The following is a 72,089-nucleotide window of genomic DNA, read 5'->3' as shown; positions in this document are numbered from 1 at the left end:
GAGTGAAATATCTGGCACCTCCTCCAAAAATGAGCCTGAAACTTTGTTTTGGGGCCAATAGGTTGTCTCCCAACTGGGAACAGGCCACATGTGGCCAGCCTAGAGCCTGGTGATTGAGTAGTTTACTTGCCTTGGCATAACCATTTGGGACACTTAGGTCGAACAATTATGCCATGACGTATCTCCTTACCCCAAGTAAGGATCATGTGCTTACAAACACACTTTGCCAAGCCCGCTTATTTGAGAAATTGATTTTCTAAATCATCCCTCATAAAGATATGAAATCATGTTTTTTTCATAGTGGATTCAAGGGAATATATTTGGACTAATCCAATCAAAATGTGGACCATATAAATACTTATGATTTTGGTTGATGAATCGACAAACTAGTCACATGTTTGTCCCTACACATTGCTACTAAACCTCCTGGCCGATTTTAAGGGTTCACCACCCTACTTATCCCATAAAGTCTGGAAGACTGGATAATGCCTAAGCGTTTATATCGACGATTTTCAATAAGTATTGCATGTCTTTTGGGTTTATAATTGAACATCGAATTCCCATATTCACTCCAAATAGCCTCGCAAAGTGATCATAAAGTGCAATTTCAATGATCACTCGGACCTTGGTTAATGTACCAAGCTTTCAATTTCTACCTAAGGCTATACAATCTTGTACGTAGTTATGTTGGTCTACCTTGAGGCCTATTGACACCCAACCTATTCGACATTACAGTTGGTTACTGGGTATGAACCTGACGTTTCATACTTACACATTTGGGTGTGCATTCCATATGCTAAGTTGCGTTGCCGCAACGTACCTATATGGGTCATCAAAAGAAGGATGTGAATCTTTGTCGAACATGATTCTCCTTCATACTAGCTCCCTTAGAACCCATTGCATGCGATCTCTTTACTGCTCATTTTGCGAATTGTCACTTCAATGAGACAGTTTTCCTGCTGTTGAGGGGAGATAAGAATGCCAACGTTCCTGTAGAACAGCGTGAATTTGCGTGGATGTTGCCCACTATGTCTCATCCCAATCCCCATATCGCACAAGTGTGATAAGCAAGTGCGATGAATTCTAGTTTTCAGAATGTTGCTCCAAGTGTATTCCTCTGATCTAACTAAAGTGACGAGATCATATACCAATTGGAAACATGCATGCAAGGATAGATGTACTTAAAGGATGTCAAGTCAACATCCCCGAAAGGTGTGCCGCCCCTGTTGGACATTTTGGCCACTCCTGTTGGACAGTCCGGTACACCGACGGATAGCTAATCAATCTGTCTCAGCCCGAAGCATGACAGATCACTCGATTCATGGGATTCACTTCCCTCGAAAAGGAAGGTCACGACACAAAATGAATCCATACTCGATCGTTGTCTTAAGTCATTTCCATCTCATAAGATTAATCTGGATTACTCCCAAAACTTGAAGTTCTTGGTCCAGTATACTAGCTTGGATGAGATAATGGAATTGGAATGAGATTATCATGATGATGTTTTCATTTATATGGTATATACTAACATAAATGAAAAGTGACAATATCGAACTGTGTTATGTTGATTAGTGACAATTTAGAACTGATTGGACAATCAAAATTACAATCCAAGTTAAATTCCTTACCAATGTGTGTTTAAACCCGTAGTTTCTACACTACCCAAGGTAACCCTGTTGTGTTACTAGTGGGAAAGAAAGTATAATGAGATGAATGAAATAGTGCGATATAATGGACGTTTTATGGTGCAAGGTTTCTCTCAAACGCCCTGTGATTGATTACAACATTATGAAATGTTGTCAATGTTTCTCCATGGGATATTGATACAAAGATTTACATGTAAGTTCCCGAAGAATTACATGGACTGATTCAACTAATTCCAAACCACGGAACACATTCTCAACTCGTTTGAGGCGTTCACTTGTGGATTAAAGCAATCTGGCGGATATGGTATACTCATCTAAGTGATTATTTGATCAGTCAGGGATATGAATGAATGCCCTTGCATGTTAAACTATGAAGTCTTATTCCAAATTACTAGAGTTACAGTTTATGTCGATGACATGAATCTCACTGAGACTTTAAAAGAGCTTGAGAAAACTGCCTCGCACCTAAAGACGAAATTTGAGATGATGGATCTTGGGAAAATTCATCTTGACTTGAAGTTTAAGCATTGTTTTAACAGTATTTTGGTCTACCAGTCAAACTATACCCTGAAAGTGTTACATTTTAAGTATACCTATGATTTTTCATACACTATATGCAAAGAAGACCCTTGAAGAGGTTATGGAATCCGAAATTCCATATCTAAGTTCAACTTTGCACTTTGTTGTACTTAGCTTATTGCATTAGATAGGACATCTCCTTCCCTGTTGATCTATTGGTAAAGATGCAGCACTGCGCCTACACGCAACCATTGAATTGGTATTAAAGACGTTTTTCCGCTACCCTGAAAGGTATTATGGATTTGGGCTAATCCCAACGCATCTCAAGTGGATCCGACCCCCCTGATTCTCAGAATGATGTTTTCCTTGTTGTTATGCTGACACTGGTTACTTATCAAACCCACACAAGGCAAATCCCCGAATGGTTATGTCTTTATTTGTTAGGGATATCGCAATATCTTGAAGGTCCATGATATGACCTTAGTTAAGAAATCTTCAAAACATTCCAAGACTCAACTCATTTAACTACGCTACACGTAAGACATGGTTGAGAGCTCTTGTTGAGCATATTCGAAGTACTTGTTGTTTTCATCCATCGTTGAGTCCCGATGATGATCCATGAAGACTATGTCACATGTATCAACCCAATTAAGACATGATACATTAGCGAAGTCAACGCCAAGACATATTATGTCTACATCACATCAACAAAACATCAGGAGATTGAAGTCATGGAAGCCGATCCTAAACAACCTTGCCAACCTTTACATGACGTCACTGCTGAAGTCAACCTTCCAGAAGCTTGTCCGAGGAATTGGTATGTCTAACTATTCATATGCAATGCTTGTAGTTCTCATTTGGAAGTTCTATCAAACTTAGGGGGAGTATCCAAAAGTATACTCACTTGATCTTAATGTACTTTTTTTCCTTACGATTAAGAGCATTTTTCCCACTGGGTTGGTCATCCTAACTAGGTTTTGCTACCTAACTAGGTTTTGACAAGGTACCCATCCTGGGCTGGTCATACCCTTGAGAGCTTCTACTTGAGTCCAGAAGACGTATAGTTTTGACTTTATGCGACTTCTCACTTTTTTCCTTACTCTATGGGTTTTTATCCCACCTTGGGTTTTACCATAGCAATGTTTTGTGAGTTTTACCTTTTATGCATCCTTCCGTTGTTTTGAGACTCGCATTCACTCATTATGCCGATGACTTCATCAATTTTACTTACTTCACAACTGAAGACCTGGTGCGCCATTTGTTTGAGTATTCACACACTCAATGGGGAGTGTTGCAATCCTATTAGATTGAAAATGTGATTGCGTAAATCCTAGTGTATCTAGGGATATCTTGGAATATTCTCTAGGGTTAGATATTATCCTATTAGAGTTGTAATCCTATTAGGGTAAGGAATTAACCTTCCCTACTACTATAAATAAAGGCATAATGGGATGGAATAGAACACACCTCATAATTACACATCTCTCTTTCTCTCTACTATTACCGTACCCTCTCTCTCTCTATCCTTTATATATCCAGTAAATTAGGCCTACAACACCATATATATTAATGGTCAATTTTTATTTTAGATCTGATCAATGAAATAGTTTTGTTAATTAGGCATAGGTCAATGAGGAATGTTACATGGGTTTCAAGCCCATATAAAAAGTTATAAAAAAAAAATTTCCCCAAATTAAATCATAAAAAGGTTCATGATTATTTCTCCCACAAATCCCTTCTCTTTTCTGCATGTGAAGATAACCAATTGCCTCTCTCTCTCTCTCCTTCTCTCTCATTGATTAATCAATACAAGCCATGAATCCATACTTTGAAAGCCCAGCAATAAAAATCTCTTGGGTTGTAGCAGTGGGCACAAAAATCTCATCACTGTTACATCTCAACAATCCACCACTAAATATCATTTATCCATGGCTAATCTCATCGATTCTTGGCTGGACAAGTAGTTGTTAATCAATTTCATAATAGCAATGAGAGATCAAGATGGGAAGGTGTTGTTTATTGAGTTCATACACATAGAAGTGATGGAGGAAGAAGAAAGAATGGAAAATTTGAAATCAGTTTATTTTCCATTTGGGTCTTCTTGTTGGAACGTGCAAGGTGATTTTTGGGTTTTTTTGTTGGGTTAGAGGTTTGGGATGGAGGAGGAAAGACAAATTGGATTTCGACATATTTTAAATCAAGCCCAAATCAGATACTGCAACAAAAAAAAAACAAAACCAGGGAACGGACACTGCATTCATTGTCTGAATAAAAAAAAAATTAAAAAAAGAAAAAAAAAGAAAAAAAAAACAAGGACATTGCATTGCAGTGTTTGAATACAAATGTAAAAATAATGTAAAAATAAAACCAGGAAACAACACTACATTCTAGTGCCTCGATTCAAATGTAAAAATCAAGAGTCGCATGATGAGTAATGGAAAAAACAGAACCAGGAAACGGACAGTGCAAGCAATATCTGAATCCAAATGTAAAAAACAGAATCTGAAAACAGACACTGCGTTGCAATGTTTGAATCCGTATTGACATATTCCAAAATATAAAAATATGAGAAAAGATGTGTTGATTAGGGTGGGTGACAGCTATAGTGGCAGATTTTGTAAATTTTGTTTATTTTAAATGCATTTACATATCATAATATATGATTGTCACATCCCCGCCCGGGTCCGGTCAATTTCACCGTAGCACGATATTGTCTTCTTTGGGCCCCTACCACACCCTCACGATTTTTTTTCTGGGAAATCACATGAGAGCTTCCCAGTGGGTCACCCATCATGGGATTGCTCTCGTGCACTACTTGCTTAACTTCAGAGTTCTGATGGAACCCGAAGCCAGTGAGCTCCTAAAATGCCTCATGCTAGGTAGAGATAGGAATATACATATAAGGCTTGCAGGATCCACTCCTCTGGGCAATGTCGGATATAACAATCCACCCCCCTCAGGAGCCCGACGCCCTTGTCGACACACATTCAGCCAGGGATTGACTCTGATACCAAATTGTCATATCTCGGCCCAGGCCCCCACCAGATTCCGAGCTCAACTCCATCGTAACACGATATTGTCCGCTTTGGGCCTCAGCCACGCCCTCATGGTTTTGTTTCTGGGAACTCACAAGAGAACTCCCCAGTGGGTCACCCATCATGGGATTGCTCTCGCGTGAACTCGCTTATCTTCGGAGTTCCAATGGAACCCGAAGCCAATAAGCTCCCAAAAGGCCTCGTACTAGGTAGAGATAGGAATATACATATAAGGCTTACAGGATCCACTCCCTGACTGTCACGCCTTGATTTTGGTAAAGGTGTGTCAATGATTGACCTATTTATAATTAAGATAAATATTATTTATATATTGTCAATATTATTTTTCATTGATTTTGTACAAAATCACCCTTTAATTAAGTAAGCAAATACAAGTATTTTTGGAATTCGTTTTTCGTGTTTGCGTCTATCTTTTCTTAATTGGATATTCATCAAATTTGTTATCTTAATTAGAATTTTTTTCCTCAAAAAATCTTCCTTCTTTTTATTTTATGTATTCCTCACATACACTTACTAGCAATTGTATACATATTATGCATGTGAAAAAGACAGAAATATTAAGGGTTTTAGTCAATAAAACTTTTTGGTGGCGACTTTCACACGGTTTTGATCACTAAAGAAGTTGTTCATATTAGTGACTGTTTCTGGGTAACTATTTCATTGAAAATTAATTTTATTTGGAAGAAAAAATAACGTGGATGAGGGAGGAAGGTGGAGAAAAAATAATGACAAATGATATGATTACGTGGCTATGAGGGAGAAATAAAAAATAGTAAAACTATTTTGTATGTAATTTAATATATTGCCCATAAGTTTTATTTTGGTTATTTTTGTTTAGTTTTGTTAATAGGGTTAGCATGGTACTTTAACCTTCTTTGGTCGACAAATATGGCCAAAAAGGGTTCTAGTAAATAGTAGAGACAATACATTTTTTTTTTTTTTATCTATCTCTACCAATATCATAGATTAAGGATTTAAATGAGCTAGGTCAGAAAAAGGTGTCTGGTCCAACACAATTCTAGATTTAAATATTTTATCTAAAAACAAAAAATTGGTATAAGAACGTGTACAAATATTTCATAATAAGTCAACTCAATTATTTCAAACTAATGTGGTTACCCATGCACAAATATTTCATAATAAGTCAACTCAATTATTTATCTTCAGACTATGCATTGCAATTTTTACTACAAATTATGTGAACTCAGACTATTGTAATTTTCATTTTATTAGTTACATATATTATTAGAATTTAGAATGATTATTAGCTTATGAGTCCACTTTATTTTACTTCTTTGTTTTCTCCTTATTTCCAACTCAATCATATAAGGTTAATTGTTTATCACCCTAAACCCAAACAACCGTGAACGCGTTGGTTGAATAGCCAAGTTCCAATTGAAATGGAATACCTAGGATAAAGCAATGCAATTCAGGAGGACTCACAAAAATTATTCTATTTTTTAAATGGGTAAATTACACAGAATTACTTTAACTATTGGTTATGAACAATTTCATACCTCGTCTTTAAAAAGTTTCAATGTCATACCTCATCTACGAATTTATTACAATTTCATACCTTCTGTCAGTTGTCTGTTAATTCCTCCGTTAAATGCTGACATGGCTTGTGATGTGGCACACTTTCTATTAAAAAACTAATAAAATATTATTAAAACTAAAAAAAAATTCATTTAATATTTTTTAAATATTAAAATAATAATAATAATAATAAATTAAAAATAAAAAAAAAACCCACCCATGTTCGTCTTCACCCCCCCCTTCCACCCCCTTCCCCCCCCCCCCACCCCCTACACCCATTCCCCCCATTTTCTCCGTGCCCAATTTCTCCACCCGCGGAATCGAAGGAAGATGGGATCTGGGTTGCAGGAAAAGGGGGATCGGGGAAGATGAAGATGGTTTTTTTTTTTTTTTTTTTTTGGGTTGCAGGTAGTGGGTGCAAGGGTGGGTGCAGAGGAGGAGGGAAGGGGAAGACGGGAGGAGGAAGAAATGGGTGGGTTGTAGGGAAAAGGGGTTCAGGGAAAATGAAGATGGGTTTTTTTTTGTTCTTCTTCTTCTTCTTCTTCTTCTTCTTCTTCTTTCTTTCTGGGTTGTAGGGAAAGGGGTCGGGGAAGATGAAGATGGATTTTTTTTTTTTTCCTCTTCTTCTTCTTCTTCTTCTTCTTCTTCTTCTTTCTTTCTGGGTTGCAGGGAAGAGGGGGTCGGGGAAAATGAAGATGGGTTTTTTTTTTTTTTTTTTTTTAATTCTTCTTTTTCTTCTTCTTTCTTTCTTTCTTTCTTTCTTTCTTTCTTTCTGGGTTGCAGGGGATAGGAGGGGGGAAAACAAACATGGGGTGGGTTTTTTTTTTCCTTCTTCTTCTTCTTCTTCTTCTTCTTTCTTTTTGGGTTGCAAGGGGTGGGGGTTGGGGGGGGTGCGGGGGAGGAATAAATATGACAAGACGAATTCAACGAACATGGGGTGGGTTTTTTTTTTTTTTTCCTTCTTCTTCTTCTTCTTCTTTCTTTCTTTCTTTCTTTCTGGGTTGCAAGGGGTGGGGGGAAAAGGGGATTGGGCCCGCGGGTAAGGCAAGGAAGATGAACATGGGGTGGGTTTTTTTTTTTTTTTTTCTTCTTCTTCTTCTTCTTTCTTTCTAGGTTGCAGGGGGTGAGGGGAGAAGGGGGTTGGGCGGGGGGCAGGGGCAGGGGGTAGGGGGAAGACGAACATGGGGTGGGTTTTTAACTTTTTAAAGACGAGGTATGAAACTGTTAATGACCCAATAGTTGAGATAGTTCTGTGTAATTTACCCTTTTTAAATTTGTGGACCAAATTCAAATTAGTGGGATTGTTTATTCACATTCTTTTCCCATGAAGAATGTTTTATAAACCTCTTGGACTCCCGAATTTGGAGTATCCTACATTCACACAATCTCATTTATAGAGTTTAGCTCATTCAAAATCCTCATTTCACATACTAACCTCACAACCTAAAACCATAAACAGTATTAAAATTCCAATCATCTTTCATGTTTAGTGCACCCAGTTTTGAAGTCAATTTATTCCTAAAACCAATATTCTACAACAATCATACATAGATCAAATATTAGATGCAACTGGTTTGACTCTACGGCCATCTCCAACCGAAGGGTCCAAAGGGCTAAAAATAGCCCGAAAATCGTCTCCAATCGAGGGCCTGCCATAGGGCTCGTGGGCCCCACGGGACAAAAACAGACCAAAAGGCCAAAGAGTCAACCGGCTAACCCAACCCAGCCATCCAACTAGCCAGCCTCGAGCCAAGCCACAATTTGAATGCAACAACTAGTTGCTGACGTCAGCTAGTCGTTATATTTGAATTTTTTCTTTTTCTTTTTTTACAATTTTTTTTTAAAATTTTAAAATTCTATTTTTTTTCCAATAACTTCCTAAGCCATTAAACAACATTAAATTAAATTAGGTAACATGAAACAACATTAAACATTATTAAACAACATTAAATAACATTAAACAACATAAAAATTATACAACATAAAAAAAACATTTAACAACATGAAACTTAAACAACATAAAACTTAAACGCCTACTCCATGCTTCTTTTGGGCAAAGATGTGCAACGAGATCCTATTGTAAGTACTTGCTTGTGGCATGGGAGCGTATCATCCTATAACGCATCATGTACTCATTTAAAGAGATATTACCAGTTCTTGGATTCAAAGGCAAATTAGGCCTATCATATATTTTTGCACAAGCCCTTTTTGACTTATTTGGATCCTTTTGGTCGTCATCAGACTCTTCATCAATATATCCATCTCGCTCATTCTCCACAATCATGTTGTGTAATATGATGCAAGACATCATGATGGAGTCCAAATTTTCTCGACTTCACCCTATTGTCGGTTCGTTGATGATATTTCACCATGCTTGCAGAATATCGAAAGCTCTCTCAACATCTTTCCGGTATGCCTCTTATTGTAAGGTAAACCACTTTTCGGCGTCATTCACAGGGTTTGGAATTGCTTGGACAAGTGTCATCGACTTTGGGTAGATTTCATCTGCCAAGTAATACCCCATATTGTACTAACACCCGTTGATGTAGTAGTCAAGTTGAGGTGATTTATCTTTCGTCAGGTTATTGAAGAGGGGTGAACACCCAAGAACTGTAATGTCATTTTGGGATCCAGGGACTCCAAAGAAAGCATGTCAGATCCATGTGTTATATGAGGCAACCGCCTCTAACATAACAATTGGCTTTCTCAACCTTCCGCTAAAGCCTCCTTGTTATCTGGTGGGACAGTTCTTCCAATTCCAATGCATGTAGTCTAATGACCCTATCATATTTGAAAACCCATGATCTTCAGCTTTGCAAATAAGCCGGTCTAGATCTTCTTGATTTGGCTTGTGGAGGTACTCCTTTTTGTAAAGCTGAACAAATGTGTTACAGAATTCAAAAAGAGAATCAAGGCATGTAGACTTAGACATACCATATGTTTCATCCATCGAATCAGCTGGGGAGCCATAAGCCATCATTCGTAGTGCAATAGTAACCTTCTGATAAGGTGAGAAACCAGGGCGACCTGCTCTGTCCAGCTTTTGTTGAAAGTATGGATTGACCTGCTAGACATCATAAAGTAAATGCTCGAATACATGACTCCTAATCCGGAAGTGATATCTGAAATCATCTTCTGTGTACACCGAGTTGGGGTTGAAGTAGTTGTTCATCAGATTGGCATGCGTCATCACTCTGTTTTGTGGTTTGTAAGAGTGACCAGCAACAGAGCCACCCTATTGAGGTTGTTCTTCAGTTGAACGACACACCATGGCTGTAGCCATGGTTGCCACATATTGTGTGTTGCGCCATGCTTCATCTTCTTCATCAGACTCCTCATCTTCTCATCTTATCTGCGCCCATTTTTCTTCCAATTTGGAATTGGATAAGATCCAAAGTTGGAATTCATTACAAACTTGAATTGAAAGATATTGAATTCAAAGGTGTGTGAATTATAGCCCATAATCCACCTTATTTATAGGCCAAAAAAATTAAAATCCAACAACTAGCTAACATCAGCGTGGCGCCAACTAGCAATGAATAGCTGATGTCAATTACTGTTGGATTTTTTTTTTTTTTCGGCCAAATTTTTTTAAAATTTTTTTTTTTAAAATTCTCATTTTTTCATATAAATTAAAGTTGTTGTAGTTTTTAAATTTAATTTGTAGTTTTTAAATATAAGTTGTAGTTTTTAAAATTTAAGTTGTGGTAGTTTTCAAATTTAAATTGTTGTAGTTTTTAATTTAAATAATAAATTATGTTTGGCTTTATGGCCCTTTGACCCTCAATTAGAGATGATTTTTTTTTCACAGGCCTATATTTGGCCCTATGGCCCTTTGGCTCTCAGTTGGAGATGATAAGAAATATGTTCATGCATTGTTCATTAAAATATTAATTTCCTGAATGACTAGAGAACTAAAACGAGTCATCTGACCTTCATTCGGTTGGAGATGGCCTAATAAAATAGAAACTGGAATACGAAGTCCCGCCACAAAACTTTAGAATAGAAACTACAATGCTTTTGATAAAAAGATTTAAAAAAATACACTAGGATGCAGAGTCTGAAACCAAATAAATGGGTTGATCTGTTCTGAAATATTCAAAACTTGAGAATGGGGATGGTTGTACATGTAATGGCACAAGTGTAATTTTGTCGCTCAATTAAAAGATTTGAAAACAATGGACTTGCCTCATTAACCTAAGCTAACAAATAAATAAACCTTATTGACGGGTCCATAATCAAAATTAACCATTAACTATATCCTAATTATTAAAGTTAAAATTGAGTTTAACCATATGGATAGTTTTGAAACCATATTACCATCAAATTCAATACTCTTGTTAGGCTTGTGTTTAAGGGGTTTTCTAAATCCATCAAGGTACAGTTTAGGATTGAATAATGCTAGGGAGACTAGAATTTTAAATCAAATGATGTGTCATCAATGCGAAATAAGTACGTTAATCGACACTTCATAATCATTCAATCATTAACAAACACATCATTTTGTTTACAAAATTTAGTTTAAAATTTTGGTCTCCCTATATTACTCTTTGGATAATGCTAGAGAGACAAAATTTGCAAACTAAATGATATAGAATTTTAAATCAAATGATGTGTCATCAATATGAAATAAGCACGTTAATCGACACTTAATAATTATTCAATCATAAACAAACACATCATTTGGTTTACAAAATTTAGTTTAAAATTTTGGTCTTCGTATATTACTCTTTGGATAATGCTATATTACTCGATAATGGTAGAGAGACCAAATTTGCAAACTAAATGATATGTTACCAATAAGAAATAAAGACGTTAATCAACACTTAAATAACAATTCAAAAAAAATAATTCAATTATCAATTATTAGATCATTTGACCAAACAGAAATCCAAATTGGGCTTTCCTTGGACTAACCCTATTTACCGAATGAGAAAAACCCAACCCAATTTTAATCATTACTCACTTGCCAAATGGCGCGCGGCACATTCTTCTAGTTGGGTGTTTCCCACCATTTGGCGCGAAAATCAGTTCAGTGCTGAAATAGATTCTAGGGTTTCAATCAGATTGAAAATTGAGAATCATTTCAAAGTGCTTTCCTTCGATTACGAATGGCTTCACCACCACCGTCAAAACGCAAGCGTAAGAACCAGAGCAAAGACGAAGCAGATGACCCGTCAGCGGCACCTTCATCCACACCAGAGAAATTATCCCCTGTGGTGGTCTTTGCTCATGGTGCTGGTGCTTCTTCTTCTTCCGACTGGATGATCAGGTCCCTTTTCAATTTCTTTGCTTCTTTTGGAAACATTAGAAAAATATTTCGTTGAGTAAAGCTTGAAGCTTTTAGCTTAGCTTTGTGGGTTTTTGTTTAGGTGGAAGGATATGTTGGGAAAAGCGCTAAACGCTGTAGAAGTTGTTACCTTCGATTACCCATGTAAGTATATGTGAATTTTGATAAATTTTCAGTTCTTTTGGGTATATAGTGATCTGGGTTATTCATGGAATTGGGTTATCTCTATTGTATTTGTATAATCTAGAAGTTGTGTTCTTGGCAGATATTTCTGGTGGGAAAAAGAGGGCTCCTCCAAAGGCTGAAAAGTTGGTCGGTTTTCATGCCGATGTTGTCAAAAAGGCAGTTGCTAAGTACCCGGGTCATCCGTTGATTTTAGCCGGGAAATCTATGGGTTCAAGGTTATAATTCTCTTCCTTTGTGGTGACGTTTATTTGCTCTAGCCTAAAATTTTACTACTAGAAGGTAGTGTCTGTTAAAGTCAAGTAATGCTGGAGAACCGCTTTGGAAGTTAAAATGTTGGATTAACGATATGAATTTTCAATGCATCTTCTACGGGCAGCAGTGCTCAACTCTAGAAAATTAGAAATGTAGACAATTTATGAAGCTCTGCTTTGTTTCTGTTGTATAAGTTTGAAGTTATATTAAGTCCTTTACCAAGGTAATGATATTAGGGGTGTATTGCTTACATATGAATTTTTTGGATTAGGACTTGTTTTCCTCTGTAGAGGAACTTGTGTACAAATAAACCCATAATTTTACATTCATATACTATAGTTGTTACATGCATTGGATCCCTTAAGTAATGAGCATGTCAATAAGATAGAGAAGCAATGATGCATGCCGTATTTGGTATTCCTTTTCTACAACATATTCTGCCTTGTTTTTTATGAATTTGGATTTCATTTGTATGTAGAGTCAGCTGCATGGTAGCTTGCAAGGAAGATATATATGCCTCAACAATAGTTTGCTTAGGATACCCACTAAAGGTTTGCTGTTCTGATGTTATCCCTGCATCTCATTTCTGCCAAGTGATTGTCTCTTTTTCTTATATGTTTTTCCTTCTTCCTTTCTGTTTATTGGCATAAAATCACTGGGCAGTAAATCTTCTATAACACATATGGATGTTGCAACTAACTGAGATTAGATCATATGATATTTTGAAGAAGAAAATCTGCATTCATTGGACCCTTCAAAGTTGATGTTTTAACCTAATGGACTTCTACCCAACTTTGTAAATATGCGAACTGTGTGCCTGCCATGGGTGCCTTAATTTCAGGGCATGAATGGAGCAGTGCGAGATGAAACGATATTGGAACTTTCTATTCCCATAATGTTTGTACAGGTATTTGAAAAGTTTACTTTTTTCTTTCATTTTCTGTGATCATACAAATTTCGAACTGCTGCACCGTATACGTTCAAAATTTCAAATTAGCATTATATATTTTTCACTTTATGGTATTCCTTTATAAAGTTGTTATACAATTAATCATTATGTTATCGCTTTATAAAGTTGTTATTAGGTCTTTTGTGTCACTTTATTCAGTTGTCTTTTGTCTCTTTTTATGACCAGATTGAGAACTTCCTTTTCTTTCTATATATTATCACTTTATAAATTTGTTATTACCATTATATATATGCTGCTTTCTTATGTTTTGTATCTCATACATTTTCGGGTTTGTATGTTACTATTATGCTTTATGAAGGGTAGTAAAGATGGGCTTTGTCCATTGGAAAAGCTAGAAACTACTCGCAAGAAGATGAAATGCCTTAATGATTTGCATGTCATTGATGGTGGCGACCACTCCTTCAAGATTGGAAAGAAGCATATGCAAAGCACTGGGTTATCCCAAGACAAAGCTGAAGATCTTGCTTTTCAGGCCATTGCAGCTTTTTGGTTGAGGTCTCTTGAAGGAAGGTGACACTTTATATTGCCTAGAAAAGTTTCCATGTAATATCAAGGGTTGTATCATGTTGTCCATACACTGTTATCATGCTATTTTTGTGCCATCAATTCCTTGCTTCCTCTTGTGATGTAAACTTCTCATGCTCTTTTTGTACTGTCAATCCGTAACTTTATTTAGAGGTGTGTTTTGATAGACGTTGACACTTAAAACATTACTATGGTATTGCTAGCATATGGTGGAGTACTTATTTTTATTGTATCGTACTATTGGTTTGCATGTCTATATTTTGCTGAAAACTTATTAATGCGCTGCTTCTGCACCATCTTTGATTTATGGTTCTCGATGTATACTGTGTATAAAGATTCTCTCTCACAGATGCATTGTTTACGTGAGGTTTTGACGGTTTACACTATAACTCATTTCATTTACCCCAATATCTATTGATTGAAGTAAATTATTGTGTATATAGATTAGTTGGTGAACAATTGCACCAATGTGTTGTGGAGGACTTATTCATTAAACACACTGTTACACGCAAACCATTTATTTCTTATATAGGATACAGTACCACACTTGTGAAGCATGTCATGCAGTCTTCATCTTATATATGTATTTAATACACTGCGAGGCAGTTTCTCTAGTTTCTTCTCCATAAATGTTATTGCCTCTGCAAAAGAATTGGCCAAGATAGTTAGAAACATAGATTAGAGCATATAACATTGAATTTTCTGGGCGTTATAACTTCTTTTTTCATCATGAAACGATATGAATTGTTTGCGTACAGAGTCGTTATAAATGGTGGCGTATATATAACATTTAACCTTATTTTGCATGCATCTTCAGTCACTGTCACAGTCGCTGCCGCTGTCACTACCACTTCGGTAGCCATTCTTGCATTTTGTCTTGCATACATTCGCCTTCTTCTTGTGCTTTTCAGCCCTTCCATGGCAAGCCATACCATGAGATGCTTGGTGGTGACTGCCACTGTGAGCGTGGCCACTGTGATTGCCATGGGTTTGAGCCACAGAGCAAGGACTCTGGCCGTTGGCTAGGCCGTGGTCAAATTGTTGGCCTTGGCCGTATGCTTGACCATACGATTGACCAGGTCTGGCCGGACTGGTATCAAGGTAGTATGACTGCTGCATTTGGCTATAGCACTGAGCCTGTGGCTTAGGCACGGTGTGGTTTGGATTGTATGCATGGGTTTGGGCATACTAATGAGTCTGGCCACCGCTCATTGCATGGCCACCGTATTGGTGACCATGGTGACTCTCTTTGTGCCCAAAACCACGAGTTTTCGGAGCACTTTTGCTGGCACAATTCATTAGCAGGTAGTAGCACTGCATTGAAGCCATGGCAAGTGAGATAAAAGGAGGTTTCTTACTTCTTGCTAGCTCTGTGGATTTGATGGTGCTGCAAACCATTGTGATCTTGCTCTTTATATAGCCAACAACCAGGGGGTTTTCGGCTTTGTCTATTGGTAGATAGGATTCCTTTACTTTTTCTCATATCCTTTATCACCCTTTGAATCTGCTGCTTTTTGAAATAAGGGCTGGAATTAGGTCAGGAATGCTTTTTTGCTCCCTTTCCCTTCGCAAGAATTTGTCCTCCACTTACTGAATACGATGTGGAGGGCATCAAACCCACTACAGACAATTTACTCCAGTTGTGAGTGTAAACACTGGCCATCTCGATGTCTTGTGAGTCTCACATCCGTCCATGATTAGAATTGCCGATGCGTCCGCTTGTAAGTCTTACATCCATTCATGATGAGAACTGTCGACGCATAACATACCATATCTCTAACTCATAATAAGGATGCTTAAATATGAAAATTTTAGGGAATTAAATTTACGTCATGACAAAATATGAAGAACTTGGATTTATAACTCTCCATTAATTTGCCCATATTACTGCCTCCTTTTTTTTCTTTTTTTCTTTTTTCTTTCTTTCTTGCTACTATGACAGATGTTATTGTTGATGCATGTCAATCTTTACTTCCCATCATTATTCTATCAACTTTTCTTTGGCTTTTAACTTATATTTTAAAAAATTTCTTGCTTACTCATTACCTCATATTGGGGTTCCTGGATTATGCAATGTTTTTAATTGTCTCTATTTCATTTAGGGTCATTCAATTTTTATGCAAATTACTTTAATCTCTCATGTTCTGAGTTCAAATTACCTATATATGTGAGAGGCTCTCCTACATATAAAATTCTGACTCCACCACTGAATTTGCTCTTGGCATATTGGAGAGAATTGATGCATGAACAAAAGAAGAAGAAAACGGAGTTTGGAATCAGATTGACTTCCAATCCTTTTGTTGATGGATCACAAAGGGAATGTAACGCGTAACTAGGGATGGGCAAAATACCCACGGTTATGGGTAACTGCGGTTACCCGCCTATTTAAACTTCACGGTTAAGGTTATGGGTAACCGTTTAGATAAATAAACGGTTATGGGTATAACCATTTACCCGTGAAATTTAAATGAATGGTTATGGGTATTAACCGTGATTATAAACGGGTAACCGTTTACCCATTTATTTTATATATGTAAAATTAACACAAACCATGTTCTCTATCGGACAGAACTTAGATCAATGCTACTGACTATAGTGCATGCCTTATATAACTAATTATAATATAATGTAGCTCATTATCTCTACTAATTAAAACACTCAATGTCCACCAAAATCCTATGAAATTACCAATTTAACCATCTAATTAAAACAGAACATGAATAAAAAATATGGGGCAGAAATGTAATTTCACACAACCAAATTATCCTAACATATCTCTAATTAAAAATAAATAAATAAAATAAAATAAAAAACTTCCCGCTCCCACATTCTCTATTACTCTCTTCCACTCTCCTTCTATTTCAAAAACAAAAATAAAAAAATTTAACACACACTTTGTGTGTGCCCATATGCTAGTATATATTATGTTAATACTTTACATTATGGGTTAAATAACCCAAGAATGTCTTCTAAACAGTTTTCATAACCTAAGAATACTTAGCAAATATTATATTACCTTCATTGGTAACAGTTAAAAATATCGTCCGTAAACTATTATTTCAATTATTGGAATGATATAAAGACTTAAAAAATTAAAATATGGAAATGTATGATGAATGTATTTATAACGGTGTTTAATTGTCAAAAAAAAAAAAAAATTATGACAATTGTTTTTTTTTTTTTTTTTATAAATTTTAAAATTGTTAAGAAAACATGTATACGGGTGAAAAAGAGGTAATGGTAAAAAAAATGATAAACGGGTTAAAAAGGGTAAATGAGTAAATGGGTATTAAACTGTTACGGTTAAATGAGTATGCGGTTATGGGTATGGTTAACCGTTTATAAACGATTATGAGTATGGGTATAACCGTTTAGACAATTACCAAACGGGTAAACGGTTATGCGAGTATAAGCATAAACGATTATGGGTAAATAACCGCGGTTATATACCCGCCATAACTGTTGTCCATCCCCATGCATACCAATGGTCCCGCACTCTCTTGTCAATCCAGACAGGCAGCAACCAGATGAAGATTGAAGTCCTTCAATAATTCAATATAATTAAAATGGTATATGACTAGTTGGTGTATAAAGGCATCTCATGTTCGACTTATTTGGATACGAGAATGATATATGATTATAATGAGTTTGATATTAATGTCTTGTTATGGGTGAGTTAAATGACTTTTTGTCAAAATAACTTTGTAAATATCATAAATAATTTAACAAAAAATGACACCACAACCTTCACTTGTATTGAACTTTTTTCTTGTTTTCCTTTTTCAACAAAGGAGATCTTTTATTTTTTATACTCATTTATTTTTTTTGTTAATGTTATTAGTACTCTAGAAAAAGGCATCTCACACTTGCAAACTCTCTCTTATAAGAGTATAAGAAGCGCGCAATGATTTTATGTGCGTACCAATAACAACTCCTTCATTCCTTTCTTTTTTTCTTTTTTTTTTGTCATTTTTTTTTAGATGATTGTATATGAAAGAGATTTGAGAGGCTTGGTTCAATTTTTTTTTGTTTAGAGATATTTTCACTTCTCGGTGATATATCTTAGGTTTGAATTTCAAAAATAACAAGTTCACAACCAATTTATTTCTCCACCGTCTTAATATAAATATATTGATGTATCAAAAAGAAAGGCCAAAGGAACACGTCTTGAATTCAACATCAGAAAAATTAAGGCCTAAATATATATTACCTCTATCAAATTTGAGGTGATCATCCCTTTTAAACATCAAAATTACAGCAGAAGCAAAACATGCCACACCGGTGAAGCAAATGTATACACTACATTGAGTATTTCACTTTTTTTTTTTTTTACATATTTTAACACTGAAAAACAGATATTACTAAATTAAGAGTTAGTTGATAATTCCCTTTCCTCCTAAGAGAATTTTAAGCACCTAATTTTTAATTAAGCATGTCTCATCATGGACATAATTCGTGGGGAAACATTTTGGTCGGATGAGTATTAATTAACTAGTTTTGACCCAACTCATTATCATTATGGATGGTCTAGTCTATGTTTAACCATCTAAATGCTTAGATCAACGAATAAATACTTACCTACAACTGAATTATAAAATAAATATATGTAACATTTTGAATAAATATTTCATCACTCCAGAGCATGTAAGTTTCTCTCATGAGATACATTGTTATTGTTTTTTTCTTCACTTGGCTTGACCCTGATTAGTGCGGAAAGGAATTAATATTAAGAGTTGTTATTGTCATAGTTCTCCATTTTTTAAGTCCAATCTCAAACTTGGTTATCAAGTTGAGATTATGTTGGGGGTATTAAGTGATGTGTCACTATCTAATGCGTTGGTTTTATATGGCAAAGATTAATAAATGGCATCATCTGGTGTAATAAGCTATTCTAGTTTCGTTAAGAGTTGTTAATAGTTTGTTACATGTTGTTAAGTGCGATATAACTAGCAGAAGGAACAACTGTTGTATAAATTAATCATCAATAATCATAATACAAAGATCTTTTATTTTCTTCTTAAATTTCTCTCTTATTTCTCTTTCTAGTTCTTCATCGTTCTTTAATTATTCTCAATGTAGTTAATATTAATACCAATCAACGGCCACCATGTACCCCTAACGGTAACTTTTAATTGGTGCAACCATGTCCATTTTACGTAATTAATGGCGAAAATTTACCACATGCCATGCATACATAGTTGTAAGGATATAAAAACACGTGGTGTATTACCTGTGTTCCGGTTACGATGAAATATTTCTCCTCATGTTACTTTTCATTGAGCAACGTCAAATTCAGTACTGTTTGCATTGTATAAAATATGGTCTTTTGATGGGTAGGGCTATTCACACATGCATTTCTTCTTCTCACACACCCTCTCAATTTTTGACCATCAAATCGAATAAATTGAAGAAGATTAATGACAAAAAATTAATATGAATGTGTAGAAGATAAAAATGGGTGTGTGGCTTTGTTAATTATAGAGTGAAGCAAATGCACCAAACTCACGATGTAACTTTATTTTGAAAGAGGGACATTTATTTCACACAGGACACAAGCCAAGATATCAAGAGGCCATTTATTTTACATTAACTTAGTACTTATTTATCATAACTTAAAGGCCTCTTTCATTCTGCTGATCATAGTGATCGATGGGAATCGATGATCACCCACAACTGCTCAATTTAGTTCTGCAAAATGGTCACACACAAATATTATAAGTAATATGCATCAAGAACATCAATTCTAATTAATTGACGAAAATTAACAGTATGACAAGAGAACTTTCCCTTAGTGTAAGGGTTAGTGTGATTCTAATCACTTGCCTTCTTTCTGCAGCTGCCTTCCTGGTCGCTCTCGCTGTCGCTGCTGCTGCTGCTATGGCCGGAAATACCATCCTTGATCTTCTGAAGAAGATTTCTGCCTCCTCCTGTCTTCTTGTTTCTGTGCTCACCCTTCTTCTTGGTTCTTCCATGGCACGCCGTGCTGTTAGTTGCATGGTGCCCCTGACCGTTAGTTGCGGTGGCTGAGCACTGAGTGTGGCTGCTGCTGTGAGAGCCATGGTGACCTTTCAGAAAGCCAGACACCTTTTGCCCTAATGAGCTCTCACTGGCAGGCTTGTTTTGGCAAGTTTTGGGGCATGCCTCATCAGTGGCAGGCTTGTGGCATTGCATTGAGGCCATGGTACGTAATTAGCGGGGAAAGAAAAAGGCTAGGGTTTCTTAATTTCTAGATAGTATTTTCGAGATCTGTTGGTTCTGGACAGCTCTAGGGTTAGGTCTCTTATATAGGCAATGGAGTGGTGAGTGGGATTCCTTCTTTCCTTTGAGTTACATATCACCTATGGAATCTGCTTTTGCATTATGGGCTGCACAATTCAAAATGCCCAGTCTTTATTCCTTGAGTTAGAAGAAACAAATCAATGCATGTCATGGCTTTTCTTATCACGTCAAGCCACCGAATCAATTCCAAATTTTAATTTAATCGTTAATGTCTGCTATGCGTGTAACTTTCAGAAAGGATCCTGCCGGATCTCTTCCACCTAATCATTCTCATCAAACAATCTGGATCCTTGAAATTTGATCCAACGGCTTATATTAAATATACAAAAAATGGTTTAAAGGCCTATATATATATATATATATATATAGAGAGAGAGAGAGAGAGAGAGAGAGAGAGAGAGAGAGAGAGAGAGAGAGAATGGTATAGAAGTACCAATTGGTATTTTACAAAATTACTTATCATGTATTAATTAAGCAAAAATTCAACTATTAATAGTATCTCATGGATGCAAGTGGGCATTTACCACAGTATTGGAAAGGTGTTCAGCCCTTGCATGACGGCTTGAGTTCAAACCCCGTAGGTAGCTAATTTAATATCTAATATAACAAAATCTATCGTTTGACCAAAAAAAAAAAAAAGTATCACTAAGATCGTCTAATAATTTTTATATAGTACTATTAAGTTATTAATTACATTGAAGGAATTGAGAATGAATGCGATGAATGTCTCATAGAGTTACAAATGTAAGATAGAGAGAAAATGTGTTGGTGTCAAAATTTGGACAGAATCTGGACTGCGTTCAACACGTAGGTGCCCTAAGTGTTGTTTTCAATCTCAGTGCCACGAAATGGCTTGAGAGATAGAGACAATAGGCGTGTGACTATGGGAGGTTTCCAACAGATAGTGTTTGTGTTTGAGTGTGTGTGAAAGGTGCACGTTAGTCTGACTTCTTAACCAAATGATTGTGCACTGAGTTGGAGTTAGTTTGGTTTAATTCTTTTATATGTTTCTCGAGCAAAGAGGACTTAAAATTCTTTCAGAAAAGTAAAATCTAGGTTGATGGGCCGAGCTACATGACTTGAAATGTAAATTGACTAGAAATTAATGTAAAGAAAGCAGTAAAACTCTGGTAAGATTTAGGCCATGAAGGACATGAAAATGCTAGAGAAGTCCACCAAGATCACTGGTCTCGGATTGGACTTACTTTAAAACATACGCATCAGAGATGAAAGCAAGGTGGTTGAAATTGCACATCAACCGAATCATACCACAAGGTGGCAGAGCTGTAATAGCTTGAGATCTAGAGATCACATGCACTGTTTGCTTTGAAAGAAGGCTTTGAGATTGTAGGTGAAGAGCTAAAAAAAAGTTTTTATTGAAGAGAAATTGGATTTGTGCTGAAAAAGCAAATGGGTTGATTGAAGAATCACTCAAGGTTTTTGTCTAATTGTAGAGATAGAATTTGACGAAGGTCTTGAGCTTGAAGGCATCTGACTTTATAAGGCAGTGAATGTAATTTTCGGTAGGTGGCATTTAGTTGTGTCTTGAAGCGGTTTGCACGGCCGCGGTAGTGACACCAACAAATCAGATGATGCGTGCGTAGGCATGGGTGATATATTCCAAACTTTGATCGCCTATGTGGCAGCCGCGTCTTGGAGAGGAACCTATCGATTCAGAGCCCTCATATAGGTTAGAGTGAAATGAGATGAATATCCGAGCCCCAATTTTAGCTTCAAAGTTTATGGGTCGGAGTCGTGCAACTTTTGCATAAATAAAAATGAATAAGCCTTATAGAAGGCTTATTTTTATTTATTTCTGAAACAAAGTGAAAAAAAAAAAAATCACACTTACGTCTCAAATCTTATCAACTGACATGTGACAATATAACAACATTTAGTGAGCTATAACTACTACAATGTGGACTTCATTTTTTGACATATGTACATTAATAATTAAGTACATGGAATATTCTACAGTTAGAACATAATATATGTTTAGAATTGTATTTATCTCGTTACTACCATATGTACATGGGATCATTCTACATGCAACGCATTTTGGTCCCATCGAACCATATAGTACTAGTGCATTCTGGAAAAGGCTATCCCTTCAGTCTCATGGAACATTCTTTTTCTTTCTTTTCTTTAAAAATTCGATCAATTGGTAGGTGGAATTTCATGTAGTGACAAATGATAACAGATTGAAAAAAGAAAAGAGAGACAATCAATACAAATTTCCATTTCATTTTCTTACAAGCACTCAGTGAACTCTCATAACATCTTTTACACCAGGTTTGAAAATTTTTTCGTTTTGCAGTTTAATTAAAGAGATACTTTGGATGCGGTCCCTAATCTTTAACATTTTTTTACTAAAGCTTTAATGGTTTTTAAACTTTGATCAAGGTTCCTTGACTTTGTACACCTCATTATATTACTATTAATATTTTTATTTTTATAGTTTTGGCATTAATTGTTTGATATTTTATGAAGTCCCTCATTATAGAAACGGTTGCAATAAAAAAATTCAAACATTTTGATTGAATAAATGGATAACAACTATGTAACAATAAGAAATAATAAATGGCAAAAGAATGTATCCATAGTGTTAAAAAAATTGGTACATTTTGCAAAAAAAAAAAAATGATACATTTCACATATAACAAAGTGGTACATTAATAAAGAAGAATGGGTACATTATAAATAAATTAGGGTACAAATAAAAAATTAAAAAAATATGAATACAAATGATTTTTTTTTAAAATATGGGCGCTAAAAGAAATTAATATATGGGTACAAATTAAAACTAAAAAGAAAATACTACAAATTTCAAAAAAATGTTGCAAATTAAAAGTGGGTACAAACTAAAAATATAAATATATGATACAAAGTTTAGCCATAAAACATAAATATACCATATGTAATTTTTCTATCATTGACTAAATATACAATATCACGTGATAGTAAACACATGGGTACAAATACAAATAAAACTTTAAAAAAATATGGGCACAAAAAGAAACTAATATATAGGTACAAATTAAAAATGAAAAGAAAATTGGTACAAATATAAAAAGGTTTGCAAATTAAAACTAGGTACAAACTAAAAATAAAAATATATGATAAAAAATTTAGCCATAAATATAGGTATACTAATTGTAACATTTTTAACACTAAAGGAATATATTTTATTATTCAAATAATTAATGATGTTATTAATACCCAAGGATCTTGATCAAAACTTGAAAATGAATAGGATTTTAATTAATATAGTAGTAAAATGAAGGATGTGAACCTAATTTCTCCATTAATGATGAAATGATAAAACTTGACTGTTTGATGTACTATGACTTCAACTTTTGATACTACTATATATATATATATATGTATGTATGTATGTATGTATGTATGTATGTATATTGTTGGACTTAATATCCCACAAAAGTGCAGGAAACAAGTTTTTCACAAGTATCCCGTTTATGTAACGATGTTGCACACCGCTTAACCGGGCTTGATATTTCGGTTGGTATTCAAATAATTTAGTTCGAGAATCCACCTAATACCATCCTGGACATCCTCCTTCAAAACATGTTTGTGTGATTGAGTTTGATCAATGATATCGTTTCTATTAAAAATAAATAAATCAACAGCACATATAAATCTAATCACTACTTGTTCAATGATATCATATCAGGGTTCAATAATTTTAAATTTAAGGGGGAGTTTTTAGAAGCAAAAAGACAAAAAAAAAAAAAAAAAAAAAAAGGCAGATGATTTAAAAAGACCAAAAAAGAGAAGGTGCAAAAATGAATTAGTCCGTGCCCTTCTTTACGAAAAAACTTGCATGCTTTTTCGACTGTCAATTTATCCATTTGTATAAATCTTTTTTGCCCACAAATTTATTGTCGGCACAAATTCAACAACTATGAGCCAACAAAGCAAAAAATTCGTCTGGTGAAAGCTGCTTTGCCGACAAAATATATTTGTTGGCTCAAAATTCGTCGGAAGAGAGATTTTCTAGTAGTGAATATATTGCATACAATTAAGAAATGAAATATAAACATTATAAAAATCTAATTCTACACTCTTCGTTATTATATTTTTCTTTCTAATTATAAAAAATTTGGAATGCAAAATTAGATTTTTGGAGTACCAATGGCAATGCCCTCAAAAATGTGTTTTAACAGCATGATTATTGCGCAAATCTACCAGTCTACTTCAAAATGCACTCTGTCATGAATGGTCAACTAATTTTGACAGAAGTTAATGAGAAAAAAAGGTTGGCACTATACGAACTTTGCGGGAGAGAGAATATTTGAGGAAAATGTATGAGAAAAATCAAAACATAGGTAGCTGTCATTGGTCCAGGTGGATGATGTGAAATAAGATAGCACTCAAATTAAACCCTCTTTTTGACAATTGTAGTATAGATATAAGTAGGGATCGTTCTAGGCCGGGGATTAGGAGGGATTGCTAATCTAATGAAAATTGACTCAAAGATGTGAAAATATGTTTTAAAACACTTTAAATGACCTCACAAGACTCTTACTAACTTATATGACCAAAAACAAACTTTAAAGACTCAAAACAACTTAAAACAACCAAAAAGACTCAATTTAGACTCTAGGACTTAATTTGGACGAAATACACTTGGTTTTGACTCTAAAGACTCAAAAAGACTCTTTTGGACAAATTTGGAACAAATAAGAAAGGGGGTTTTGATTTTGGACGAATTTAAAAGAAAACAAGTAACTTAAAACTTTAAAACAGATTTTGGACGAATTTTAGAAAAACTAATGGATGATAGGATAGCCAAGGGATACTTCTCCACACATGATACTTTCTAACATAAATTGATTTCCAGTTGCTTTTCCGATTAACCATGAAACTCAACACCCCAGATTAACCGTGACATCACTAATTAACCCTCAGATTTCCCTTAAGTTAGTGGATTGGATGACATCATACAACAACCCAAAGCATTCTCCAAAACGTCCCCTACATGACATCATAATAGAGATACGGTCAAAGATCATTACGTTCAATGGAAATCATAAGTATTGACAAAGCACTTGTAACTATGACATTATGATACGCATGCTAGGAATTTACTTAACATGATTGTGAAAACAACCTTAACTACTTGTGAACATAAGTTTGTAACGATTATGTGAAACACCCTTATATTCTAGCCCCAAATTCAAGCATGCAAATTAAGTAGGCCTCCCTAATAAACATACAAGAATAAGTTATCCATCAAACGGTTAAGCAAATTGTGTTCATGACTTATGAAATCAAAACTGGACTTAATCAACTCATATTATAAATGTAATCATGGTTTCAAAGCATCCCTAGGCTAAAACGAGTTTAGCCTCTCATGTTCATGACAAAACAAAGCAATATAGATTTAAACATTGAAAATAAAAGATAGATTACACCTAAAAACGTCCAACACTCCAACTTGAATGCACAAACGCCCAAGGCTTGGTCTTCCTTCTCCTCCTCCTTGCTAGGTCACGACACAAGGGTCTATGGTGAGTTTGTGGATGATTTTCTGGATTTTGGATGGGTTTAGGTATGTATGGTGGTGCGGCAAGGGGTTATGGTGGTGTATGGAGGTTGGGATGGAGGTATGGAAGTAGGGGAATGATGGATGGGTGGTTGCAAGGTCACGGCAAAGGTTGATTTCTGAATGAATGTATGACTGTTGTGTGAAGGAGTGGTGGTGATTAAATGGCACGGCAAGGCTGTTTATATAGGCTAGTTTGGCACACTTAGTGAAGGAGAAGGATTGCCTAATCCTATTGAAAATGGGGTATTTTAAGGCAGAAACCACAGGGGATTGGGATAGGTAGTGCACGGCATGGATTTAGGCCCTTCTAGAAGGATAGGTGCGACAAGGGCTTTAGGGATAAGATAAGGCTTCTAGAAAGAAAGGTTTAAAACAGATTCCTAATCCTAAAGGGATATGAACATGTGATATAAGAGTAGGAGAAGGTTTTCAATTCCTAAACCTACTAGGAGTGGTGTACATGCGGCATACAAAGGAATGGGGGTCTAGAATCTGTTCTAAGTGTTTAGATATATATCTAATCCCACCTAAATAGCTAAGTTTAAGTCCCCACCTAATTTGGATAGGAAAAAATAGGATAATGTTAGAGATAGGATAGGATAAGGTTTCTAGGATAGGATAAGATAAGGTTTGGATAAGGTTGGATAAGGTTCCTTGTTTCTTGCTTCTTCCTTATATTCATTGGAGTAGAACTTCTTCCACCAGATTTGTAGCCTTTCCTAGCTCTTCTTGTCTTCAATTTCGTCCATCCTCTTTGCTCCATGGTTAAGCTATCCAATCCATGCCCAAAAATGCTCCAAATAGCCTCAAAATGCACTTTCTTGCTCCCTTTGCCATTAGAACCTAAAAACATACGAAAATGTCTTAAAATACTAAAACAACTATGAATTAACAACATAAATGCACGAAAACAAGCTAAGTAAGTCGCCTAAATATGCTCCTATCAAATTCCCCCACACTTAGCTTTTGCTAGTCCTCGAGCAAAACGAAATAAACCAAAACAAACAAAACACATTCTAAACCTTCCAACATGTACCTCAGGGATTTCCAACGAACATGACACATTAATGAACATCATTCCCACGGTTTTTAGCTTTCTTTACACTTCAACAAACACTTAATCATAGTTACTACTTATTAGTTCACATATAATCAATTAAAACAATGTTTTGAATGTAGTAACATGCCTTAGAGAATTCCCTCAATTCCTCACTAGAATGCACTCTATTTTCACACAGATTTTCTAACTTCACACCCTACACTAGGTATATGTGGGAAGATTGATTTAAATATGAAGACTAACACTCACATATGTTATATCAAAGAAAGCATTTTCTGGATTTACGATAATGACATGAATATGATCTCATGAATGGAATGCTACTACTTAGAACAAGAACCAGTGATTCCATATGCTCATACCAAATTCAAACTCCACATATTGAACACATAACATCAAGATAGAAGTTGAGGGTTGTAACGAGGGTAAGGTATTGGCTAACAAAGAAAGGTAAGGATAAACAAACGTTCTTAAAGCAATAGTAAGCAAAGTAATGAATTTGACACTTAAACTCACTTTGAATGGCAAAAACCAACTTTTAAACACAAGGGAAGATTCATGCAACATTTAGGGTCAAATTCACTCTTTTGGACCCTTCCTTCAACAACCAACACTTGTGAGTTCATTCTCACTTATTTTTCAACTCCTTTTCTTTCTTTTGAACACTTTTCTATTTTCTTTTGATTTTTCCACGAATTTTCTCTTCTTTTCTTCTTTTTTTTTTTTTTCCTTTTTTCTTTCTTTTTTTTTTTTCTTTTTCGTGCCCTATCATCTTCCCCCACCCTTATTTTCCGCCATATATTGACCAAAGGAGTTCACTCTAAGTCGTGCTTCACTATCCTTTAAGAACCAAGGTATGGAAAGTCCTATTCTAGGCTAGGTGAGGATAATGTGGCTAACAACGAAAATAGGCTTTGAAAAGGCTCAAGAGGGTTAATCCTACAATACATATGAAAAGGGATAGGCTTTTTGGCTCTGGCTTGACTAACAACTTCATCTTATTGTATGTTATGCAATCAATACCATGCTTTTAATGAAATAGGCATGAGTTCTAGTATTTGGAACTATAATGAGATGCATTCTAAATAGCAACCAAGCAAAGAATGATGAGATCATGCAACGACTTTAGAAAACAAGAAATCACAGATTATACTCTCCAAAGAACGTTATAGGCTCAAGTCTCTCAGGGTTGTAGCGTTAGTTTGAGTTTCTTCCTTCAAGCATGTTACAAAAACTGATTTTATCTTTGTAATTACATGTGAATTCATAAATTATAACCATAACCAAGCATAAACCAAAGCATAAATCAACTTCCAGCCATGCTTACAACATTCTTTAATAGTCATGCAATTAAAAACCAAATCCTCATCATTGTGTTGGAAGGTGACCTAAGACACAAACAAACACACAAAAACAACTTAAAAACAACTCTTTTTGGGTTTTTCAAAACTATTTTGTAATTGTTTTGTAAATTTTCGGATTTTCTTATCAAAAGACATAAAAACACTTCAAAACACTCTAAAAACACTTTAAAACAGTGTGAAAACATCTTTAGAAATGATGGGTGATAAAATCCCACGAATTTGCATGAAAAACACTTTGTTTTACCCCCCCCCCCCCCCCCCACGAATTTGCATAAAATCCCACGAATTTTTAGTGCAGAGGATACTGTCGTCATATGAGAAGGTCCTTCTGATGCTGAAATGTAGCGGTTCGCCACAAAGTCCTATCGGGGCAATAACAAGCGTGCCGGAGTCGCAAATGTCAGCCAGCGCAGGTCCTTGTTGCGATGACAACAACACAAGTCTCCAGGATCGTCATGACCTCACAGATGACAACAACACAAGTCTCCATGGCAAGCCATACCATGAGATGCTTGGTGGTGACTGCCACTGTGAGCGTGGCCACTGTGATTGCCATGGGTTTGAGCCACAGAGCAAGGACTCTGGCCGTTGGCTAGGCCGTGGTCAAATTGTTGGCCTTGGCCGTATGCTTGACCATACGATTGACCAGGTCTGGCCGGACTGGTATCAAGGTAGTATTGTTAGAATAAGCATTTAGTCCCAAGCTAAGATTACAATAAACAATAAGATGATTTAAATGAATGAATCAGTGTATATATATATATACATACCTGCAGAAGCCATGAGAAGTAATGCGAACACACTGTGAAGAAGTTAACAGAAAGTCTTCTACTCACACAGCCCTTATGTCCAATACTAGCGATAGTCTAGTGATGGAGTGAACTGATTTCTGGTGAGCAGGGACGTTCAGATTTATAGGCTATATTCCTAACATGATCCCAGCTATCATGGGATTAGTTAATACCTATTATATTTTACATCAAATGGGATAAGATTTAATACTCCCACAGTCCCTTAATTCCAGGAAACTTGTCTCCCACATTCCCTCAATTTCAGGAGATTAGTCTCCCACAATCCCTCAATTTCAGGAGACAAGTTGTTGACATGGTCATGACTTCTAATTGATTCAATCCACGTTTTTAGGTATCCTTATCATGATACAGAAGTTCAAAACCTAACAAGTATGACTGCTGCGTTTGGCTATAGCACTGAGCCTGTGGCTTAGGCACGGTGTGGTTTGGATTTTATGCATGGGTTTGGTCATACTAATGAGTCTGGCCACCGCTCATTGCATGGCCACCGTATTGGTGACCATGGTGACTCTCTTTGTGCCCAAAACCACAAGAGTTTTCGGAGCACTTTTGCTGGCACAATTCATTAGCAGGTATGTAGCACTGCATTGAAGCCATGGCAAGTGAGATAAAAGGAGGTTTCTTACTTCTTGCTAGCTTTGTGGATTGGATGGTGCTTCAAACCATTGTGATCTTGCTCTTTATATAGCCAACAACCAGGAGGTTTTCGGCTTTGTCTATTGGTAGATAGGATTCCTTTACTTTTTCTCATATCCTTTATCACCCTTTGAATCTGCTGCTTTTTGAAATAAGGGCTGGAATTAGGTCAGGAATGCTTTTTTGCTCCCTTTCCCTTCGCAAGAATTTGTCCTCCACTTACTGAATACGATATGGAGGGCATCAAACCCACTACAGACAATTTACTCCAGTTGTGAGTGTAAATACTGGCCATCTCGATGTCTTGTGAATCTCACATCCGTTCATGATTAGAATTGCCGATGCGTCCGCTTGTGAGTCTTACATCCGTTCATGATGAGAACTGTCGACGCATAACATACCATATCTCTAACTCATAATAAGGATGCTTAAATATGAAAATTTTGGGGAATTAAATTTACGTCACGACAAAATATGAAGAACTTGGATTTATAACTCTCCATTAATTTGCCCATATTGCTGCCTCTTTTTTTTTTTTCTTGCTACTATGACAGATGTTATTGTTGATGCATGTCAATCTTTACTTCCCATCATTATTCTATCAACTTTTCTTTGGCTTTTAACTTATATTTTAAAAAATTTCTTGCTTACTCATTACCTCATATTGGGGTTTCTGAATTATGCAATGTTTTTAATTGTCTCTATTTCATTTAGGGTCATTCAATTTTTATGCAAATTACTTTAATCTCTCATGTTCTGAGTTCAAATTACCTATATATGTGAGAGGCTCTCCTACATATAAAATTTTGACTCCGCCACTGAATTTGCCCTTGGCATATTGGAGAGAATTGATGCATGAACAAAAGAAGAAGAAAACGAAGTTGATTGACTACCAATCCTTTTGTCGATGGATCACAATGGGAATGTAACGCGTAACTAGGGATGGGCAAAATACCCACGGTTATGGGTAACTGCGGTTACCCGCCCATTTAAACTTCACGGTTACGGTTATGGGTAACCGTTTAGATAAATAAACGGTTCTGGGTATAATCATTTACCCGTGAAATTTAAATGGATGGTTATGAGTATTAACCGTGATTATAAACGGGTAACCGTTTACCAATTTATTTTATATATGTAAAATTAACACAAACCATGTTCTCTATCGGACAAAACTTATATCAATGCTATTGACTATAGTGCATGGTTTATATAACTAATTATAATATAATGTAGCTCATTATCTCTACTAATTAAAACACTCAATGTCAACCAAAATCCTATGAAATTACCAATTTAACCTTCTAATTAAAACAGAACATGAATAAAAAGTATGGGGCAGAAATGTAATTTCACACAACCAAATTTTGCTGTTTTTTTTTTTCAAAACCTCACATATAATCCTAACATATCTCTGATTAAAAATAAATAAATAAAATAAAATAAAAAACTTCCCGCTCCCACATTCTCTATTACTCTCTTCCACTCTCCTTCTATTTCAAAAAAAAAAAAAAAAAAAAATTTAACACACACTTTGTGTGTGCCCATATGCTAGTATATATTATGTTAATACTTTACATTATGGGTTAAATAACCCAAGAATACTGTCTTCTAAACAGTTTTCGTAACCCAAGAATACTTAGCAAATATTATATTACCTTCATTGGTAACAGTTAAAAATCGTCCGTAAACATTATTTCAATTATTGGAATGATATAAGGACTTAAAAAATTAAAATACGGAAATTTATGATGAATGTATCTATAACGGTGTTTAATTGTCAAAAAAAAAAAAAATTATGACAATTTTTTTTTTTAAATTTTAAAATTGTCAAAAAAACATGTATACGGGTGAAAAAGAGGTAATGGTAAAAAAAAATGATAAACGGGTTAAAAAGGGTAAATGAGTAAACGGGTATTAAACTATTACGGTTAAATGAGTATGCGGTTATGGGTATGGTTAACCGTTTATAAACGATTATGAGTATGGGTATAACCGTTTAGACAATTACCAAATAGGTAAACGGTTATGCGGGTATGAGCATAAACGATTATGGGTAAATAACCGCGGTTATATACCCGCCATAACTATTGCCCATCCCCACGCGTACCAATGGTCCCGCACTCTCTTGTCAATCCAGACAGGCAGCAACCAGATGAAGATTGAAGTCCTTCAATAATTCAATATAAAATGGTATATAACTAGTTGGTGTATAAAGGCATCTCATGTTCGACTTATTTGGATACGAGAATGATATATGTTTATAATAAGTTTGATATTAATGTCTTGTTATGGGTGAGTTAACGACTTTTTGTCAAAATAACTTTGTAAATATCATAAATAATTTAACAAAAAATGACACCACAACCTTCACTTGTATTGAACTTTTTTCTTTTTTTCCTTTTTCAACAAAGGAGATCTTTTATTTTTTATACTCATTTATTTTTTTGTTAATGTTATTAGTACTCTAGAAAAAGGCATCTCACACTTCTTCTGTATGCAAACTCTCTCTTATAAAAGTATAAGAAGCGCGCAATGATTTTATGTGCGTACCAATAACAACTCCTTCATTCCTTTTTTTCTTTTTTTTTCGTCATTTTTTTTTTAGATGATTGTATATGAAAGAGATTTGAGAGGCTTGGTTCAATTTTTTTTGTTTACAGATATTTTCACTTCTCGGTGATATATCTTAGGTTTGAATTTCAAAAATAACAAGTTCACAACCAATTTATTTCTCCACCGTCTTAATATAAATATATTGATGTATCAAAAAGAAAGGCCAAAGGAACACGTCTTGAATTCAACATCAGAAAAATTAAGGGCTAAATATATATTACCTCTATCAAATTTGAGGTGATCGTCCCTTTTAAACATCAAAATTACAGCAGAAGCAAAACATGCCACACCGGTGAAGCAAATGTATACAATACATTGAGTATTTCACTTATTTTTTTTTTTTTACATATTTTAACACTGAAAAACAGATATTACTAAATTAAGAGTTAGTTGATAATTCCCTTTCCTCCTAAGAGAATTTTAAGGACCTAATTTTTAATTAAGCATGTCTCATCATGGACATAATTCGTGGGGAAACATTTTGGTCGGATGAGTATTAGTTAACTTGTTTTGACCCAACTCATTATCATTATGGATGGTCTAGTCTATGTTTAACCATCTAAATGTTTAGATCAACGAATAAATACTTACCTACAACTGAATTATAAAATAAATGTAACATTTTGAATAAATATTTCATCACTCCAGAGCATGTAAGTTTCTCTCATGATATACATTGTTATTGTTTTTTTCTTCACTTGCTTGACCCTGATTAGTGCGGAAAGGAATTAATATTAAGAGTTGTTATTGTCATAGTTCTCCATTTTTTAAGTCCAATCTCAAACTTGGTTATCAAGTTGAGATTATGTTGGGGGTACGTATTAAGTGATGTGTCACTATCTAATGCGTTGGTTTTATATGGCAAAGATTAATAAATGGCATCATCTGGTGTAATAAGCTATTCTAGTTTCGTTAAGAGTTGTTAATAGTTTGTTACATGTTGTTAAGTGCGATATAACTAGCAGAAGGAACAACTGTTGTATAAATTAATCATCAATAATCATAATACAAAGATCTTTTATTTTCTTCTTAAGTTTCTCTCTATTATTTCTCTTTCTAGTTCTTCATCGTTCTTTAATTATTCTCAGTGTAGTTAATATTAATACCAATCAATGGCTGCCATATACCCCCTAACGGTAACTTTTAATTGGTGCAACCATGTCATTTTTACGTAATTAATGGCGAAAATTTACCACATGCCATGCATACATAGTTGCAAGGATATAAAAACACGTGGTGTATCACCTGTGTTCCGGTTACGATGAAATATTTCTCCTCATGTTGCTTTTCATTGAGCAACGTCAAATTCAGTACTGTTTGCATTGTATAAAATATATATGGTCTCTTGATGGGTAGGGCTATTCACACATGCATTTCTTCTTCTCACACACCCTCTCAATTTTTGACCATCAAATCGAATAAATTGAAGAAGATTAATGACAAAAAATTAATATGAATGTGTAGAAGATAAAAATGGGTGTGTGGCTTTGTTAATTATAGAGTGAAGCAAATGCACCAAACTCACGATGTAACTTTATTTTGAAAGTGGGACATTTATTTCACACAGGACACAAGCCAAGATATCAAGAGGCCATTTATTTTACATTAACTTAGTACTTATTTATCATAACTTAAAGGCCTCTTTCATTCTGCTGATCATAGTGATCGATGGGAATCAATGATCTCCCACAACTGCTCGATTTAGTTCTGCAAAATGGTCACACACAAATATTATAAGTAATATGCATCAAGAACATCAACTCTAATTAATTGACGAAAATTAACAGTATGACAAGAGAACTTTCCCTTAGTGTAAGGGTTAGTGTAATTCTAATCACTTGCCTCCTGGCTTCTTGTTTCCGTGCTCACCCTTCTTCTTTTCTCTTTCTTGTGGCTTCTTGTTTCTGTACTCACCCTTCTTCATGGTTCTTCCATGGCACGCCATGCTGTTAGTTGCATGGTGCTCCTGACCGTTAGTTGCGGTGTATCTCTCACTGAGGCATGCCATATCAGTGGCAGGCATGTAGAGTTGCATTAAATCCATGGTACGTAATTAGCAGGGAAAGAAAAAGGCTAGGGTTTCTTAATTTCTAGATAGTATTTTCGATATCTGTTGGTTCTGGACAGCTCTAGGGTTAGGTCTCTTATATAGGCAATGGAGTGGTGAGTGGGATTCCTTCTTTCCTTTGAGTTATACATCACCTATGGAATCTGTTTTTGCATTATGGGCTGCACAATTCAAAATGCCCAGTCTTTATTCCTTGAGTTAGAAGAAACAAATCAATGCATGCATATGTCATGGCTTTTCTTATCACGTCAAGCCACCGAATCAATTCCAAATTTTAATTTAATCGTTAATGTCTGCTATGCGTGTAACTTTCGGAAAGGATCCTTCCAGATCTCTTCCACCTAATCCTTCTCATCAAATAATCTGGACCCTTAAAATTTGATCCAACGGCTCATATTAAATATACAAAAAATGGTTTAAAGGCCTATATATATATATATATATATAGAGAGAGAGAGAGAGAGAGAGAGAGAGAGAGAGAGAGAGAGAGAGAATGGTATAGAAGTACCAGTTGGTATTTTAAAAATTACTTATCATGTATTAATTAAGCAAAAATTCAACTATTAATAGCATCTCACAGATGCAAGTGGGCATTTACCACAGTATTGGAAAGGTGTTCAGCTCTTGCATGACGGCTTGGGTTCAAACCCCGTAGGTGGCTAATTTAATATCTAATCTAACAAAATCTATCGTTTGACCAAAAAAAAAAGTATCACTAAGATCGTCTAATAATTTTTATATAGTACTATTAAGTTATTAATTACATTGAAGGAATTGAGAATGAATGCGATGAATGTATCATAGAGTTACAAATGTAAGATAGAGAGAAAATGTGTTGGTGTCAAAATTTGGACATAATCTGGACTACGTTCAACACGTAGGTGCCCTAGTGTTGTTTTCAATCTCAGTGCCATGAAATGGCTTGAGAGATAGAGACAATAGGCGTGTGACTATGGGAGGTTTCCAACAGATAGTGTTTGTGTTTGAGTGTGTGAAAGTTGCACGTTAGTTTGACTTCTTAACCAAAGGATTGTGCACTGAGTTGGAGTTAGTTTGGTTTAGTTCTTTTATATGTTTCTCGAGCAAAAAAGGACTTAAAATTCAATGTAACTTCATATATGTTTCCCAAAATTTAAATGAAAGTGAAATAAAAACTAAAAAGAGAAACATAATGTAATCATTTCATGATGTAGTCAAGATTACAAACTTTCAGAAAAGTAAAATCTAGGTTGATTGGCCGAGCTACATGACTTGAAATGTAAGTTGACTAGAAATTAATGTAAAGAAAGCAGTAAAACTCTGGTAAGATTTAGGCCATGAAGGACATGAAAATGCTAGAGAAGTCCACCAAGATCACTGGTCTTGGATTGGACTTAGTTTAAAACATACGCATCAGAGATGAAAGCAAGGTGGTTGAAATTGCACATCAACCGAATCATACCACAAGGTGGCAGAGCTGTAATAGCTTGAGATCTAGAGATCACATGCAGTGTTTGCTTCGAAAGAAGGCTTTGAGATTGTAGGTGAAGAGCTAAAAAAAAGTTTTTATTGAAGAGAAATTGGATTTGTGCTAAAAAAGCAAATGGATTGATTGAAGAATCACTCAAGGTTTTTGTCTAATTGTAGAGATAGAATTTGACGAAGGTCTTGAGCTTGAAGGCATCTGACTTGATAATGCAGTGAATGTAATTTTTGGTTGGTGGCATTTAGTTTTGTCTTGAAGCGGTTTGCACGACTGCGGTAGTGACACCAACAAATTAGATGATGCGTGCGTAGGCATGGGTGATATATTCCAAACTTTGATCGCCTATGTGGCAGCCATGTCTTGGAGAGGAACTTATCGATTCAGAGCCCTCGGACAGGTTAGAGTGAAATGAGATGAATATCCGAGCCCCAATTTTAGCTTCAAAGTTTATGGGTCGGAGTCGTGCAACTTTTGCATAAATAAAAATGAATAAGCCTTATAGAAGGCTTATTTTTATTTATGTCTGAAACAAAGTGAAAAAAAAAAAAAAAGAAATCACACTTATATCTCAAATCTTATCAACTGAAATGTGACAATATAACAACATTTACTGAGCTATAACTACTGCAATGTGGACTTCATTTTTTGGACTTCATTTTTTGGACTTCATTTTTTGGACTTCATTTTTTGACATATGTACATTAATAATTAAGTACATGCAATATAATACACTAAGAACATAATATATGTTTAGAATTGTATTTATATATCTCGTTACTACCATATGTACATGGGATCATTCTACATGCAACGCATCTTGGTCCCATCGAACCATATAGTACTAGTGCATTCTGGAAAAGGCTATCCCTTCAGTCTCATGGAACATTCTTTTTGTTTCTTTTCTTTAAAAATTCGAGCAATTGGTAGGTGGAATTTCATGTAGTGACAAATGATAACAGATTGAAAAAAGAAAAGAGAGACAATCAATACAAATTTCCATTTCATTTTCTTACAAGCACTAAGTGAACTCTCATAACATCTTTTACACCAGGTTTGAAATTTTTTTCGTTCTGCAGTTTAATTAAAGAGATACTTTGGATGCGATCCCTAATCTTTAACATTTTTTTACTAAAACCTTAATGGTTTTCAAAGTTTGATCAAGGTCACTTGACTTTGTACACCTCATTATATTACTATTAATATTTTTATTTTTATAGTTTTGGCATTAATTGTTTGATATTTTATGAAGTCCCTCATTATAGAAACGGTTGCAATAAAAAAATTCAAACATTTTGATTGAATAAATGGATAAAAACTATGTAACAATAAGAAATAATAAATGGCAAAAGAATGTATCCATAGTGTTAAACAATTGGTACATTTTGCAAAAAAAAAAAAAATGATACATTTCACATATAACAAAGTGGTACATTAATAAAGAAGAATGGGTACATTATAAATAAATTAGGGTACAAATAAAAAATTAAAAAAATATGAATACAAATGAATTTTTTTTTAAATATGGGCACTAAAAGAAATTAATATATGGGTACAAATTAAAACTAAAAAGAAAATACTACAAATTTCAAAAAAATGTTGCAAATTAAAAGTGGGTACAAACTAAAAATATAAATATATGATACAAATTTTAGCCATAAAACATAAATATACCATATGTAATTTTTCTATCATTGACTAAATATACAATATCACGTGATAGTAAACACATGGGTTATACAAATAAAACTTTAAAAAAATATGGGCACAAAAAGAAACTAATATATAGGTACAAATTAAAAATGAAACGAAAATTGGTACAAATTTAAAAAGGTTTGCAAATTAAAAATAGGTACAAACTAAAAATAAAAATATATGATAAAAAATTTAGCCATAAATATAGATATACTAATTGTAACATTTTTAACACTAAAGGAATACATTTTAAAATAAAAATATTTTATTATTCAAATAATTAATGATGTTATTAATACCTAATAGGATCTTGATCAAAACTTGAAAATGAATAGAATTTTAATCAACATAGTAGTAAAATGAAGGATGTGAACCTAATTTCTCCATTAATGATGAAATGATAAAACTTGACTGTTTGATGTACTATGACTTCAACTTTTGACACTACTATATATATATATGTGTGTGTGTGTGTGTGTGTGTGTGTGTATTGTTGGACTTAATATCCCACAAAAGTGCAAGAAACAATTTTTTCACAAGTATCCCGTTTATGTAACGATGTTGCACACCGCTTAACTGGGCTTGATATTTCAGTTGGTATGCAAATAATTTAGTTCGAGAATCCACCTAATACCATCCTGGACATCCTCCTTCAAAACATGTTTGTGTGATTGAGTTTGATCAATGATATCGTTTCTATTAAAAATAAATAAATCAACAGCACATATAAATCTAATCACTACTTGTTCAATGATATCGTATCAGGGTTCAATAATTTTAAATTTAAGGGGGAGTTTTTAGAAGCAAAAAGAAAAAAAAAAGCAGATGATTAAAAAAGACCAAAAAAGAGAAGGTGCAAAAATGAATTAGTCCGCGCCCTTCTTTACGAAAAAACTTGCATGCTTTTTCGACTGTCAGTTTATCCATTTGTATAAATTTTTTTTGCCCAAAAATTTATTGTCAGCACAAATTCAACAACTATGAGCCAACAAAGCAAAAAATTCGTCTGGTGAAAGCTGCTTTGTCGACAAAATATATTTGTTGGCTCAAAATTCGTCGGAAGAGAGATTTTCTAGTAGTGAATATATTGCATACAATTAAGAAATGAAATATTAACACTCTAAAAATCTCATTCTACACTCTTCGTTATTATATTTTTCTTTCTAATTATAGAAAATTTGGAATGCAAAATTAGATTTTTGGAGTACCAATAGCAATGCCCTTAAAAATGTGTTTTAACAGCATGATTATTGCGCAAATCTACCAGTCGACTTCAAAATGCACTCTGTCATGAATAGTTAACTAATTTTGACAGAAGTTAATGAGAAAAAAAGGTTGGCACTATACGAACTTTGCGGGAGAGAGAATATTTGAGGAAAATGTACGAGAAAAATCAAAACATAGGTAGCTGTCATTGGTCTAGGTGGAACGTATCTCATGTGGCCACCTGTGGTTGGGACTTGGGAATCAGTCCCTGGGAGGTTGGCCACTTGGGTTATGTATATATCGACTACGATGAGCAAGAGTATAGTTATGTGTTTAGTTGCAAATTAGGATTCTAATATTGAGTGGTCTCAATATTAAAGCTTCAAAATTAAATTAGACGAAAATAATATTAAAATATTAAACGATAAACTACCCAATTATTCATTCATAATCTTACAAACAACATTTACAATCTACAAAGACTAAATTGTTCACAATGAAGTTTTATACTCTGAAAATGTGTCATGGTAATTTCATTGTCAATATAAGAAAAAACAAATCGATAATGATATGGGTATCCAATATTGGAGTTCAACTGTTGCGAATAGGATTGGAACTATCCAAAATTGGCATTGAAATTGCTGGAATAAGACTGTTAGAACTAATTGATGATGATTTTCTCTGGTGCTGGCCGAGGGATCGGTTGGGTGTGGTTAAAGGAAAAAAGAATTGAATTGGAAATTACCCAATTGGAGAATGTGAATGCAAAATGAGATTGGATGGAGATCTCTCGTAGGAGGAAAGAGAATAGACTCTCTTTATTTTTTTAAAAAGGTCTCCTTCACGTGGTTAATAAGAAGACTTGCTTTTAATCATTTGTTTTAAATGGCTTGACTCAAAACAATGTTGTTTCGGTCGAGTCTTTTACAAAACAGAATAGTATTCTTCTCCATCATTAATAATTTGCAAAACCTCACCCAGTAGTCTGCCGCTACACTGTTCTCCTCCACCACATGCCTTGGGTGGTCCTCAGGAGTCCTCACAACCCACTTATCAGGGTTGTTGAGTGGTCCTGGAACCCCTACGTCCCTTAATGCATATGCCATGTATATGCCCTATATATATATATATATATATATATCGTTGTTTGGACGTCAATTTCAAGTGTTCAACTACTTACTTACACACGATTAACGATTATTACAAGCAATTCTACACTATTCTATGCTAAGGAGAAAAATCATGATTTGAATTCAAGAAGTAGTGGGCTGAAGATGAAGACATTAACCATCAAATAATTTACCTGATAGCGATTCAGCACATATGTTCTCAAGAATATAGTTGAAGTAGCCTAACTCGGTGTAGAAGACCCCGAAATTCCCAGTGATTAAGCAACCTTGTCTTCAGTTTCTAGAGCCCTAGGCCGAGAGGTATTCCTTCCTCGGCCGTAGTCCCTCGAGTACAAAAGTCAGCATAACATTCGACACCACTATCACCAAATCTATTCTACTCGCTCGACCGAGCTAGATCGTGAGTTGGCACAACCGCATTCGTCAGAAGAACGTAGTTAGCTCATAGTTACTTAGCTTGTGTGCCACATCATTTTTAGAGTCAACATATTAGCATTCTGAAAACATAAATATTATGTACTCATCGTTAATGATATTCAAAAGAGAAAGAACTACTACAAATAGTACTATATATATACACAAAAATTAATGCCATCGTTTGTAATCATAAATAGTTTAGCTAGCTAGCTAAACCTTGAACAATGCGGATTGGATTCCAGGTAGAAAAGCAAAACAAAGAGAGAGGTTCTAGATATGGCACATTGTGAGACGGTCACTCAGAAAAGAAATAAGCTTGTAGTTCTAACAAAAGACTAAATCATAACGTCCCGTTTATTTTGATCTCCAAAAGTAAGAATTTAGTGCTTTTTTCTCATTTGTGTTTCTAAATATATATACTAAAATTATAACTTTAGCCTTTGAAATTCAATTTTCTCCACATAAAAATCGAATCCACCCAAAGCCAACACTCCAACCACCATGAAATGCAAAATATCCGATCTCTCTCACCCCCACAACCTCCCGCCTGCCATTGATTTCCACGTCATTCTACTCCCATTCACCAGCGTTGACCCCATACCACCCCAATCTGAGCTATATCTTCCATTCACCACCTTCGTAGCATCGATCTGCACCCCTTCTCCTCCTTTGTGGATCTCCGTTCCTTACTGCACGTTTGTAGTTGGAGATCTTGCCTTGAGTTTTAAATTATCTGAAAGTTAATTTTAATTTTATTTAAATCTTTTTTTTTTAATTTACATTAAGCTTTTCATATTTCTTAAATATATATATATATATATATATATATATTTAACAGTAAATTAATGGAATTGACCAAATTAGCTAACGGTTTAAAATAAAAATACGAAATCAGCCAAACTGAAAACATGGAGACTAAATTGACCGAACATTTAAAACACACGGACAATTTTGACATTTAAGCTCAAATAAAACTCAGTTACTAGACTCCACATCATTAAATTCATTAATTACGTTTGACTTTACATATTTTACATTTTCCGGATGCCTAAAAACCCATATTTGTGTTGTATGTATACCATTAATTTCATACGAATTGTTTTTTTGTTTGATATATACCATTAATGTTATAAATTTGTTATCCACTATATAATAGCAATAAATGACACACCCCGACCCGGAATGTCCACTAGGATCCCAAATCGAGCTGTGTTGGCCGACACCTGGAAGGTGACGAAGCCATAAAGTGTGATAGTGTATAAAAAGTGAATAAATTTGAATCTAAAAGTGTCTAAATACCAGAGTGCGCTACGAGTGGGAGCGAACCCATTTCACACGCGATGTCAGAGCATAAGTAAGGTACAGTAGTGTGGGTAAGAATCATACCCTTAAAAGTAGCCACCAATACTAAGATTAGCTATATATCATCGTCGATACGAACTCAGCAGTTAAAACCTGAAGGGGTATAAAACAGAAAGTGTGAGTAAGTAGTAAAACCAAGCTTCCCAAAACTATTACCCTTCTAACAGTAATAACCCCTCACTGTAATTCCCTTATTGTTTTCTATAAGACAGTACAACATATATACATATATCCAAACCATACTCAGAAATGATCAAAACCACGGTTTGCCATCAACTCCATCATACATTAATAAGTAGGCCAAATGAACTTAATTAATACAAAATGATATATCAGTCAGAGTCATCTAAAATGACATGTACAACTTATCCATATCTCATCAATCATGGCTAGCATATAAGTCGGAGTCACTTTTAGTGACCTGTACGACTTATCCATATCTCATCAATCATGGCTAGCATATAAGTCGGAGTCATCTATAGTGACCTGTACGACTTATCCATATCTCATCAATCATGGCTAGCCAATAGCTCAATAAGTATACCTGCACATGAGTCGGAACCACCTAAAGTGGTCTGTACGACAGGACTGGGTGTAAATAAATACGCTCAAGTGCTATGATCACGTGAAGATTGTGCGAATAATCATGGGTCACCTACGAGTCGGAACCACTTAAAGTGGTCTGTACGACAAGACTGTGCACCTACCTTGGATCCAAGGTGAGCGTAAGGTGCGGGAGGTGAACATCACGTGAAGGACTGTGCCCTGGCCACGGGCGGGAGCATTAACACCGAGATGCAGGTTTATAAGCTCTCAATGCATCTCAATATAACATGTGCAACTCATGGCAACCAGTACGACAGTATCAAAGTTGCCTAACACATAATTGTAGTCATGCTATAATGCAATCGATTCAACTAATACCATAAACTCACCTGAACTTACCTGGGTGTCCTGCGTTCACCTTTACACTTGAAAGCATTCCCAATAATTATATGCAAGTCGATTAATTACATCATCTTTTTTTTATGTGAGTCTCTTATCAAATTCCGGGTGGCATTTGATTGCGGGTCAGATTCTTTGTGGCCTAATCTCTTTTATCGAAATTAATCAAAATTGATGTGAGAAATGATATACACACAATTTTTTTTTATTGTTTTCGATGACCAAAATACGTTTCAATGGCTTAAATGAAATATTCCTCTTTATACATGTGCTAAAAATTGAGATTTCATCTCAAAACTAATTTAGATGGAAAGTTCAATTTGGAATGAGATTTGTAAAACACTTGGACAACAAAGTTGTCATCAAGATTTTTCTCATCACAAAAGTAAGATTGACATACGATATCACATAGATATTTTTGCAACTTGAGAGATCACATAACAAATAGAAGATTACATTAGAATTTAAATATGGTCCTAAATCCTGCCTAACTATGTTATTCTTATTCCTTGATAATCGAAATTCAATACCTCAGCTGGCTTTATTTTGGTTACAAAGTTTATGTAATCCTGTCCTTTGGTGGTCGGTACCATCAGGACGAATGGTACGGATTTTATTTTTGTACGGTGGATATTGTGACACATGACAATTAAGACTTTTCGTTCTATTTCAAATAATTTTCACCTTATTTACTGTTTTTGATTTAGATGCTTATGGATTAAAAACGCGTTATGAGTAATTAAATATTATATTCACAGTCATGAGTAAAACATGCTAATCTTAGGATTAATCTTGTCATTATCAAAATACATTTTTTAAGACAAGAATATATAAATATCATCAGCAGTAGAAAAATATAAGAAACATGGTCAATAAATTCGTCACATGAGAATGACCAAGTGCTCCAAACCTTTTGACCAATAAGCAAATACCATAGAATTTTTCACTTCTTTTTTTTCCACACAAACGCGGATGCGGCTGCGGCTGCATCTGATGTTCTAGAATCACCAATTAAAACCTAAAAGCTATATCTTGTTCCAAGAAAAAAAACAAAACCCTAAAATCTATAAACAAGAAGCAGAATCTACCAGGAAATGGGGAAGTGGGAGTGTACCAAATTAATACTAAATATTTGGATGTAACGGTAACACAGTCACATATTGTTACTAATTATTTTATAATATAAAATACGTATTTACGTAATATGTCAAATTTTTTTATATATTATTGTTATCGTCTATTCATATTATGATCTATAAATAAATAACATTAGGTGACAATGCCAGAAAGACAAATCACAAAGAGAGGGGGAGCGAGGAAGAGAGAGAACGGAAGAAGTTGGACTGGTCAGCATAGACCTTAATTTTTCTATATGCGGACCCAAAGATCGGTCAGAGCTGAAAAACTCGGTTTCTCAGTCAAAACTGCAGACTTTCCACTCTCCAAATTTTCACTTGTTATTCCAACAATTAACCGGTGTTATATATACAAACTCTCCACTTTCCTTGTAAATGCAACTCTCCCAGTCTTTGCTTCTGCAGCTCCACTACTCTCATCTTCTTCTTTTTCCCATTTCCTCACTCCAAATTTTCTGGATACCAATTCCATGCGTCAACCTTGTTACCACAAACAACGTTTCGGAGCTTCCGAACTCCTTGGCTTCTACTCTATCTCGGAGTCGGGAAGATTCAGTGTGATGGAGATGTGTAAACACTCTTGTAATGATTAAGAGCGTCTGAGGTCCTGCGTTCAAATCCTCTCTTCCCCAATATCGCTTGTATCATAAACAAACGACGTTGCTCGTAACCCAATCGACATATACAAGTGAAATATGGATTCCAGTAAGAGCTCGGACCACAAGTCACTGGTCAATGAGATCATTGAAGGACTGGAGCTAGCAAAACAGTTGAGGCTAAGTCTGAATGCAAAATCGTCATCAGACAAGAAGCAATTTTTAGTGCAGAGGATACTGTCGTCATATGAGAAGGCCCTTCTGATGCTGAAATGTAGCGGTTCGCCACAAAGTCCTATCGGGGCAATAACAAGCGTGCCGGAGTCGCTAATGTCAGCCAGCGCAGGTCCTTGTTGCGATGACAACAACACAAGTCTCCAGGATCGTCATGACCTCACAGAGGTCTCCAAGAAAAGGTGAGACTGGACTAACAATAAAGTAAAAAACTGGCCTCGTTTGGTGTCAAGGATTATACTGGATAACGTACTAAATTCTATACAATGTTGAATGAAGAAACGGGTGCCAACTTCCAAGTTGAATGTAGAAGATGGATTAGCGACGAAAAAAAACTTACCCTTCCAATTCCCATGGTAGGATTGGGAGGGATAAGTTTCTTCGTCACGAATCCATCTGGTGAGTTATCCAATCCGTTCTAATCCTAGCCACCAAACGAGTGTAATCACAAAGAACCAAATGCTGATTTGGATTTACAAATTGCAGAAAGGAAATGGCCAAATGGACAGAACATGTCACGAGAGTTAGCTCTGAGAATGGGATTGAAGGAGCCCATGAAGATGGCCACTGCTGGAGAAAATATGGGCAGAAAGACATCCTAGGAACCAAACATCCGAGGTAAATTAAGGATCTTGTTTTATTTAATCAGTTAATCTTATCCTGCTGCAATCATTTGCAATAACAGCACGAAGCCACGCGTCGAAAAGCGACATAAAATACATTACCTTTTTACACGTCCTCCCACAAAACGGAAGACTTTGATAAAAAATTGAATCATCCTTGATAAGAAACAAACCAGTCTTCTTCTGCAAAATAGAGAGTTTCACATTGCTATGAACAATTCTGATGATCAATTTGTATAAATCTTCAGAAGCTATTACAGATGCACGTACCGGAACTTGGAAAGTTGTTGGGCTACAAAGCAAGTGCAAAGGTCGGATGAAGACCCCACTGTCTTTGAAATCACGTACAAAGGGAAGCATACATGTTCTCATGGCCGCAGTTCAGTTCCACCGCCACCATCACCAGAAAAGCAAGAGCAAAAACGACACAATCATAACGATGCTTATCAACAACAGCAGTCTCAAGGAAATCAAATCAGCTTCCCAACTAATCTGAGGGTCAATACTGAGAACTTGGACGACAGAGAGAACATGGCTTCTCCATTCTCTTTTACTTCAACTTCATTCGGATGTATGAACAACGATGACGCCTTTCATTCATTGATGCTTGATGATAACAGTCTTTTGGACAATTTCAATCAATCATTGCTATCTCCGGCTGCAGGCGGATCAAACAATTACTTTGAGCCGGCAAGTCAGATGAGAAACATTGCAGGAAAAGAGCAACGTTCGGAATCTGATCTTGCAGAGATCATCTCAGCCAAAAAATCGTCAACCAATTCTTCGATTCCGGACATTGATTTTTCACTGGAGCCAGTGGAACTCGGCTCTTATTTCCCATTTGACTGCCCAGGATTTTTCTTATAATTCTACTTGTTCTTTGAGAATAAGAATAAGTAGCATCAAGACTGCCACTAGTTTGTTTCACATCTTGAATCAACACATGTATTATAAAAGAGGAAGATTTCTAGTAAAAGATAAGAGCTTTTGGTGATGTTGGCCATGGGATAGGTTAGTCAGCATAGCATCGACAAGTTTTTGAAGTTTTTTCCTTTTTAAATTCCAATTGAGACGTTTTGGTTAAGAATATAGTAGCAGTTCATACATCACATCTTATATTCAAATAGGATAAGTGAAGATCCTACAACATTTCGCTCAAAACATAACAAACTTTCAGAGACTCGGAGGGGCGGGTCATGTGCTTTGTTAAAAAACAACACAACAGAATCAGAAAGATAAGGATATTGTAGGAATATAAGCAAATATATGACTGTAGATTGACAATATTCAAGGCTCCACAAAAAAAAAAAAAAGCAGTAAAGACGTTGCAACTCTACATACAGTGAATGAACACAAGGGAAAGCCGTCTGCTGCACCTAAGCAGAAGTTTCGGTCTCGTCCTTCAACCCGGGAATAGGAGTTGATGTTCTTTCTTCTGCATCCCCAGCTTTTCTAAGAGCTCCTCTCAACCCCAACACAATAAAAATGTTGGTCAGAGTGAGAAGTGCCTCAGCCCCGCCATGTAACCAATCGACATTCGCCAATGAAGTGCCATAGTTCACCTTTGCTGTTCAGCCAAATAACCACATTAAGCAAGGCATCGATTCATGAATTTGATTGTTATGAATGCATAACACTCTCAGTTTCTTAAACATGAAAACTTACCGTAAATTCCAGCAGGAACTGCTCAGTTGATGAGAGGAAAGCAAACAACAAAACGAAGGATGTCAGTAGATCGAAACTGAGCGGTTAACAGTAAAGAAGTTACAATATTAGGCCAAATTCAACATGAAGCAAAACATTCCAACTGGAGTGAGTTTTTGGAGGGGCAATTGAATGTGCTCATAGAAACCCAAGCATTGTCTTCTCGGTTTGAGACAACCTAACATGCAACAGGGACACCAAAGTGGCGGCATCCTATCCTAAACCTATCACGCAAACGTCATGTCTTCTAACTAGTTCAATAGCATCGCTTGAATGGTATAGTTCACATAGTATTGCACGACTGGTTTGAGATATCGCCACCTTGGCGTCTTCATTTGCATGTAAGTTCTTCTCCGTAAACAGACCAATATGCAATATGGAAACCAGCACCTTGTTAATATGTTTCTCAAATTATCAGAAATTAACCACATGGACATGGAGAGCTTAACAATGCTAAATTAAGCAACCCAAAAAAGGATTAATTATCAAAAACCCAGGAAGCCATAAAAAATTCAAAAATAAAAAAGGTAATAGGAAGATTGGAAAAACTCACTGGTGGCCCCCACAAAGGCAAGCAAGAAGTAGAACCCGAAGAGGGTGAGCTTAGGGGCAGACTTGGATTTGGTGATGAAGTACAAGAAACCCAGGTAGGGAAACAGAGAAGCTGCAAACAGCTGGGAAGCTATGCTCTGTGAGTCAATGCTGGGCGCCCATGGATCAATTGGGAATACCACCACCCCGCAGACGCTCCCACCCCCACCTCTTCTGTTTTGACTGCCGATCCTTCTCTCTGTGTAAAACTTGGATTCTCTGTTTCTGGAAAATGGGTTCGGTTCGGGGCTCCTAGTGAAACAAGGGGAACCCGGGAAAGTAGGAGGGAGAAGAAAGGCGGGGGATTTACAGAGAGATTGAGTGCAGGTGATAGTCATTGAGGAGAGAGAGACGTGGAGTGAGTGTTTAGAGTGGGTGTGGTAGGAGATGACAGTTAGGATTTTGTTATCATCAAAAGTCAGTGTAAGGGAGGAGGATTCTCTACCCTCCTGTTCCCATTCAATTTCATCCTCTCCTCTTACATACTATTTTTTATCTTATTATTTCTATAAAAAGAAATTAATATAAGATGTTAACATGACTTAGCCGTGATCACTCTAATAGGAGAGTATAGAATGGTAGAGAGATTAGGATGGTAAATAATCCTCTTCCCAGTGTAAGCGGGTAGGGCTTTGAAATGTGGACTTATAAAATGTCTTGGCATTAACCCGTTGGATTTCCCTTGAAATGTGGAGGACTTACGTAAAGGGCTCACGTCGCATGATGTTGTGATTGAATAATGCATTGGTATGTAGAGGAAAATTTAGACATGCCTATATATTATTGAATCAGAATGCCACGCGTTAAATCCGTTGTACGTAAATTGTTCTCTCACATGTGTTGTTCAGGTGCTTGATGAAATGCCTCAATGGCGCTGGGCAGTGCTTGTGATTAGGGAAGAAAATAGACGAGATAACACCGAGGGTTATTTGTGTGCTGTCTTATTATCAGACAACTTCTCGACGCGGTAACCTAATGTAAGATTGTTCAGAAAAAAAATACCGATGTCTCACCGTCGTCCCACAGCGGTCACATATCAAAATTTGACCCAACAACAGTTTTGTTTTGAGACCAAACATGAAAACTAAATTACTGTTTCAATTCAATGATGTTTGGATTTCCCCATTCATTTGTTTCCCTCTTTTACGTTTCTAAAGAAACAGGCCGTACGAAAGAGACAGCCGAAAGCGAGAATGATTCCCCATTTCCCACATCAAATTTCAACTGTGAATCATTTGAACCAATATGTAAAGTTACAATCAATAAAGTTCAAACAGTGAATTCACTAACATGTAAAAACTGAGGGACTACGACGTGGGTTCAAAAGTAGCCTCTTCGTGCCAAACTCCGTTCAAACTAGACTGCCACAACCGCACTGACCCATCATTCCCGGTGGTCGCCAAAGTCATTCCACTCATGTCCCATTCCATCTGCCAGACCTGATCACAACATGAGGACATCAATCAATTAGGAAGGTTCATAGCCCTGCTCTCTGAGGTAATAAACATTTTGCCCTCTTAAGCATCTACAATCGTATACCCAACACACACATTGTTAATATCAATTTCCGTTCCAAATTAATTGATTGATAACATTTTCGATAGTTTTATTATTACCTCGCCTTTGTGACCCGAAAGTAATGCAATCTTCTCCAATGAGAGTCTTCCATCAGAGTCAGGGTTTAGCCCAAGATGCCATATTGATATTCCCTTGTGAGTGGCAACGGCAATTACCTCATACGGCCTGAACAAAATTTATACAAATCACTTTCTGATATAAAAATAAAACGAAGTCATTTTTTCCAATTTTATGAAGACATAAAACAGAAAAGCTCAAATTCCTAATCATTAGTAAACAGTGCTTGCATGAGCAATGAGACAATTCCCTACCTTCCAATGTTCGTTGCCCACGCAACTGCATAAACCTGATCATCGTTGTCACCAGGCGAGGCCAACTCTGCAACTGGGAGCCATCTTTGATGAGCCTGATCAAATTCCCATATCTGTAAAGTACAATCATAAGATTTTGTACAAAACAAAATATATCAAACAAAAGAAGTCATATACGCAACACCTGCAACATTGATGTGGCCTGCGGATGTAAATGAATGATAAAGAAGAATTTATCATACCTTGGCAGAATTAAGTTGTGGTGTGTTTGAACTGAAACCCAAAACAAAACTTGATTCCTGGCTTTCTCCTCCTTGTGGATTCCAAGATATAGATGCAGATAAGCACATGGCAGGGCCAACTGTAGACACCGAATCAATAACATTCTGAAATTCAGCCTGGACAAAAAGATCATGAAATAAGGTCAGAGAGTAGTTGCAGACTGTAAAATTCTTTAAGGAATCGTTCTCAACCGGAGAAAGAATCTTAAAAACTAAAAGGGTGTAACCATGTCAAGAAAAGCACACAGGAGAAAGAGCCCCAAAAATAAGAGAGAAAGAGCAACAGAAACAGAAGCTCATGGTCCATTCTCATTCATAAAAACAGGTGAAGGATTGGGGGAAGAAATCTCCTGTCATCCCTTTTATATTCACAAACGCAATGCATCATTCTATACAACTAGAACTTACCTCTAATGGTTGGGATTTGTGAAAAAATAATCATAAACGGAAAATTCAGCACCAATTCAGCTGCATTGTAACATTATAATAAAATTACATGGTCTAAGTAACATTATCAGACTGAACCAGATAAAATGATCCACCTGAAGTTGCCAACTCTTCAGTTCCAAGGGATCCAGTAGCTCATAAACCTTGACACGGCCATCTGAATATGCAGTGACCTATAAAAACGAAACAAATTAAAGTTTGTCACTTTTCACTCTCACACAGTGCCCATTGAGCATGTTGTACAGGGTGCCAATTGAACGTAAACTAGAACCTAAATCATATTAGATGAAACGAAAAGAAAAAAAGTCAGCAATCCGAAGCATAACTTTTCACTTACAAACTTAGATTTTAGAAATTGTAACCGCAATGCCAAAATTAAAGAAAAGCAGTAGCAGCAACAAAAGCTAACCATTTTTAAACCTGCCGCTGAGACTCCAAACTGGGTATCTAGCAGTTGAGCCGAACCGCTGTTAAAGCTTGTGCACAGCTTCCATTGAAGAGGTTGAGCATCTAGACAATAAAAAAAAACCGTAAACTTCAATCAGATACGATGCGCAGTGAAATTCCTATACCCAGTTCTTGGAAATGGGTGATTCAATATGCATCAGGAAACACAATGCGCCTCGAAAACAAATTCAAAAAGCATTTTCCTCACAATTCCCTAACTAAATTAAACTGCTTCAGTTAGAAAAGATTATAATTTCAATGAAAATACCTTCAGCAACTTCCTCCCACAATGACAAAGTCCCATCTGTGCAAACACACGCCACTGCGTCACCGTATTCCGGCGGAACCCAAGCAATTTTCACAATGCCAGCAGCCTCTTGCACCTAAAGCAAAAACAATCACACATTTTAAAAACAAAAACACAATCTTTTAAGTGGAATTGAAAATTTCAACAGAAAAAAATTAAAAACTAATGGGCTAATTCCTGAAATGTGAAATCAATTCAAGAAGGAGGGAATTAGGGACCTTGGATTTTGAGGTGCAGGACAAGGAGGAAGAGCAAGGGTCGCGCGAGTCGAAGACGACGAGAGTTCCGTCGACGGAGCCAGTGGCTAGTCTCTGGCCGCAGTAGTTCCAAGAAGAGCAAGTGGTGCCTTTATCGAGCGCCACCAGAGGTTTCTCCATATCCGCAGAGTCACTGGAGCTCCGATCTGTGGCCACGACGGTCAGAGGCGGAAGAGCTAAAAACGGGACGATTAGTTTATACGGTTTTGGCAGAACGTTGGGACAGTTTCTGGGTCGGGTCAATCAGCCGCTCAATATTACAGTATTCCTCTTTTACTTGTAACAGATTTCAGTCTTATGTTCCATTCTAACCTCGTTTTTTCAAAAAATAAAATAAGGAAGGGGTTAATGGATTTGGACTCGAAACGAGCCCACCCGTTTATGGTATGATTTAATAATTTGATATGAGATGTGTATTCATAGATAATTAAAAAAAAAAATGAAATTGTTGTAGGAAATAACATGGATAAATTCTGAGATAATTCTTTTTAAAATGTGACTCTTCATGTAATTTCTATCACTTTACAGTTTAACGTCAATTATCGTATCAACATTAGAAGATATTGTGACAAATAGTCCATGGAGAGTCTCATATTCGAGAGTATTTCTCATATTTGAAAGATGGGATAGAGGGGGATGGTGGGGATAGATGGAGAAAAAGGGCTAACTGTCTTAGCATGATTTTTTTTTTTCTTGGCCTTATACCTTTATTTATACTAATCACAGGTTTTTATTTGTCCTACAAATAATATAAGTCACATAAGGAAAGGATTTTCTAGATCTTATAGCATTTCTAGTTCACTAAAATCACATTCCTATAATAATACTAACTGCAACACTCCCCTTTAAATGTGTAGAACTAAACAAGCAGTCGTATTGTGTTATCAGGCAAATGTGAAAGTAGTTGATGAAGTCTTTCTCATCAGGCATAGGCAATGCATACACAAGTCTCACAAGTAGGGTCCATATAAAAGTACAGTCTCACCAAAACCTTGCTCAATGGGAAGCTTAGTCTAAGGAGAAAATGTGAGTTAATGCAATATCGACACTTGAGATAAACAAGCAACAATAAACGCACATGTCAAGGTTATAACTAGTCTAATATATGTGCCTCACTAAAACCTTTTCAAGACAACAAAAACCCAGTGAGAAAAAATGATCTTGATCTAAAAGAAAAATAGTACATTAAGGCCAAGTGAGTATACTACAAGATATTCACATTGAGATGACAAAACTCCCCCTAAGAACTACCAACAGTGCAAATGAGGTAGTGTAGGTAATCCAACTCCTCGGATAAGCTTCATAAAGGTAGACTTCGACACTGACTTTGTGAAAAGATTGCCAAGGCTGTCTTGGTATCTGATCTGCTTGACTTCAATCTTTTGATGCTTTGCTAATGTAGATAGCAACAATAAGTTTGGCATAGCCACTTGGATCATTTGGTCGACATTGTCTTCATGAATCGTTGTTGGTATTCAACGATAGTCTACAAGTGTTTCGAATATGCTCAACAAGAGCTCTCAACCGTGCCTATTTAGGTGTCAAGTAGTAAGGTGTGGTAAGCTTAGCATGATTCGAAGACATTGTCTTTAAAATATGTTTCTTGTAAGAGTTTGATAAAGAACAATGGATTAGCATAACTAAGAAGGTAGTATTGCTAACTGACGATATAAATATTGCACGGAGAGTCAAAGCGAAAAGGGGATAGTGAAAAGCAAGACATTGCTAAAGAAAAAGGTGAAAGAGCTGCAAGAGGTAGCTAAATCATATAAGAGATTCTGTAAGAGCAACTCCACCCCTAAAGACTTTGCGCCAGCACCCAGCCCATTTATCCACTTCAGCGAACAGTAATAGACCCAATGAACAGTAATAGGCCAAAGCATCTCCACCCCAAAAAAAATGTGCTGGCACCCAGTCTAAAAATGCGCTGACACAAACGATCTCCACCCCTACAAAATGCGCTGGCACTCAGTCTATTTAAAATATTAAATAATTTTTTTATAAAATAATAAATAAAAAAAAATAGTTTTAATTTCAGATAGGATTTTTAACCAATCTCGTAACGCCACGTGTCATTATCCGAACGTACTATTTTTTTAATAGATTTCCGCTAAGATTTTCAACCAATCCCGACAACCCACGTGTCACTTCCTATTTACAATAATTTAGGCAAGATTTCGATAAGATTTTTAACCAATCTTGTCACGCCATGTGTCATTATCCGAACGTACTATTTTGTAGATAGATTTCTGATAAGATTTTCAACCAATCCCGACAACCCACGTGTCACTTCCTATTTACAATAATTTAGGCAAGATTTCGATAAGATTTTTAACCAATCTTGTCACGCCACGTGTCATTATCCAAACATACTATTTTGTAGATAGATTTCTGATAAGATTTTCAACCAATCCCGACACGCCACGTGTCACTTCCTATTTACAATAATTTAGCCAAGATTTCGATAAGATTTTCAACCAATCACGTAGTGCCACGTGGCATTGTCCAGAACCTCATCTTCTTTTTTTTTTGTCCATATAAACCCTACATCCCTACATCCATCCTCACACTAAACTCAATCCTTTTTTTTAGCTCAGAATTCTTCTTTATCGTTTTCAAATCTTAAGTTCTTACAATGTCTTCTTCAAGGAGAGCGTATAAACAGTTACAAGAGCAGCAGAAAAGGTTGTTGGCACAACAGGAAGAATTGGTCAATCTTGACCAAGGTGGAGGTGGAGATGAGGCCTTCGCAATGGAGGAGGATGATGATGATCACCATAAAAGGCGGAGGGCCTCACATTCCCGCCGTATCATGGAAGCTATGGGTCAGATAGCCAAACCCAGACGTGCGGCAAACATCGATAGAAGAAGGGAAAGACGAGGTAAAGATCTCTTGGAAGATTATTTTATTCCCAACAGCGTTTTCCCTGATCATGTTTTTAGACGTTGTTTTAGAATGCAACGAAGTTTGTTCGATAAAATCATGAGTGATGTTTGCAACCATGATCCATATTTTGTGCAAAAAGATGATGCTTTTCATGTTTTAGGTCTTCTTCCTGAGCAAAAAATTACGGCTGCCTTACGAATGCTTACATATGGAGCATCTACAGATCAAGTGGATGAGATCGCAAGGATGGGAAAAACAACAGTTCTGGAGTCCCTGATACGGTTTTGCTCTGCAATTGAAGCCCTCTACACCAATAAGTACCTTCGGCAACCCACGCCAAGGGACATGCGAAGGCTTCTGAGGAAGGGTGAGATGCGAGGCTTCCCTGGCATGATGGAAGCATCGACTGCATGCACTGGACATGGAAAAATTGTCCAAGTGCGTGGCAAGGAGCTTATGGCGACAGAAAAGGAGCCAAAAGCATCATTTTGGAAGCGGTGGCTTCTTTTGATACATGGATTTGGCATGCTTTTTTTGGTGTTCCAGGAGCTCAGAATGACCTAAATGTCCTTGCCCAATCTCCAGTGTTTGACGAACTGCTAAAAGGAAATGGGCCGAGATGCACATATTGGGTTAATGGTAATAAATACGAGGGACCATACTACCTTGCAGATGGTATTTACCCAAGGTGGTCAACATTTGTCAAAACAGTGCCACATCTGCAGAGTGAAAAAGAGAAACACTTCGCAAAGTGTCAAGAAGGGTGTAGGAAGGATGTTGAGCGTTGTTTTGGTATCCTGCAAGCTCGTTGGGCCATTGTCAGGGCTGCAGTTAGAATGTTTGATGTCGAGGCTCTTCGATCCATCATGATGACGTGTATTATTCTCCACAACATGATTGTTGAAGACGAGTATGATTATGATGCCGTCAATGAATACGAGCCGGATCCGATGAACAACTCAAGAACACAAATCTACTATGCTCATGACCGGACCGAATATCCCGTGCAACACGAGCCGTTGGAACGGGATGGACGTTACAATGAATTGATCGTTCAACGGTATACTTCATTGCAAGAGCCATACTGGCACATAACCCACCAGAATGACTTGATTGACTATCAGTGGAGATTGTACGAAGGCGAAGATAATTAAAATAAGGCTTGTGGTTGAAGAATAAAGTGTATTGTTATTTTATTTGGTGTGTTTTTCTTTTTAGTGTGTTTTTTTTTTTTTAAGTTTAAATGGTGAGGTTATGTAATGTTATTTGGTGTAATTTTAAATAAAGTTCTAAAAATAAATAAGAAATTACATAAGAAATTAAATAAAGTTGTAAAAGTAAATAAGAAATTACATAAGAAATTAAATAAAGTTCTAAAAATAAATAAGAAATTAAATAAAGTTGTAAAAGTAAATAAGAAATTACATTAAGAAATTAAATAAAGTTCTAAAAATAAATAAGAAATTACATAAGAAATTAAATAAAGTTCTAAAAGTAAATAAGAAATTACATAAGAAATTAAATAAAGTTCTAAAAATAAATAAGAAATTACATAAGAAATCACATAAAGTAGTACAAATAAATGCGAAATTATACAAAGTCTGTGGAGTTAGGATATGTGGTGCTAGGATCTTGGTTGCTAGGATTTCTGTAGCTGGAACCCCTTGACTTGTTTCGGCATCTCTTGCATGCCTCCTTCGCACGACATCTCTTTTTTCTGATGTCCAAAAATATTTTGAATTCGGAGACAGTCCTACTAGAGACTTGTTTATAGTGTCACGATCTGTTTGAGCCATCCTTTCTTCTCTAAGCATCTCATTCTCTCGATGAAGTGCTTCTCTAATCATCTCGTTCTCTCGATTAACTATTTCTCTTTGTCTCTCAGCCGCCGCATCACGAGCCTCAGTAGCTGCTATTATTGCTGCCATAGCAGTAGCTTTTTCCTCATCTCTAACCTTTTCCCATGCCATGTTCAGTTCACCTTGACGAGTAAGTTCCTCCATATATTTAGTGTAGTCATTTTTGGAAGAACTACCTTTTTTCTTTGATGCCTTTTTACCTTGAGGCCTGAGGGACTGACGAGTCGGTTGGGTCTCTGGCACTTGTTCAGGCGTCCCTTCCGTGTCTTCAAATGTGTTGGCTTATTGTTCGGCTGTGTCTGCTTCTGGCGCACTGTGTAGACCCATACCGTGCATGACAACTTCTGGACCGGTTGCCACAATTTTGTATCTAGGGCAATCTTTGACAATTTGCCAACATTCCCATTTGTTGAATGATTTGTTATGGTTCTTTGCATTGTAGAATGCTTGTGCTTGTAGTGTCTATAAAAATGTGGGATAAGATAGTATTAAAAAATACGGGTGTAACACAAATAAATAAATTAAAATATTGATGGACGTGGAATGCATATAAATTACATAAGAAATTACATAGAAATTACATAAGAAATTAAATAAATTAAAATATTGATGTGGGTGTAACACAAATAAATAAATTACAATATTGATGGGCGTGGAATGCATATTACATAGAAATTACATAAGAAATTAAATAAATTAAAATATTGATGTGGGTGGAATGCATATAAATAAATAAAATATTGTTACCTCATCCGCTAAACTTGTCCCACTACGCAAATTATCAGAAGCATGAGAGATGGCGTTTTGCCAACAAGTAAAGGATGCATTGAGTTTTTTTCAACGACCTTGAAGACCTTGACTAGATCTGGCATCTTTTCCATGTACATCGCAAAACGCTTTCGTAATTTTACTCCACATTTCTCGCTTATCCATCTCATTACCCGTAATCGGGTCATGAGTAGTGCAAACCCAACATTCACACAACGTAACATCTTCACTGAGCTTCAACGAAGTCATTTTTTTCTCTCAAAGTGTACAAAATATTCAAATGTAGAAAGTGTAAAAAGTGTAGAAAATATTGAAATGTGGTGTAAGGTGGAAGATGAGGGTTAGGTATTTATAGAAAAAAAAAATTAATTTTTTAAAATTTTTCTGTATTTTTTAAAAAAATTTCACAATTTTTAATTAATTTTTAATAAATTTTAATGTTGTAATTAATCTAGACCGTTGGATTTGAAAAATAATCAAATCCAACAGCCAATCAACTGCCACATGGCCAACGGTCAAAATTCTGACCATTGGGCCTTTTTTTTTTTTGGTGAAAAAAACGTGGACCGTTGATCTGTGATCGGACGGTCCATTTTAAAAGTCAAATTTAAATTTTTTTACCTTTGGAAATCCAACGGCCTACAAAAACTAGCCGTTGGAAATCCAACGACTCTGAGGAGGGCCACGTAGCCCTCACCCGTTCGAACCCACTTGCGCTGAAACGTGGGGCTCGCGCGCTGCAGCGCTGTTGGCTACTCGCGCCCAGTCGCGAGTGTTGTGCACGTGCCAGGGAAATGGACCGGCTTCTGGGTCTGTCCGAAATGGGCTGGCCTGCTGCCTGGCATGGGCTGGGTGCCAGGCTGTTTCACGGGCTGGAGGGTTTGGACAGGGTGCTGGGCTGCTAATTGGACAGGGTGCTGGGCAAAAAAAGGTGGGGTGGATCTGCTCTAAATAAATGGAATTACATAATATACATATATACATATATATATATATATATATACATATATATATATATATATATGTATATATATATAAGAGATTCTATTCTTTTGAGCATGTATAGCTAGGGGTGGGCATGGGCTGGGCCGGGCGGGGCCCAAATTTGGAGGAACCTGACCCTACCCATTTTAAAATGTAAATAGGCAAAACGGGCCGGGTAGAGGCATTTTGAGTTTTGGAACGGGATCTAACCCGATCCGTTTGAAACTGGATGGTTCAAGACGAGTCCACGGGTCCAACTTTTTTTTCTTTCTAGAAATAACATTTTTCAAAGCTGCACTGCAATGCACAACGACAGAGACATTTTTCTGTAAATTACAAAAGTTGTTTCACAGCACAAACAGATTGCAATAGCATTCACGAAAACTTGGGGCTAGAGAGTAACTCCCAATGGATCCCTTAACAAAACTTTGGGAAAAAAAAAAATTCTCTTACAAACTATTAAATTGAACGATGAAGAAAGACTTTTTTGTACATGGGCAAGAAAAACCAGAAAATGGCTTTATCATTTTTTCACTTGTAATATTGCTTCCTCTCGGTTGAATGTTTCCATCAAATTGAAAAATATGTTAGTGGATTATTCAAAACAGCCAATAGTGGAATGAAAACGATACGAAAAACAAATGAAAGGGATATTCAATTTCAATTTCGATCATATTGTACCATCTCTAATAAAATTAAAGAACAGACACACATATATCAAATGAATACAATTCCATCTCCACAACCTTCATTATGATAGCTACAAATTCCCCAACCAGAAATTTAGAACCCAGAACAGAATCTATACCATTCCTGATTCAAAAACCCTAAATCCGTAAACCAAAAATTCACATAAATAACAAATGCCTAATTCAAAATTACCAAAATTATAGCAGGCGACGGTGGTGATGGGGTGATGATGATCACAACGGCGGTGCTGTTATCTAGGAATCGAGATGGGTGGTGCCAACGAGGAGGAGAGAATTGAGATGGTTGTGTCGTCGTGGTTTTAGGACCTGGGTGCTTTGGGATATCATCAAGGAAGAGAGATGAATGGTGCGGTCGTGCTAGTCGTGACGGCGGTGAGAAGAGTGAATATGGAGTTGCAAAGGGTGATGTCATTGAGGAGGGGAAGACAAAAGAGTGTGGGTGGTATGGACTTTGGAGAGAAGATGGAGTCCAAAATCTAGATGGACTAGAGTAAGGAGAATTAATGGGCCGGTTCGGGGCCCTGTTATTCTTAATGTTAAGACTCGGCCCATCTCTAAAAGGCTAAGGCCCCACCCCACCCCGCTTATTCTAAAAAAAAATTGGACCCACCCTGTACCCGGCTCGAACCTAGTCTACACGCCTCGACCCGCGGTTCCTCTACCCATTTGCCCACCCTTACGTACAACACATAGAAGCTATAGCTGAAATTATATTTTCATGATTTTCTTTTAGTTCCAAATGATTGGATCGAATTAGAAATTAAGGGAGAGCTACTTTTGGTGTGAGTAATATAACCGCACTATTCTTGGACGTTCTTTGAAACTTGATAGTATAGATAAGGACGTCGATGCAAATATGCAAATATTAATTGGTCATTTCGGTCTCATGCGGTTTTGTAAGTTTGTAGTGTAGGAAATTTCCGAAACCCCATGAACAACAAAAAGACGTTAGGATATGAATTTGATAAACCAAAATTATGATAAATCAATCACAATTAACTTAAATGTGGAATACTGAAGATATGACTTTTGAGGATGACAAAGAAGTCTTCTACTTTCAGCAAACGGAAGTGTTCCAACAATAATAGCATTTGTTCATAATAGAACTTGTTTTGTGAAAGCAAGGACTACGTATATACAGTGATAAGACTCCCACCAATCCGCCTTATTACTGATAAGCAAGGATTTGCCAAATCATAGGATATCATTAGAATCCTAATTAGTATAGAAATCTTGTCTAACCAAATCTTCTCTTTGTCTGACCCATTCTCTATATCTCAAAATTTTAGGTTACAAGAGACACAAGATACAAGATTAATTTTAGTGAGTTTCTAGACTCTATTTAATACTTTCATGGTGTTCATGAATTATATGTTATGAAAAATATTGTAAATTTTAATACTCATTTGAAATTCAATTGAATTTGCATTTATTTGTTGACATTCTGCATCAACAATTTATGGTAACTTATATAAGAAAATATTTGGGTACAAATTTTTCGGTGCACTTATGTAATTTGCATATTTTCTTATGTGCTACTACTTCATTACAAAATATTTTGGTGTTGATTTTTAGGTGCACTAGATTAGTATAATATATTAAGGTACCGACGTCTAGGTACAATAGTTCATTACAATTTTGATTAGATACAATACCTTCTAGTTTAGATACACTAATTTACCATAATATGTTGTGTCGCTGTTTATTTTTTCAATGTTTTCTCACTTTACCTTTTATTTTGTCTTATCGTTAAAACTCAAAGTTTTCAAGTCATTTTCATTAGTTTTCCTTTAATTTTATTCATAATAAACATTAAGCACATATTTAATTAAACTCTTAATACTAAAAAAATTTAAAATTCAGAACGAATTATTAAATAAGCAATAAAATTAAAATAAAAAACATATTCTACTCATCCGCCGATGGTTCTAGCTCTTGCGGTACTTCTGCCACGCGTTAATTATCAAGCTTCCACTCCTGGAAACGCGACTTGAACATGTTGTCGATAGCCTTCATCAGATTTAGGTCACTTTTGTCAATGTCCCAATTGGGCTGTCATGCAAAAATCAATAAATTAAAAGCTCACTATTATATTACATTTAACAAACATTATTATTTAACTAATAAAATTAACACATAATCTAACTCATCAATCATGCACATCTTTAGCTCATCAAGGATGGCACTCCAAGACTCCTAATCTGTAGCACATTTGGTACGCACCAATGCTCCAACGTTAGACAAAAAGCTGGCGCGCTACTCTGACTTCACAACCCCTATTACTTCGTCAGCAATGATTTGGTAACAACTATGATCATAAGTGTGTTGGACCCGTACCGCAACAAATTTCTTATTGTCAATTCACAAAATATATTTTCATAATACTGAAGCTAAATAAAAAATTTATACAAAATGCAAAATTTACAACACAAACCTTGTCTAAAAACCTTCGCCATCCGTTGTTTTTGACGAACACGCACCACTATCGGCCATCGTACCAACAATCAAAGAACGAACTAATTATAATCTACAGACTTGGTAAGCGTTTCCAAAATGAATTGTGAAGAATAAGGAGAGCAGAAGCACACATTTATAGGAAGTTTAGGGACTTTGCGCAACAAAGACTTTGTCGCGCAAACATCTGCACTAAATATGGTATTGATTTCTCTTATTTAGATGCACCAAATACGCTGACCTAAAACTGAACGCCATTTGTGCGACGAAGACTTTGTTGCGCAAGGTTATGCACAACGACAAGCTTTGTCGTGCAAACGTTCAAGCGACGAATGTGATCAATTGTAATTATGAAGTTTACGTAAACATAGATATCCATGTTTACGTAAACTTCATAATTACAAACAAATTTTCAGTTATAATATTTATTCTAAAAATAATTAAAACCTTAAATAAATTGATATTATATTCCATTAAATTATTTAAAAAATCAAACGGGAATTAAAGTTTAATTAAGTCCAAATACAGAACTTATAAATAAAAACCTTAACTTTAATTATTATCCTAAAAACATAAATTTAAAACTACTAGTTCGATAGTCCTTCATTTTGCTCGACGTCATAACACTACCGCTTGTAACCTCCCTTCAACGTCGCCTCCATCAACTTCATCAACTCTTCGTTCGTATCGTCATGAAGAGTATACTTACATTGTTACACATATATGCAAATAATTAATTCCAACATATAACAAAAATTTTCACAAAATTAATTAATGATCCATCAATAGTATACTTACTAATAATTCATCCATCACCACCTTCTTCACATTCTCGGGCACATATTTCCAAGAATGCCACTCAGCAGTAGGACAATTATTCCACATGGCTACACCAACCGCATGCGCGAACTCCAGATGTGACCTCAAATCATACAGGTTGGCGGGCACACTCTGATCCTTGTTTTTATCCTTCATCGCAGCACCAACAGAATTATGAAGAATAAGGAGAACAATATTGTGAAGAACAAGGGAAGCAGAAGTGCATATTTATAGGAACGTTAGGGCCTTTGAGCGATGAAGGCTTTGTCGCGCAAAGACCTGCACTAAATACTGTCTAAATTCCTCTGATTCACATGCAGTGAATGGTCTGACTCAAAACTAACTATAACTTGCACGACGAAGCCTTTAATGCGCAAGTGTTCCTCTGATTCCCATGTGTTGAATGTTTTACCCCAAAAACTGAACGAGCTTTGCGCGACGAAAGCTTTGTCGCGCAAAGGTTCCGTGGGAAAATCTTCGTCACTTATTTTCGCGCCAAAAAAAAAAAAAAAAAAATCACCCACGGTTTTCTTGCTAACTTTGCGCGGCGAAGATTTTTTTTTTCATTGCGCAAAACGTCTTTGCGCGACAAATTTTGCTTTGTCGCGCAAATAGTTTTTCCTACTAGTGTAGCCCATTGTGAGGTGTAACCCCTCCCCCACCCTCTTAGTATAAATCATATCATTTGATAAATATATATATATATATATGTATGTAATCTAACACCATGTTTTAATTAAAATTTTCAATCTTTTCTAGTGGCTTTTTTTTTTTTTTTTGAACAAACGATATTATCTACACTAAGGGGAAGGGAAGGGCTAAGCCTCACAATGTGTTAGCAATCATGTGGTTCAAAATCGTCTTTGGCGAGAATCGAACCTAAAACCTCTCACTTACAAGTGAAGAGGAATACCACTAGACCGATGGGCTAAAATTTAAAAGCTGGATTTTAGTCCTTAAAATGATTACTTTTACATAAATACTGCAAGTAAGATTAAAAACTAATTTTAGTCCTTTGACTCGTGTCCAAATCAACATTTATATTTCACATCATATTTTATGTAATTTTACCATGTTTTTTCTTCCTATATAACCCCTAAAAATTGCTATTAAATGGTTTTACAATTGAATGAATTTTTGTTTTTTAATTCAAAATGAGCATCCGGCATTTAAAGATGCAACATCAAGGGAATTAGAGATTAGGCTTCTGCAATTGAAAAAGAGATTAGGCAATCATCTATATATTGGCTGATTTCTTCACATACATCTGGTAATTACGATTTTTCCCTTTTTTCTCATCATTTGCATTAGGTCTCTCTCTATTTTCTTTCTGTTGGTTTTGAATGGCATATGGCTTGTGTATCTAGATGAATGCCAACAATTTGCAACGAAGCGAATGGATTCAACTTCGGTAACTTTTTTTTGTGGCATTGTGCTTGTGATATTTCTTTTTTTTATTTTTTATTTTGTGTTGGTTGATTTTATTATCAGGTTTTGATTATTTTGTCAGCGTGTGAATTGTTGGGTTGGAATTGGGATTGATCTATTGCATCTGTATTTGATTAGGTACGCTAAACGATTAGGTACGATAATTTAGATAAATTCGATTAGGTACGATAATATAATATAGATATATTTGATTAGGTATTATAAATTAAGTGCATTCAACTAGGTATTATAATTTGGCCCTGGATCTTCGCCGGATCCTTCTCTGCGGATCCACTGGGAATCAACCCATCCGAACCGTTCAGCTCATATCCTACGGCCCAAGTTTATTTTGAATATTTTTTTTTCAGCTTCCGTTTCTCGCTCTCCCCCACTTGGTCCCCAAACCCCTCGGCATTCTTTTGTCTTCTCCAATTCCAAAAGGCAAAAAGGAAGGATTAATCAAAGAATTAACCCATCAAACAACCCAAAAGACTTCTCATATACCCAATAATTAATCCATCAATTTCCCAGAAACCACAAATAAAATCTTTAGCGCCTGCGGTGGTTTCAAGCAAGAATAGGGGAAAAATTAACGGAAATGGATTTGGGAAAATTTATGTCCCGAGGAAGGAAGGCAACGCCAGCGCCTTCCTTCCTCGGGACATAAATTGAAAATATTAGAGGCCGCACGATTTGCATCTGTTTTGAATCAACGACTATGATGATGTGGTCCGTTGGATCCGTCTAGAAAACATCCGGATGGAATCTGTAACCCTATGATTTAAGTGTGTTTAGCTAGGTACTAATATTTAAATACATATACTTTTTTGGTGTATTATACGTGTGATACCTTTGACTTTGTGGTGATATGAAAAATCTTTCCAGGCACTCTAAGCATGGAAGAAATCAAGCATAAATTAATCAAAGTCAAAATTGGACCCTAATAATGAGGAACCATACCAAGAAGGTCGAATAATTAATTATAGGGGCACAATGGGAACAAAAAGAGCCATTAAAGAGTTTAAAAACACCAAAATATGAGTTATAATAATCATGATGACATGGAGGACTAAGATCAAATATCGTCGTTTATTATTAAGGTCTAGTAGTATTCCTATTCATTTATAAATAAGAAGTCATAAGTTTGATTCTCTTTTTTTTTTTTCTTTTTTTTTCTTTTTTTAACAAATGATATTATCTACATTAAGGGGGAGCAGATGGGTTAGCCTCGCTGTGAGCTAGCAATAATGTAATTTAAATTTGTCTTTGGCGAGAATCAAATCTAAGACCTCTCACTTACAAGTGAGGAAAAATACCACTAAACTGTAGTACTAAGTGGCTTGATTCGATTCTTTAAATCACATTATTAATGGCTCATTATGAGATTTAATCTAATACAAGGATTAAAATCCATTTACCCCTTATTTTATTCACTTTGCAAATACGGTCGCAGTAATTGACACATTAGGTAACAGTTCATTTAGTTCTTGAGTCCATTCAATATTTGAGCCAATTCAGCAAGAGACTTGGCAGACGATCCCTCTTCTGCCCAAACCAATTTGGCTGCCTCTTTATACTCTTCCATTTTCTTTCTTAGCAATTTCCCTTCATCTCCTTCAATTAGGTCCCTTACATACTTAGCAATATCTTGGCTCCCCACTATGCCTTTCTCATCCGCTTTGGCCCCAAATGCAACTTTCAAACCATCAACTAGTAGCACCTTATTCATTCTTTGCTCTGCATAGAGCGGCCAAGCAATCAGAGGCACACCATGCACGATGCTCTCTAGTACCGAGTTCCACCCACAATGGGTCAAAAATCCCCCTGTCGACCCGTGGCTCAGCACTTGGACCTGTGGCGCCCATGATGACACAACTAGGCCAACATCTTTGGTCCTCTCCAGAAACCCGTTTGGTAGAAACTCAAACGGGTTCTCCCCACCTTTGACAGTAAAGTAAGAAGCATTGTTAGCCGTCTCGTTTGGGCTCTTGACAACCCAAATGAATCTCTGCCCGCTCAATTCAAGCCCTAAGGCTAACTCATTCAGTTGCTCTTGTGACAGTGTTCCACCGCTCCCAAATGAAACAAATAGAACTGACCCGTAGGGTTGCTTATCTAGCCACCTCAAACACTCATTTGCATCTAACCCATCTGTTGAACTGGTTTTTATAACCGGTCCAATGGGATAAACCCGTGGAAGACATAGACCTGCCCCTTTTTCCTTGAAAGCCTTTAAAGCACCAGGTTCCAAGTCCGCAAAGCTGTTGACCATAATCCCGGCAGCCGACCTGCACTTCTTGAAAATATGAACCACAGCTTTATAGACCGGATTGGACCGATCTTGAACAGGGTCTAAGAAATCTCCACCTTGGATCGGCACACAACCAGGAAGTAGAACCGGTTCGGGCAAGTCCCTGTACTCGCATGAAGTGGTCTCGTCAAGATGTGGCAAATGAAATAAAAGCCATAAACCCATAGCGTTAGCAGAGAAGAAAATATAAGGGGACAAGTGAAACTCATTGGCCACATCAAATGCCTCCGCACCGAAGACATCAACAAGAAGTGCAACTAGACGAGTTGACTCGTTTAGGACCTTGAGTGAGTCGCGAAGAGCCGAGAGGGATCGAGTCAAGGTTAGTGTGATCTTGGTTTCGATCATGACGTCGGCAGGGAGGTCATGGAAGCTCACAGGAGGGAGGAAGACATAGGAAATGGACTGGGAATCGAGGGCTTCAAGGACTTTCTTATGGGGAGCCAAGTGCGAGCCGTCGTTAGGGATGATGAATGTGATGGAGAAGTTGTGCTGGACGACGAGTCGTTTGGCTAACTCGATGAGGGGAATGAGGTGGCCTAGGCCTGGAGTTGGGACGATGGCAACATGCGGTGGTTTGATCAGTTTATGGTGGTCGTTGTGGTGGTGGTTGCTGCTGCGGTGGCTTCGGGTGTTTAATGCCATGGTTGCTCTAGGGATTTTAGTGTTCGATGAAATGAATGCATGGAAGAAAAAGAATATTTATAAGGAAAATTGTGGAGAATAATTGAGAACAATGTGGCCGTTGACTTGTAAGTCTATTGTGATCAATTATATTTCTTTTTACTTGTAAGTAAGAGCTTTTAAGTTTGATTTTCGACAAATGAGAATTTGGAAAAAAATGCAACATCAAGGGAATTAGAGATTAGGCTTCTGCAATTGAAAAAGAGATTAGGCAATCATCTATATATTGGCTGATTTCTTCACATACATCTGGTAATTACGATTTTCCCCTTTTTTCTCATCATTTGCATTTGGTCTCTCTCTATTTTCTTTCTGTTGGTTTTGAATGGCATATGGCTTGTGTATCTAGATGAATGCCAACAATTTGCAACGAAGCGAATGGATTCAACTTCGGTAACTTTTTTTTGTGGCATTGTGCTTGTGATATTTCTTTTTTTTATTTTTTATTTTGTGTTGGTTGATTTTATTATCAGGTTTTGATTATTTTGTCAGCGTGTGAATTGTTGGGTTGGAATTGGGATTGATCTATTGCATCTGTATTTGATTAGGTACGCCAAACGATTAGGTACGATAATTTAGATAAATTCGATTAGGTACGATAATATAATATAGATATATTTGATTAGGTATTATAATTTAAGTACATTCAACTGGGAATTATAATTTGGCCCAGGATCTTCGCCGGATCCTTCTCTGCGGATCCACTGGGAATCAACCCATCCGAACCGTTCAGCTCATATCCTACGGCCCAAGTTTATTTTGAATATTTTTTTTTTCAGCTTCCGTTTCTCACTCTCCCCACCTTGGTCCCCAAACCCCTCGGCATTCTTTTGTCTTCTCCAATTCCAAAAGGCAGAAAGGAAGGATTAATCAAAGAATTAACCCATCAAACAACCCAAAAGACTTCTCATATACCCAATAATTAATCCATCAATTTCCCAGAAACCACAAATAAAATCTTTAGCGCCTGCGGTGGTTTCAAGCAAGAATAGGGGAAAAATTAACGGAAATGGATTTGGGAAAATTTTCAAGGGCAAACTCCATAGATGAAGAATTCGAATTCTGCAAATCGGTCCGATAGGCATACCATTCCGACGGCTTCATTTTCCCCCTTCGATCCATCCGCCGGTGACCGATCCGGTCTTCGTACACCATCATCGCCGGTGGCAGCGAGAGGAAGACGGGCCTGCTGGTAGCGAGGGCGAGGGTAACGAGGTCTGCGCTGAACCTTTCCCTTCGTCCCCCAAACCTCTGCTGAGGAATACTTGGTCGTGAGGGCAAGCTTGCAAGGGTTCCTGGGTACTGAGGGGTACTGAGTTTTGGGGCGAGAGCAGGAAAGAAACCAGCAGGAGGAGGCAACGCCAGCGCCTTCCTTCCTCGGGACATAAATTGAAAATATTAGAGGCCGCACGATTTGCATCTGTTTTGAATCAACGACTATGATGATGTGGTCCGTTGGATCCGTCTAGAAAACATCCGGATGGGATCTGTAACCCTATGATTTAAGTGTGTTTAGCTAGGTACTAATATTTAAATACATATACTTTTTTGGTGTATTATACGTGTGATACCTTTGACTTTTTCGTGATATGACAAATCTTTCCAGGCACTCTAAGCATGGAAGAAATCAAGCATAAATTAATCAAAGTCAAAATTGGACCCTAATAATGAGGAACCATACCAAGAAGGTCGAATAATTAATTATAGGGGTACAATGGGAACAAAAAGAGCCATTAAAGAGTTTAAAAACACCAAAATATGAGTTATAATAATCATGATGACATGGAGGACTAAGATCAAATATCGTCGTTTATTATTAAGGTCTAGTAGTATTCCTATTCATTTATAAATAAGAAGTCATAAGTTTGACTCTTTTTTTTTTTTTTTTTTTTTTTTTTTTTTTTTTTTTAACAAATGATATTATCTACATTAAGGGGGGAGCAGATGGGTTAGCCTCACTGTGAACTCGCAATAATGTAATTTAAATTCTTCTTTGGCGAGAATCAAATCTAAGACCTCTCACTTATAATTGAGGAAAAATACAACTAAACTGTAGTACTAAGTGGCTAGATTCGATTCTTTAAATCACATTATTAATGGCTCATTATGAGATTTAATCTAATACAAGGATTAAAATTCATTTACCCCTTATTTTATTCACTTTGCAAATACGGTCGCAGTAATTGACACATTAGGTAACAGTTCATTTAGTTCTTGAGTCCATTCAATATTTGAGCCACTTCAGCAAGAGACTTGGCAGACGATCCCTCTTCTGCCCAAACCAATTTGGCTGCCTCTTTAAACTCTTCCATTTTCTTTCTTAGCAATTCCCCTTCATCTCCTTCAATTAGGTCCCTTACATACTTAGCAATATCTTGGCTCCCCACTATGCCTTTCTCATCCGCTTTGGCCCCAAATGCAACTTTCAAACCATCAACTAGTAGCATCTTATTCATTCTTTGCTCTACATAGAGCGGCCAAGCAATCAGAGGCACACCATGCACGATGCTCTCTAGTACCGAGTTCCACCCACAATGGGTCAAAAATCCCCCTGTCGACCCGTGGCTCAGCACTTGGACCTGTGGCGTCCATGATGACACAACTAGGCCAACATCTTTGGTCCTCTCCAGAAACCCGTTTGGTAGAACTCAAATGGGTTCTCCCCGCCTTTGACAGTAAAGTAAGAAGCATTGTTAGCCGTCTCGTTTAGGTTCTTGACAACCCAAATGAATCTCTGCCCGCTCAATTCAAGCCCTAAGGCCAACTCATTCAGTTGCTCTTGTGACAGTGTTCCACCGCTCCCAAATGAAACAAATAGAACTGACCCGTAGGTAGACCTGGCAATTTCTGACACGACCCGATAACCCGACACGACACGACACGAAATTAACAAGTGTTTGGGTCGACACGATAACGAATCGGGTCTTATCGGGTAACCCGATAAGCACCTGTTAAGATAACGGGTTGGGTCGGGTATACACGTGGGTAAACACGATACACGATAAGCAGAATATTATTTTTATAATTTTATAACCCTCAAAAAATACTGTAATAATTATATACATTAATTTCACAATTTTATACCCCTAAAAATTATAATAAATATATATATATATATATATATTAAATTAACTATAAAATTTATAATAATTATAATAATTATATATACTATAATAATTATACCCCCAAAATATTAAGTCTATCTATACTAATTTTATATATATATATATATATATATATATATTAAATTTTATAAAAACTATAATAATTATTAATTAATAATTTAATATGCATGATCATGCATTGCATATTTGCATGATTTTGCATCCATTGAAATTTGATGCGTCAGGACTCATATGTGATTTGTTTCCATTCTCAAATTTCAATAATCAATTTCTTGCCATTGCCATTTGCCAACTTGCCGCCCTTTTTGAAAAAAAAAATGGAGGGAAAATGAAAATGTTAAGAAAAGTTGAAAATAAAACAAAAAAGTGAGGGAATTCAATTAGGGAAAGATGTTGGAGGGAAAAGTGAAAATGATAAGAAAAAGTTGAAAAGGAAACAAAAAAGAGAGGGAAAAATGAAAATTAATAGAAGTGGTGAATCTAAGTATAAATAAACTCTAAGTGTTAGTCAATCTATCGTTTTACGAATTCTCCAAAACTAATTTCAACGATCCAACCGTCAAAATTGTTTGTATATGCTTGGAGATCACATTAGCAAAAAATCACAAAAAAAAAAATTCAGAGATCAAGTAAACGGGACAAAGCTTTTCAACGGTTATAAATGAAAAATCACGATTTAACGGTTATTTTAACTCCGATTTTGATGATTTTTTATAACTACACTCCTTGACCCTATATGAATACAATGAATGAATTCGATATTCAATTTAAAATATTTACACAAGTGGATACCACAAAATCTTATGTTATACTTAATAAAAGTATAAATAAACTCTAAGTGTTAGTCAATCTATCGTTTTACGAATTCTCCAAAACTAATTTCAACGATCCAAACCGTCAAAATTGTTTGTATATGCTTGGAGATCACATCAGCAAAAAATCACAAAAAAAAAACATTCAGAGATCAAGTAACGGGACAAAGCTTTTCAACGGTTATAAACGAAAAATCACGATTTAACGGTTATTTTAACTCCGATTTTGATGATTTTTTATAACTACACTCCTTGACCCTATATGAATACAATGAATGAATTCGATCTTCAATTTAAAATATTTACACAAGTGGATACCACAAAATCTTATGTTATACTTAATAAAAGTATAAATAAACTCTAAGCGTTAGTCAATCTATCGTTTTACGAATTCTCCAAAACTAATTTCAACGATCCAAACCGTCAAAATTGTTTGTATATGCTTGGAGATCACATCAGCAAAAAATCACAAAAAAAAAAACATTCAGAGATCAAGTAACGGGACAAAGCTTTTCAACGGTTATAAACGAAAAATCACGATTTAACGGTTATTTTAACTCCGATTTTGATGATTTTTTATAACTACACTCCTTGACCCTATATGAATACAATGAATGAATTCGATCTTCAATTTAAAATATTTACACAAGTGGATACCACAAAATCTTATGTTATACTTAATAAAAGTATAAATAAACTCTAAGCGTTAGTCAATCTATCGTTTTACGAATTCTCCAAAACTAATTTCAACGATCCAAACCGTCAAAATTGTTTGTATATGCTTGGAGATCACATCAGCAAAAAATCACAAAAAAAAACATTCAGAGATCAAGTAACGGGACAAAGCTTTTCAACGGTTATAAACGAAAAATCACGATTTAACGGTTATTTTAACTCCGATTTTGATGATTTTTTATAACTACACTCCTTGACCCTATATGAATACAATGAATGAATTCGATCTTCAATTTAAAATATTTACACAAGTGGATACCACAAAATCTTATGTTATACTTAATAAAAGTATAAATAAACTCTAAGTGTTAGTCAATCTTAAAAACAAAAACTCTTTATCCTTGCACATTTAATATTTGTAATAGATTAGTAGTGTATGTATTATTTTTTTTATTAGGCTTTCATTTTCGAGTGTAGATATAGTACTTGAACGAGAAATGTTTTAATGTTTTCAAGTAATATTTATGTCGCAATGTGTGGTATGTGCAAATTTTAAAAAAAATATATTTTTTTCTTAACGGGTCATAACGGGTCGGGTCACTTTACCCGTTGGGTAAAGTGACACGACCTGTTAAGGACCCGTTAAGATAACGGGTGTGACACGACACGACCCGTTAAGATAACAGGTGTTACACGAAAACGACACGAACACGACAGACACGACCCGTTTGCCAGGTCTACCCGTAGGGTTGCTTATCTAGCCACCTCAAACACTCATTTGCATCTAACCATCTGTTGAACTGGTTTTTATAACCGGTCCAATGGGAAAAACCCGTGGAAGACATAGACCTGCCCTTTTTTCCTTGAAAGCCTTGAAAGCACCAGGTTCCAAGTCCGCAAAGCTGTTGACCATAATCCCGGCAGCCGACCTGCACTTCTTGAAAATATGAACCACAACTTTATAGACCGGATTGGACCGATCTTGAACAGGGTCTAAGAAATCTCCACCTTGGATCGGCACACAACCAGGAAGTAGAACCGGTTCGGGCAAGTCCCTGTACTCGCATGAAGTGGTCTCGTCAAGATGTGGCAAATGAAATAAAAGCCATAAACCCATAGCGTTAGCAGAGAAGAAAATATAAGAGGACAAGTGAAACTCATTGGCCACATCAAATGCCTCCACACCAAAGACATCAACAAGAAGTGCAACTAGACGAGTTGACTCGTTTAGGACCTTGAGTGAGTCGCGAAGAGCCGAGAGGGATCGAGTCAAGGTTAGTGTGATCTTGGTCTCGATCATGACGTCGGCAGGGAGGTCATGGAAGCTCACAGGAGGGAGGAAGACATAGGAAATGGACTGGGAATCGAGGGCTTCAAGGACTTTCTTATGGGGAGCCAAGTGCGAGCCGTCGTTAGGGATGATGAATGTGATGGAGAAGTTGTGCTGGACGACGAGTCGT

General features: G+C 36.1%; 6 protein-coding genes and 1 pseudogene across 7 annotated transcripts; 2 read left to right on the top strand and 5 right to left on the bottom strand.

The window, feature by feature from the left end:
* Positions 1-11,743: 11,743 nt before the first annotated feature.
* LOC137713931 (uncharacterized) lies at positions 11,744-14,235 on the top strand. Its single transcript, XM_068453292.1, has 6 exons — positions 11,744-12,029; positions 12,130-12,191; positions 12,313-12,448; positions 12,964-13,036; positions 13,327-13,392; positions 13,754-14,235. Exons 1-6 carry the CDS (start codon positions 11,869-11,871, stop codon positions 13,967-13,969), a joined length of 714 nt encoding a protein of 237 aa, XP_068309393.1. The 5' UTR covers positions 11,744-11,868; the 3' UTR covers positions 13,970-14,235.
* A 5,237-nt stretch (positions 14,236-19,472) lies between these two features.
* Positions 19,473-20,254, bottom strand: LOC137713884 (uncharacterized). The gene is made up of 2 exons (XM_068453236.1): positions 19,804-20,254; positions 19,473-19,668 (listed from the first exon to the last, which is right to left on the bottom strand). Exons 1-2 carry the CDS (start codon positions 20,158-20,160, stop codon positions 19,663-19,665), a joined length of 363 nt encoding a protein of 120 aa, XP_068309337.1. The 5' UTR covers positions 20,161-20,254; the 3' UTR covers positions 19,473-19,662.
* Positions 20,255-43,915: 23,661 nt separating this feature from the next.
* LOC137711955 (probable WRKY transcription factor 53) lies at positions 43,916-46,272 on the top strand. Its single transcript, XM_068451105.1, has 3 exons — positions 43,916-44,749; positions 45,054-45,185; positions 45,439-46,272. The coding sequence occupies exons 1-3, from the start codon at positions 44,433-44,435 to the stop codon at positions 46,055-46,057; spliced, it is 1,068 nt and encodes a 355-aa protein (XP_068307206.1). The 5' UTR covers positions 43,916-44,432; the 3' UTR covers positions 46,058-46,272.
* Positions 46,273-46,286: 14 nt separating this feature from the next.
* LOC137711956 (uncharacterized) lies at positions 46,287-47,885 on the bottom strand. Its single transcript, XM_068451106.1, has 3 exons — positions 47,448-47,885; positions 46,856-46,873; positions 46,287-46,757 (listed from the first exon to the last, which is right to left on the bottom strand). The coding sequence occupies exons 1-3, from the start codon at positions 47,821-47,823 to the stop codon at positions 46,567-46,569; spliced, it is 585 nt and encodes a 194-aa protein (XP_068307207.1). The 5' UTR covers positions 47,824-47,885; the 3' UTR covers positions 46,287-46,566.
* Positions 47,886-48,703: 818 nt separating this feature from the next.
* On the bottom strand, positions 48,704-58,743 carry LOC137713578 (protein SEH1-like). Of its 2 annotated transcripts, XM_068452893.1 has the most exons (9): positions 58,494-58,743; positions 51,075-51,289; positions 50,818-50,932; positions 50,512-50,612; positions 50,198-50,275; positions 49,617-49,772; positions 49,375-49,487; positions 49,102-49,228; positions 48,704-48,924 (listed from the first exon to the last, which is right to left on the bottom strand). In XM_068452893.1, the coding sequence occupies exons 2-9, from the start codon at positions 51,231-51,233 to the stop codon at positions 48,793-48,795; spliced, it is 981 nt and encodes a 326-aa protein (XP_068308994.1). In that variant the 5' UTR covers positions 51,234-51,289; positions 58,494-58,743; the 3' UTR covers positions 48,704-48,792. The 2 variants fall into 2 exon arrangements, with proteins under 2 accessions (XP_068308994.1, XP_068308993.1); XM_068452892.1 differs by lacking the exon at positions 58,494-58,743 and having other exon boundaries at positions 51,075-51,398.
* A 5,690-nt stretch (positions 58,744-64,433) lies between these two features.
* LOC137713964 (hydroquinone glucosyltransferase-like) lies at positions 64,434-65,978 on the bottom strand. Its single transcript, XM_068453325.1, has one exon. It carries the CDS (start codon positions 65,976-65,978, stop codon positions 64,503-64,505), a length of 1,476 nt encoding a protein of 491 aa, XP_068309426.1. The 3' UTR covers positions 64,434-64,502.
* A 2,144-nt stretch (positions 65,979-68,122) lies between these two features.
* The window catches only part of LOC137711998 (hydroquinone glucosyltransferase-like), a 4,104-nt pseudogene continuing 137 nt past the window's right edge, over positions 68,123-72,089 (bottom strand).

Source organism: Pyrus communis, chromosome 13, assembly GCF_963583255.1.
Source record: "Pyrus communis chromosome 13, drPyrComm1.1, whole genome shotgun sequence".
NCBI lineage: Eukaryota > Viridiplantae > Streptophyta > Magnoliopsida > Rosales > Rosaceae > Pyrus > Pyrus communis.
The sequence above is the reverse complement of the archived record's forward strand: the minus strand, read 5'-3'. Positions and strand labels throughout refer to the sequence as shown.

Coding starts and splice junctions, on each gene's coding strand:
- LOC137713578 (XM_068452893.1), bottom strand. CDS start 51,233: ATGGAGAAACCTCTGGTGGCGCTCGATAAAGGCACCACTTGCTCTTCT. Junction 50,613..50,817: donor GTGGGAGGAAGTTGCTGAAG/GTATTTTCATTG, acceptor TTTATTGTCTAG/ATGCTCAACCTCTTCAATGG. Junction 48,925..49,101: donor TTTCGGGTCACAAAGGCGAG/GTAATAATAAAA, acceptor TGTTGTGATCAG/GTCTGGCAGATGGAATGGGA.
- LOC137711956 (XM_068451106.1), bottom strand. CDS start 47,823: ATGACTATCACCTGCACTCAATCTCTCTGTAAATCCCCCGCCTTTCTT.
- LOC137713884 (XM_068453236.1), bottom strand. CDS start 20,160: ATGGCCTCAATGCAATGCCACAAGCCTGCCACTGATGAGGCATGCCCC.
- LOC137711955 (XM_068451105.1), top strand. CDS start 44,433: ATGGATTCCAGTAAGAGCTCGGACCACAAGTCACTGGTCAATGAGATC. Junction 44,750..45,053: donor ACAGAGGTCTCCAAGAAAAG/GTGAGACTGGAC, acceptor TACAAATTGCAG/AAAGGAAATGGCCAAATGGA. Junction 45,186..45,438: donor CTAGGAACCAAACATCCGAG/GTAAATTAAGGA, acceptor ATAAATCTTCAG/AAGCTATTACAGATGCACGT.
- LOC137713964 (XM_068453325.1), bottom strand. CDS start 65,978: ATGGCATTAAACACCCGAAGCCACCGCAGCAGCAACCACCACCACAAC.
- LOC137713931 (XM_068453292.1), top strand. CDS start 11,869: ATGGCTTCACCACCACCGTCAAAACGCAAGCGTAAGAACCAGAGCAAA. Junction 12,192..12,312: donor TGTTACCTTCGATTACCCAT/GTAAGTATATGT, acceptor TGTTCTTGGCAG/ATATTTCTGGTGGGAAAAAG. Junction 13,393..13,753: donor TTCCCATAATGTTTGTACAG/GTATTTGAAAAG, acceptor TGCTTTATGAAG/GGTAGTAAAGATGGGCTTTG.